A 63,557-nucleotide genomic window follows, 5' to 3' on the forward strand; every position below is an offset into this window, starting at 1 on the left:
AAATCCACTAAAGAAGATGGACATTTAAACAAGTAAGTTCAATAAAGTTCAGATGTGTAATAAAATAAAAATAAAATAGATGGCCTGAGAACATAGAACAGGTGTACTCTAGCCCAGCCTATGGGTTAGGAACACAGCCCCCACACATAAACACATAATCAATGTATGATCATTGAGACCAGTAGGATGAACATGAGTTACAAAGACAGAAGGAGGAATAGGTGCAGAAAGTTAGAAAGATCCACAAATTGGGAAGGTCAAGGAGAAGGAGAATATAGCACCATCAAGTAACTTATAATATAATAATTTAGCTTGGTGACAGAGTGCAAGAGGAGAGATATGTGAGGAGGCTGAAGAGGTTCTCATGGAAGGACTTTGAGGCAGAAGTTGCATTTTACGAAGGTCATTTTGGCTGTAGTGTGCACTATGGATCAGAGAAGACTGAAACTATAAGCAGAGAGAACAGTTAGGAACCTAATCCTGTGTTGCAGGTAAGAGATAACAATGGCCCATTTTAGAATGCCAGTGGGATTCAGAGAGGGAGAGACAAATGAAAGGGTTTGATTTTATGTCATCATGTCATGGAACAATCTTCAAAATATATTCAATGAGAAAAGCAGGAACTGTTTTCTTAATATACTGTACTATTATATGTATTTATGTTCATACTTGAGACTCGATGCATGAAAATTCACTGCCTGCCACCCTGGCAGGGCTGAAGGGACTGGGTGCCACTATCTTGCAGCTGTGGGTGCTGCCATTTTTAGGGTGTGGCAGTTAATTAGCATATTCCCTGCTTATTAGCTGTAGATACCGCCATCTTTGAGACAGCATGAGGGTCAATTAGTATATTCCTTCTTTATTAGGTAGGATAATATCAGCTACCTCCTGCACACCTCCTAATAGGGATCAGACCCAAAATCCTGGGCATGTGTTCTGACCGGGAACCAAACTGTGACTTCCTGGTTCATAGGTTGATGCTCAACCACTGAGATACACTGACTGGGTTATTATATGTATTTTTAAGAGAAACATACTTACATATGCTTGCATATGCAGAGAGTAATTTTAAAAGGATAAATAATAAACTTTTATAAGTGAATGCCCCTGGAAAGAACACCAGAAGAGCTGGGACAGAGGTAGAAAAGCTTCCCTCCATCCCTGTATATCTTGTGTGTTCTTTTAATTTTGTATCATGTGATACATTATTAATCACTACTAGTTACTTTTCAAAGGAGATGTTTTAAGCAAAGAATCGGTAAGACTTGAGAAGTATTGTACTAGAGATGAGAGTTGAGACAGATGTAGATGGCGCAAAGGATTCTGACTTGGGCAATTTTGATTTGGTTGGAAACATTGGTGGTGGAGCAGGTTTGGTGAGGAAGAAAAGTTGTTCAGTTTGGGACATGTTGAATTTGAGGTGTCTGTAAAATATCTAGGTAAGATGTGCAATAGATAGGAATCCAAGTTGTTCATGCCTGGAGCTTGGGAGATATATCTAAATTGAAGGTAAGGGGTTGGGAATCACAAATGTGTGCATGTTAATGCAATCTATGAAGTGGATGGGACTGCCCAGGTGGTAGAAAAACCAGAGCCTATAGACCAAAAATATTGAAGGGATTGGTGAAGAGATGCAGACAGATTGGTATAGTATGTGGCTGTGGATATGCTGAGAGATGACTATAATCTGACATATGCTAGAGAAAGTTCACGCAAGACTGAGTATTTCAGTGGATTTAACTACAGGTAGATAGATAACCTTGATGAAAGTGATATCAGTATCATGGAGAGGTAAGGTCACATCACAATGGATTGAGGAATCTGTTTAAGGTCAGTGGAAAATGAAGTCTTCTCTTATGAAATTTGGCCCTGAAGAGAAAGAGAAAAAAAAGATGGGGCAGTAATAGCTAAAAGGTGGTGGTGAGGTGGAGGGTGTTTGCAACTTGTTTAGAGATGGAAAAGAATAGAGCATGGTTATTTGCTGACTAGAACTAGTGGAGAGGGAGAGGTTGAAGATATACATGTGTGAACATTAGAGAAGAAAGTGATAGGCACAGATGACAGAAAAGATAGAAAAAAACTAGATTTGGAACACAGGTGGGAATATAGCTGTCAACAGGAGAGGACACTCTTCCAAAGTAAAAGAAAATACAAGGGATCATGGTGACTCACTGAACACTTTAAGAACCCTTGCTACCTATGTACCCTCCATGTGTGTGAGTGTGTGCATGCATGATCATGTGACCCCTCACTGTCCCATAGTCTTCTGTGCTTTGCATGAGTATCTGGGTGAACCTGTCTATGGTTTTACAAATCCCATATATCTCTTTGCTGTTATAGATTATAGTCCTCTTAAAAGTTATTATGGTGAGGGAGATCATAGGGCTAGGATGAGAAGTAAAGGGCTGGTCACAAAAAGGAGGCTGTACCTGAGTTCCTATAATGAGCACCCTAGATGCCCATTTACCAATGTCCTTCCCGAAGAGGGATGGCTCCTCTTCTATTATTGTTATCCACCCAGCAACTCAGCAAAGGGGCAGAGGGAAATGGGGGTGGCGGAGACATAGTTGAGAGCTACCTCTAGTCACTAGGATGGTCAACTGCTAATGAGACACCAGAGGGATAGACTAGGGACAGTCCCATAAAAGAAATGTTTGGAACATTCAAGCATTGAAAGGCAATATTTGCAACACACACTTAAAAACACACCATTATGCAAACAAGATTCAAACACTTCCTGAGCCTCAAAAATCAAGGAACTCAGAAAAAGGCACACACAAAAAAGTCAACACAATTCAAATATGGGCAAAGGACTTCAATACACATTTCTAAAAAAAAAAAAAAAGATTTACAGATAGTCATTAAGAACACAAAAAGGTGTTAAATGTCATTAGGCATTAAAGAAATACAAACCAAAATTACAATAAGCTACCAGTTCACATCTATTAGGATGCCTACTCTGAACAACAACAACAACAACAACAACAATAACAACACAGAAAATAACAAGCATTGATGAGGAAGTGAAGAAATTAGAACACTGTATATTGCTTGATGAAATGTAAAATAGCATAACCACTGAGGAAAAGAATATGGCAATTTCTCAAAACATTAGGCAAAGATAACAGTAAGAGCCAGCAATTCCAGCAATTAGGTATGTACCCAAAGGAATTAAAACCAGGGTCTTAGACAATTGTACACTAATATTTGTAACAGTATTACTCTTAATAGCCAAAAGGTGGAAACAACCTAAATGTCCAACCATGGGTGAATGGATAAACATATATGCATATAATTAAATTATTTAGTCTTTAAATAGAATGAAATTCTTATACATGATACATGGATGAGCCTTGAAAGCATTATGCTAAGTGAAATACACTAGATATAATAAAACTAATATTGTATGATTTCACTTTTATGAGGTGCTTAGAGTAATCAAATTTATAAAAGAAAGTAGAGCATTGATTATTAGGGGCTCTAGAGAGCAGATAATGAGGAGTTAATGTTCAATGGGTATCAGAGTTTCACCTTGAGATGATGAGAAAGTTCTGTAGATAAATACTGGTGGTAGTTGAACAACAATGTGACTATAATTAATGCCATGCCAATTGTATACCTAAAAAGGATTAAAGTGATCATTTTATGTGTATATTACCACAATAAATTAAAAAAAAATAAAGCAAGCATAAAAAACCTCTTTTATTATAGTCTTCTAGTTGGGGTTTGGTTGCTAAGTGGGGAGAGAGCCATTCAGGGCTATAAGAAAAAGGGAAGAACCACAACCTCAGAGCCATATGAATCCAGGCAGGCTACACACCTTACTACTTTCCAGTACCTTTATGGAGAAGAGAGATGATCCAGATATTGTTAGTCTAACATCCCTATCTCATGTCTTTGTCTTCGATGGCCAAGCCCAACTTTGCTAAAAAAAAAAAAAAAAAAAAAAAAAAAAAAAGAAAAAAAAAAGATATCCCCTTTTCCCAAGATGTAGGGCTTTCAGAAGATATATATCAGACAACACATACCTATTGACCTATTTCCCATCTCCAGAAATGCTTAGATGAAGTTTGAGATATGGCCTTCAAATATTATTCTGTCCATCCCCTCCCATTAGTAACAGCATGGAAGTTATTGTAGATACTTGTATAGGAAAGTGCCTCTCTCCCTGCCTCCCACCCCAGGCCAGCTGGAGTTACGTCAACAGCAACAGGAATTCTAATCATAGATACATATTTTCCTCTCCATCCCCCTCACCAAGTTCCAGTCCAAGATTCAAGTGTCCCAGAGTGTTGCGACGAAGGATTTCCCAACCCCGGTGACTGCTGCTGCGGGATGTGGTCCTAGACAGGGAGGGTGTTGGGAGGGTCAGAGAGCCTCTGGCTCGAGTCACATTTTCAACCATAGAGGGTTGTTTTTCAGAAAGATGTTCATCCTCCCTGTCTGAAGACTTGAAAGCTTCCACATAGCGAAGCACTCGCAAAGGATTTTGATCATGGAGGCTCTCGATTCTGAGGAGGGGAAAAGGGAAAGCACTCAGTTGAGGTGGGGAGAGATGGGCTGTAGGGACGAAGAGAGGTGAATGGGACACATGTAAGAAAGTGGATCAAGAGGAAATAGGAAGGTAAGGAGCAGAGGTGACATAAGAGCACTCAGGGTCAAGTGAAGGAAAGTATAATAGAATGAAGGACTAACTGGGATAGAGACCAAAGAGCTCTTGAACTCAGGATTTGAGTGTGGGTATGATGGTGGGGGACTATAGGGGAATAGGAAAGAGAAAAAAAAGCCAATTAATAAAAAATTATATCATAAAAATAAGGTAAAATTCAGAACATAAATAAGAGGAGAGAAGAGCCAGGTTAGGAGCTAAGACTAGAGTATGAAGGAGGTTAGCTTCAAGGTAAGAATAGAATGGGGGTTATCTGGAAATAAGATTATAACAAGTTGAGTAGCCCATGTCCACATCCAAGCATATATGTATAGATATATTTTTTCACATGTTACTGCCCTGATGGACATATAGCCAGCCTGGCATCAGCTATCATCATTTCTTCTACCCTCCTGGGCTCTAACCTCCTCCCTCAAACTGGCTAATGCAAGGTCACTATATAGACCTCCCTAAGGTCCAATTGGGGATCTTGAGAATGGAGAAGAGGGTGATAAATGTAGAAGTGGTCACCCTTGTTCCCATGGCATCACACACATTTTTAGTTCATCCACCTCCCTGCCCCCCGCCACCTTCTCTGATAATTGTCACTCACCGCAGGAACCAGCGGTCCCCTAGCCCGTACTTGTACCCACAGATCCCAGAGCGAGGCCACAGAAAGCGAGGCATTTTTCTCTCCAGCATCACGGTGGTGGCCACAATCTGGACAGGGGAGAGAGGTAAAGGAAGAACTCAGAAGGAGCTATGTGGTTCAGAGAACACAGACAGAGAACCCAAGGGCAACTGTGGAATAGAGACAGCAGATATCAGTGGAGATGACAGTCAATCCATTCTCTCACCAGTGCCAGGCACCATGTTATCTGCTTTACTCCTAATTCATCAGAAAAGGACAGAGAATATATTATGAGTGTTTTGAATAAAACAGTGACCCCTACATTAATATTTAGATTCATCAAAAGTGAATCACTACAAAGTAATATCATTTGCTCTTTCATAGGATAGCCATATGCCAATGATCTTGATTTAAGTAAAATTATATAAATAGACTCTCTATGATCTTGAGGATGAAGTAAGGCTGCTAGTGCTCAGGGAACTTGTATCAAATTAAATATCCTAACAAGGAGAAGAGTAGATTAATGACAGCACACTTGACAGGGAAAATTCTAGTGGCATGTCACCATGTTCTGTACTTTGCCCTGCCCTCATTAATTACTTAAATGAAACAGAAGAAAAACTTATCAAATATGCCCATGACACAAAAATAAGGAGAGGCATGTAATTTGCAAGGCGACGAAAGCATATAAAAATGATCTCACCAGACAGGAAGGCTGGGCAGGAACCAATAACATAAAATTTAAGGAAACCAAATATAAGGTTCTTCATGTGTAAGTACAGGAAAACAGTAAAGGAGCTTAGCTAAGTAAGTTGGGTAACAGAGATGTAAGGTTCTAGTTGATCATAAGCTCAATTTTAGATGCTATTCATGGTATTGTGTCCAAAGCAAGGAAGGACATGCCCACTCTTCATACTGCATTCCTCTGGACCATCCCAGTTTTGAAAGGTCCATGATCTATCGGGGCATGAACAGGAGCATGCAGTCAGGATGGATTGGGGCCAGGAAGCTTCATTAATTGAAATGACTGCCAATCCTTTAAAAGCCCAGTTCTCCACTTTCCATTCTTGCACTCTGTGTCTTTCTAGTACTCTACATTTCTCTCAACCTTCTCTCAGTTTCCTAGTTGTACCAAGTTCCTTTTAACCTCAGGACTTTCAATCATTCCATTCCCTTTTGCTAGATAGTTTTTCTTTATCTTGAAAAGGACACTTTTTGTTTTCCTTGTGCTATCTTTTACCTCCACCTCCCTGCCCCCCGCCACCTTCTCTGATAATTTTAAAAAATTAATTTCTTTATTGATTAAGGTATCACATATTTGTCCTCAACCACCCATTCCAATCCTCCACCTTCCCCACTCATGCCCCCAACCCCCTATTGTCCTTGACCACTGGTTAGGCTCATATGTGTGCACATATGTCCTTTGGTTGATCTCTCCCTTTTATCCCCACCCTCACTTTGAGGTCCAACAGTCTGCCCCATGGCTCCTTATCTCTGGGTCTGTTCTTGTTCACCAGTCTATGTTGTTCACCATTTCTGGTAACTTTTGATAATCTCTCCTTCTCTATCAATTGGAGTAGACTTGTCTGCATACAGTTCTGGTTAATTAGTCTTTTCTCCCTAGACTTCTCTTCCACTACCATCATTGCCACTATCCAGTCCTGTAACTCAGACGTATTGCAATGAGATAAAACTGAGGCTGGGATTGCTGGAGGGAAGATGCTCTTTTAAAGGCACATTTCACAGCATCAGGATACAGCATGATTGGGTCCCTTGGCATTGTGCTATGAAGTACACCTTCTCATTCCTTTGGGAGTTTAGAGCTTCCCTTAGAAAAGCTGGACAAAAGTGAACAGAACAGAAGAGCTGGTATAGTGCCTGAAACGATCTGGACTCTAATCAGACATGCCTAAAGTTAGTTTAACTCTTTAAACTTTCCACTTAATAAGACCAACACAAACTCCTCCCACTGCTTTTCTTAAGTCTATTTAAGTTTGATTTTCTGTCCTGTAGCCAAGAGTCCTGAGAGATACAAATCCTAATCTCCATCCTTCTTCCTTGTTCTTCTTAACTGGCTAATTCTTACCCATGTTTAGGGCTCCTCTTGAATGTTCTCCATCAGAAGCCTTTCCTAACTTTCCTATCAGATTTCCCTGTTGCACCCTGTTCTCAACATCTTCTGCTTCTCTGTAACACTTTTATTACAATTTGTACAGCTTCCTGCGAAGTCATTTGTTTGATGTCTGTCTTCCCAACCTCCAGGAGGATACAGCTTGCATTGGTGTGTTTGTGCTTGTATCCCCCAGCTCCTGGATACTTCCCAACTCAACTTAGTTATTATCTAAATAATTATTGTGAAATGAATGAAAAGTCTGAGAGATTAACTAATAGCTCTATTCAAATATTTGAATAGTCCTCATAGGTAAGGGTGTGTTCCACATTATACAAGAAGACTTGGGCCGAAGAATGGAATTATAGAAAAATATGTTTCAGCTCAATTAACATGGCCTTTTATAATAACAAAAAACACTTAAAATGTGAAGTAAGTTTGCCTCCTCCCAATCACTGCCCAAATCCACATGGTAATAAGATCCCAATCAGCATTTTAATAGATATTGAATGACTCTGAGTAATGAATGATTATACAATGGATAGAAACTCAACTAGAGAACCACTAAAGGCATTTCCAACTCTAAAATTTTATTAGTCTATCATGTTATAAAAAAAAAACAGAACGGCCCTGCCAGTGTGGCTCAGTGGTTGAGCATTGATTTATGAACCATGAATTCATGGTTTGATTCCCAGTCTGGGCACAATCCCCAGTGGGGACTTGCTAAGGCAGCTGATCATGTCTCTCTCTCATCAATGTTTCTGTTTCTCTCTCTCTCTCCCTTCCTCTCTGAAATGAATAAAAATATATTTTAAAAACAGATCATAGAAAAGCAGGGAGTTATAGAAGATAAGGTCCAAATTAAAAACTAGGATATGTAAGAACAAGACTGTTTCTAGTTCTTCGTGGATTTAAAGATGATGGCTAGATCTACTTTTCCCTTGTGATCAATATCCTCAGATCTTGGGTGTTGATCCTACCCATTGCTACCATTTTACCCTCCTTTGTCCCCTCGATCTATCCAAATGTATCTCTGGGTTTCCTGTGACTCTCCTAAGAGTCATCCACTATAACATAGTACTCTGATTTTTCCCTCTATCCCCTGCTCCTTAGTAAGAAAAACACTAGAAAAACTTACCTGAGCCCTCCAGAGTTCATCCCGTTCTTGAGCCACTCGCCAGTGAGTGTCACCCATCATGGCTATGAACAGGTTGAGCATAAGCAGTGTGGCGATAATGGCAAAGGCTGCATAGGCGATGTGGTACATGAAAGGCAAATCCACGTCATAGTTGGCAGGGCCATCAATGAGGGTGAGGAAAAGCTCAAAGGTCGTGAACAGTGATGTGGGGTAGTCGTAGAATTCCCCTAGCTTGCTTGGGTCCTCTGTCTGGAAAATGATAAAGAATGCTGCTCCGTCCAAGAAAAAGGCATGGAGATGGAAAAAAAGAGAATTATCTCAATAAGCATTCATTCTACCTCCAACATATATCTCTATACACTGATAGGCACGCATACCAACTTACACACCCATAAATATAGATGTGTGAATGTATACATGTAAATTACATTTTACCTATGGACCTGGCTAATTCTGAGATGTTTTATGCCAAGTTCATCACTCTGGATAATGTTGATATTTAGCCTATCTATACTAATAAAAGAATAGTGTGCAAATTGGCCAGTACGCCATCACAGTAATGACCGAACAGAAGGCTGTGTGGGACAACCAGGCTGGCAGGGGGCATTAGTGAGGAATGACCAAAAGACTGAACAGCAGGCTTCATGGGTGATCAGGCCAGCAGAGAGGACAGTGAGGGGCAACCAGGTCAGCTTGGGGGGGGGGGGCAGTCGGGGTGACCAGGCAGGTAGGGGGATCAGTTAAGGGGAACCAGACTGGCACAAGGGGGCAGCTAGGGGTGATCAGAACATGATGGGGGGAGTTAGGGGTGATCAGGCTGGCAGGAGGGTAGGGGCATTTAGGGGCAATCGGGCAGGCAGGCAGGTGAGCAGTTAGGAGCCAGCAGTCCTGGATTGTGAGAGGGATGTCTGACTGCCAGTTTAGGCCCGATCCCTGGGATTGGATCTAAACTGACAGTTAGACATCCCCCGAGGGGTCCCAGATTAGAGAGGGTGCAGGCTGGGCTGAGGGAACCCCTCCCTCCATGCACAAATTTCATGCACTGGGATATATATATATATATATATATATATATATATATATATATATATGTTATATTGTATATATATATTAGTTATATATATATATATATATATATATATATATATATATATATTAGTTTTACCCTTTTATAGTTCAACTGCTGGTGCAGTTTTTTTGGTCTACTATTTTATGGGATCCTTATTCAATAGGGAATTCCTAAGACAGGAATAGTGCCCTTTGTACTAAGCCCTGGTCTTTGGGAGTTGAGGGGTTCCTCAAATATCATCTATCCAATAGTACATCCTATTGTCTTATGGATGTTCAGTTGAAGACATTGAAGACTGGATTAGAGTTGCTGCCTTTGGCTCTTCCTTTCTCTTTCTGCCTAAAAACTTTCTTCTACTCATTTGCTTTCCCTGTCTCTACCCCTGTCTGCCAATTTCATGCTATGATCCTTTCTCTCCTCCCTGGCATTCTCCCACTGCCCCTAGGGCCTTCGGTGAGCCCCTACTTGCCTCTCTCTACACAATCATTCTTCACAACTCTCTGTCTGTTTTCCTCTCTCATTCTTTGATCTCTCAAAACATTTTTTTTGTACCTCCTTTTGAGAATTCTTTCTCTTTTTTCAACTTTGACCACACATTAAAAAAAACAAAACAAAACAAAACAAAAAACCAAAACATTATGGCCCTAACCGGTTTGGCTCAGTGAATAGGGCATCGACCTGCGGACTGAAGGGTCTCAGGTTCAATTCCGGTCAAGGGCATGTACCTTGGTTATGGGCACATCCCCAGTAGAGGTTGTGCAAGAGGCAGCTGATCAATGTTTCTCTCTCATTGATGTTTCTAACTTTCTATCCCTCTCTCTTTCACTCTGTAAAGAAACGCAATACAATTTTTTTAAAAAGCACATTATATGTTATTTAATGCTTTATGTTTCTTCTTCTATAGTATACATATAATAATAGAAAGCTTACATACTGCACTGTGTGCATACACCATTTTCTGAAAGCCACATGTGGCCAGTCTTTCATGTTTAATGTCCCTCTCACTACAAAGCCCTTTTTCTACATATTCTTTAAGGATCTTGCAGGGAGGGTAGTCAACATGAATGTTATTGGCTCAGAAACTCAGAGCACATGGGTTTACCTTCTAGTCCAACTTGAGCGAATCTGGTTCTATGGGTGTCAGTGTGTGTTTTGACTCACTTTCCTCTGGGATGGGGGAGTAAATAGGAGTGCAAACAAGAACTGAGAGCAAGAGTGAGAGAGAATATACTTAAGAATTGGATCCAAGGATCTCCTGGGGGAGGGGGTAGTACTCTTACCTGAGGCAAATCCCAGAATAACCACAGCCATAAGCCAGCAGAAACGCAGTAAGTCTCCAAAAATCATCTACAGGAAACAGAGAAGGGGAGAGGAGGTGGAGTAATCCTTTTCCCATCAGTTATTGCTAATTGATCAGGAGGTCCCTGGAGTTCCACCAGATCCACTCTGAGTAGTATTTTTCTTTTGGATCCCTCCCTCTCCCTCTGTCTGGGAAGGTCCCATGGATGAAGCCAGAGGAGACTTAGGGGAAAACACCGACCTTCTGAATCATGATGCTGAAGGGACCCAGCATCTGGAATCCTCGGGCAAAGTATATAACGCTGCACCAGCCCAGTACCAGACCAAGGGACATGGGCACCACTTCCCCTCTGGTGTTGGAGAGCCTCATCACCATGGTCACCAGCACTAGGGAGGCAGAAGTGATGCTGGGGGGAGAGCAGAGAGCAGGAAGTAAGGGGAAGGCTGGATATTCTAGGTGCTCTCCAGCATAGTCATAACTTGGGTGGTACCTACACATTTAGACTTAGTCTTTATATATGAAACAGACATATAGGAAAAGTCAGCTGAGGTCTAGGTCCCAGAGAGACCTACAGCAATTCTGGTGAGGGGAGGCATGGGGCTGGAAGGAAGGGACACTCACATGATGACATGGAATGGCCCACCAAGAACAGTCTGTCCAAAATAGCGAGAGGCACCAACCCTGAAGATGTCTGGGATCTGGAAAGAGGCCAGTAAAACAAAAATACCATGAAGTTTGCAGTTCAGTCTGGAGCCTCGGGTAGATGGCCTTGGCCTGGACCCCATGTGTACCTCACCTCTAAGATCAGCATGATCAGAGCCCCGACGATGGTCACCAGCTCCCCCACCAGCCGGATTTTATCCTGTTCAGTTACATAGGCCTCCTATGAAGGGAAATTCAGGATGAGAAATGATTTCTGATGAATGGAGACTCAAATTCTTTTGGGAAAGTGGTCTAAAGCAATGGTGGGGAATATCAGGCCCACAGGTTATATAAGGCCCACAAAATCATTTGGTCTGGACTTTCCAAGTATTATGGGTGAGTTAATGAAATGTTTGACGAAATATAGCAGACTAATTTTTTTTATACCACGCTAATTTTTAAGTTGATAATTTTGTATGCCCTGCAATTGATGTTATAAATATTCAAATGGTCCTTGGCAAAAAAAAAAAAAAAAAAAAAAAAAAAAAAAAAAAAAAAAAAAGGTTCCACACCCCTGGTCTAAAGTAACTAAAGTCTATCCAAAATGAAGAAAAGATCACCTTTCTACACCACCAGGCCCTGGATGGTTTTGTCATTGTGGCTAACTCTGTGACCAGGCCATTAGTCTGTATATCTATATGTTGCTTATACTGATAACTTAAGTAATACCCTAGGCATGTCAACTTTTATGTTATGAGTGGTAATTTATGATATATGTACCAAGAGGCTGCGATTACATTTCAGAGCATCAGGTTTAGAAAGTTATTGTAACAGGAAGAGGTATTAGTGGCTTGGAATGGTTTCAGCTATGCAGAAATTCCAGCTTTTCCAATACCATTGTGGTTCCTGGCAGGTAGAAGGGACTATAAACATACCACAGAATTCAGTTTCCCATGTGAAGCCAGAACCCACTAACTCTAGCACAACCTCAAATAAGTCACTAGACCTTCCTGAGCTTGAGATTTCTCATCTGAAAAATGAAACTCTGATGCTTGCCTCTCCAGGGTTTAGTGAAGAAGGAATTAGATGATGTACTTGGTTGTACTTCAAAAACCATAAAGTACTATAGAAATATTTATCGTGGTTTTCTAAGGACTTGTCAATGTAGAAAAGAGCAGACAAGGTGCTAAGACATTATATGGACTTTAGTTCTGAGGAAGGGCCCCGTCTTGTCCTGAGCAGTAGGTGTAGAAGGTATAGTTCCATGTTCAAGAGAAAAAGAAGACCATCCTTTTTGGATGCATATTATGGCATAGTGACTCTTTGCAACATTATACAGACATAGTGATGGAATTCTACAATAATGATCTTTAACTTTTTTGAAGTTATGAGCACATCTGAGAATATAAAAAAGACTACAGACCCTCCTTCTAGAAAATGGTTCATACATATTTAGTCCACACATAAATTTAGACAAATAATTCAACACATTTAGGTACCCTTTACACTTTGGAGAACTCTGTTATCCACAGTCACATATCTGAATAGTGTACCCAAGTTAGGAGTTGAGGGACCCTGGAGTCAGTGTGAAAGTTGATGATTTCAGCTGGGGAGGATATGATTGCTCATGAGACGTAAGGAAAGCTAAGTAACTTTACTCTGCTAATAAACTGGAACCTCTTAGCATCCCTCTGAAGGCTACTTCAGTGGTGCAATCACTGGTCCAGTGAGAGGCATAGCTTTTGAAATAGGAAGAAATGTCATATGGAGGTGATCTATGGTATAAAGAAAGTACCCACCAAGTGCCCCATAGCTCAGAGTGTATAGATCAACTCAGAAGAAGCCAAGAAGCTAACCTTTAAGAGTAGCACCAGACTGACCAGCAGATGGTAGAAATGTTTCAAATACATCATATGAGGCCAAGAAAGACTGGAAAAGAGTTGGTATCTATGCCTGATGAACAGTGTGATCTAACAACCTGTGACTAGACTTTAGCTACATTTTGTTTAAAGAACCGATGATCTATAAACTTCTCTGACATTTATCTGTCTTGAGAAACTAGTTAACTTTATTTTATCATATAATGGGAAATTTCATTTTCCTTTGTTTTTAAGGAAGCTCAGAGTTCTCTTTTCATCCTCATCCCTAGAAGCTACTTTGAATACCCTCTCTTCTGTCCTGAAATTCAGTTAACAGGCCTTGTCCTTTATCTTAATATTCCCATGACACCTGTCTCCAATTGTAAAACATGCCAACTCCTTTTGGGATCACAGTAATTAGTAGGATAAATAAGTACGTTAACTATAGAAACAAAATAGGACTAAATATAAAAATAACTGTATCAATGTCATATATATGTCCACAGAAAATTTTTGAATTCCTTTTAAAACTTTGTATCTTGACTCTTGCTAGTGTGGCTAAGTTGGTTGAGTGTTGTCTCATGCACTCAAAAGGTCACCATTCAATTCCCAGTCAGGGAACATACCAGGGTCGCAGGCTAGATTTCTAGTAGGAGGTGTGCAGGAGGCAGCCAGTTGATGTTTCTCCCTCTCCCTCTCCCTTCCTCTCTTTCTCTAAAAATCAATTAAAATTCATATTTAAAAAATTATCTTTAAACTTTGTATGTTGGTTGAGTATGTCTATGAAACTGCCACCAACCTTTCCTTGGCTCAATTAAAAAGAAAAGAAGTAAATGTGCACAAATTGGTCAGGTGAGTCCTAGAGGAGAGTGGCACCAGCTCTTCCCCAGAAATGAAAAGGTGAAACCCCCACTAATGGAAAATGTTGGGGACAATTTCTATCACCACCACCTCCTTCTGGGATTTCCCCTCACCAGTACCATTAGCTTGTTTAGTAGATTCCATTATAGGTATGCAATCCCTGAATAACAGAGGTGTCCAGAAACCCCAAATGTTTGTATCTGTTCCACCTGGGATCTGATAACCCTAAAAAGTAGTTTCCTTCACCACTTTGTTGCCAAATGTCCTTTTCCTTAAACTAGGCAGTAGGGTACCACGGGCTCCTTCCTCCATCATGTTTCCCTGGCTCACCCTTACTTAATCCTCAAGAGTTAAGTCACAGCTATCCTTCTGGGGTAGATGACTCTTCTATAGGTTCATGGTGCCACTCTGTTCATAGCCCTCACACTAAAATCATCGGAGCACTCTAGGTCTCACCAGTAAACTTAAGAGTTCCCCGAGAGCAGGGACATCTAACTGACTTTTCACTCACAACATAGTAGGTGTTCCCATAATAAGAAAGCAAAGAAAGCCAGAACCAGTTTGCTCAGTGGACAGAGCATCGGCCTGCAGACTGAAAGGTCCCAGGTTCGATTCTGATCTAGAGCATGTACCTTGGTAGCGGAAACATCCCCAGTAGAGGGTGTGCAAGAGGCAGCTGATTGATGTTTCTCTCTCATTGATGTTTTTAACTCTCTATCCCTCTCTCTTCCTCTCTGTAAAAAATCTATAAAATATATATTTTTTTAAAAAAAAGAAAGCAAAGAAAGAAGGAGGGAAAGGAGAGGGTGAGCAGGTAGATAGCAGCTGAGCATGATACAGTTATTTTTATATTTAGTCCTATTTTGTTTCTATAGTTAACGTACTTATTTATCCTACTAATTACTGTGATCCCAAAAGGAGTTGGCATGTTTTACAATTGGAGACAGGTGTCATGGGAATATTAAGATAAAGGACAAGGCCTGTTAACTGAATTTCAGGACAGAAGAGAGGGTATTCAAAGTAGCTTCTAGGGATGAGGATGAAAAGAGAACTCTGAGCTTCCTTAAAAACAGAAGAATGGTCAAGGGGGACTCAGGATGTGGGAATGGGGGAAAGGGTAATAACTAATTGGGCTTTTCTTAGATTTTCAGATTCCTAGCTCAAGGTCACTTAAGTAGGCATGACTAATATTACACAGAAAATATTCCACCCCACCTCTTTAAAAACAAGTACCTTCCAGAAATGACCAGAAGTCTTTACATCATCACATGCCTTGAAATTTCAGGTGTTGTCAGCAGCTCACTCCCCTGCAGAGACTGACTTCAATGAGAAATTGGCCCAGTGAGATTGCTCACACTTGCCAGCTGGCTGAGCTCATTGCCTTGAAGGGAATGCCCAGAAGGGATATGCATAGCACAAACATGTACCACCAGGGGGAAGGGTGGGGAGCAAGCATGAGTCACCTGGGAGGAAACTGGGAGGGCTCCAGAAAAAGTCCTAAACCCACTTTTCCTTCCCAAGACCCAACTCTTACAAAGAAATAAGCTCAAAGAAAGAGTCCTACTGGCTCATAATGAAGAGTTACTCTGATCCTCTCAAATATAAAGGGGTTTCTTATTAGGCTGTCCATCAGAAACAACTGAGAAGTTTTTGTCATGACATCCATAGCCAGGCAAACACTGGGGTCACTAAGTCAATTAGTTTGGATCAGAGACCTAACATTTTTTTTTTAAAAATGTAGGTGTTTTTTCTATATTTTAAGTTGAGGACCACTAGGCCAAAAATGAGGAAAATCTTCTAGTTCCCAGCTAAGACTGCTTTCCAAAGATTTATTTCATGTCTTGGTCTCTGCATTTTCTCAGAGGAGTCCTTACCACAGAAGTAAGACCTACACTATATCCTATAGAAAAATAGTTCCTGTGATCAAATCTAAAAAATAGACAGTAGTTTTGGTAGCTAAAAGTGGGAGGCACTTCCGTAAGTAACTCCCTGCTCTTGCACTCCAGTGTCTCTCATTTTTCCAGGGAAAGATTAGATGTGGCCAGATAAAGATGAGTGAGTGTGCAGGCCCAGGCTCAGGGCAAAGCCTAGAGACATACTTTTCTCATGCAATGGATCCCCTAAGAAGAAAAACTGAAATCCAGCACATTGTCTGGAGGGAGAAATGGTTTGGCTACATATTAAAGGGGAAGTTCAGAGTGAAGCAGATTAGAACCCCAGACCCAGCTCTGCCCTCACTAGATAAGTGTTTTTGTCAAAGTATTTAACCTTTCTTGATTGACTTCAGAGTCACTGTCTTAAAAATGGTGATAATAATATTATTTATTTATTAGGACATGTATGAGGATCAAATGATATGAAAGTGTTTTATCATCCAAAATAGGGTCTAAAAAATTAAAGCATCACCTAGCAGTGAGTCAGAAATGCAGAATTTTAAGAGACAAAAAGGAAATTTGATGATGGAAAATCTTCTTCAAGAGACAAAGAGGAGATCTGATGGTGAGTGACTAATGCCCTCTTGCTGACCAGCACGTCAGGAATCTAATTATTGGAGTGATTGACTTAAGACTGGACAGCTAGAGCTAAGTCAATCTCAAAGATGGAAATTGATAATTCTCAGCCCTGTTAATAATTCTCAGACTGCTCCAGAACCCATGAGATTCACCAAAGAAATCCTACAGTGACTGAGACTGAAATCTCGTGTCTCCAGATTGATTAATTTAATTGGATGTTAAAGTATTCATTTATCTAACAAAAATCTCCATGGGCTAACAAAATCTGTCAACAATTGCATTAATCAAGTCAACACATGTATTGGTCCATTTTCATTTTCCCAAGACTTTCAAGTAACAAAAAGCCAGGAAAAAAAAGAAAAATTTCTATTAGCAACTAATCTGGTGAATCATGAAAGCAGAAACTTTCAGATTATGGTAATAGGTGTGGGAGCCCCTGATCTGATCCAAATTGACTTAACTACTGAATGCAAGGAACACAAAAAGTCCGTAAACTCAGGACCACGTCTCAAGGAGCAATGCCAAAGAATAGGAACCTTTCATTGGTGAACTTTGCTACCCAAACCCCTTACAATAGCATTCTTAACTCTCTTCCTCTCCCTTCCCCAAACAGGGAAAGATATTTGAAAGTCAAGAGTCTTCTGTTTGAGTCAATAATTACTTAAATAGTAGAGGGTGGGAGGCACTTCTATATGTGACTCACTGCCCCTGCACTCCAGTGACCCTCATCTTACCAGGAAAAGAGAAAAAGGATAAAATAGAAAAAGAAAAGAATAGGAGAGAAAAAAATAAAGGATGAGTAGACACAGTCAGATAAAATTATGCTTCACCTAGTCCTGAGGCAAAGGGAGGGGTTTTACAATATAATTTAGACTATCTGGGTCAAAGGAACATGTTTGTACACAATTAGTCCTGCCCCAAAGAGAAAGAGTCACACAGGGAGGAGACTTGGTGCTAATTAATCATCTGGCAGCACCCAACTGTCGGGCCAGACAGCTATCTCCATTCTAGATCCAGAAAATCCCTAAGCAAGCTTGAGACGAAGGAAGGCTGGGAATTAGTACATCTGCAGAAATAGGGCTGGGGATGTTGAAAAAGCCCAGCCACCCCCCAAATCCTTCACGTTTATATTGTTTTCTACTTCTAGCCACCCACCCATTCACTTAGCCATCTTCTAAAAGTTCTTAGTTCCCCAGTTTGATCTCCATACTGGGGTTCACCCTCATGCCCATTTCAAGATGCATGGGACACAAACTCCCCTAAGCACCCATGCCTTCCTTTTTTTATGAGACAGAAGCTCTGGATACATGAGCAATTGTCTATGTATTTAGAGTTGATTATAGAAGCAGAAGAGATGGAGTGTCTTGATCTACTTTAGGGTTTGACCCTGTTCCTTCTCTGTGCATACCACTGTCTTAGGTCTAACTCTACTCCTTAGCCTATGCATTTTATGTTCTCATTCAGACACTAGTCCGGGCTGAGTTATACTCATGGCTGGTCTATTCTGCATAGAGCATACATCTCCAGTCACCTGCCTCCTACTTGCATGGCTAAATTCTTCTTCCTCTGTCTCACTTCCTGCCCACATTCCTGCAGCCCCTTTCAGCTCTTTTCAGATCACAGGACAAAAAAGCTGTACTATGAAAATTCAACCAGCCCAATGTAGGCCTTGCTTCCTTGAACAGCAGACTCTTACATTTCTGCCACACATCTACTCAGTGTCCTCATCACCCAGGTCTCTGAAGGACACCACAGGATACAAACCCACCAGAGAAAATTTGCTTCCTAGATTATTTGCTTCGGCCTGCTACCCGATACAGGTATCCTCCTGCAGCGTATCTGACAGGTGGTCAGACAGCTGATACATTCTTGCCATTGTGCTCATATTGACAGAGCACAGAAGAGAATGGAAGCCAGAGGGCTATGGTGACCTCACAGAGCAGAAACGGGCCCAGACATGAACATGGAGCATGATTTCCCTTCCGTTAGGACAACAGGGTTTCCCTTCAGGTTCACATTACAAAAGACTGGTCCTCTCACTACATTGAAAGGAATTTTACCAATGCACAGTATTCCTAACACCAAGCATTCTTTTACAAGTAGAGAAGCCACAACTCACTGGACAAGTGTATTTTTACTCAGTAAGCCTCATCTCTAGTACCCTTATCTCATGTCCAACTTCTATCTGGGTGCTTAGAAGCCTAAAGCTGTTAGAGCACAGTGAAGGGTGTCTTCCCTATATATTATCACTTTGGTCTCCAGCACCATCGCCCCTTTCATCTCCTTCGGCGAAGAGTCACCTGTAGCAGCTTCTGTTCCAGAAGGGTGATATCTCGGGAATCTGTGTGATTGTCGCTACGAAACTTGAGGGGGCGATAGACGCAGCACATGGTGAAGCAGCTCATGTAGAGCACATACAAGGCACCCAGAATGCAGAAGTAAGGCCTCCCATATTTCCTCCACTTGAAGCTCACCAGCTGCTTCACGGGGGTATGTTCCAGAATCTGGCGAGCCTGCCATGGAAGGAGAATGTAGTTTGGGGTGACCAACATAGTGAGCAGTATGGAGCTTCCCATTGGGTCCCCTATGGGCAGGGCAATCACCAGCAATGACATCATCATTTTTTTTTTTTTTACAGACAACTAGTAAACATCTTCTATATGCAAGGGCTATGGGTAAAGTGTTATAGAAGTGAACACAAGACACTATAACATCATTGAGGCATTGAAGAATGAGCAGCACCACATAGTTGAGTGAAGGGAAAGTTCATAAGATCATTCTATGAAGTAGTAGCAATTGCCAAGGCAGGAAGGTATGAGAAGCCATTTGCAGATGAGATATGGTTGGGGATAAGAGATAACCTGCTGGCAGTGATGGGCAGGAGTTAAAATGAATGAATTCTATAATGGACAGATTATCCTACATCATGAATGTTAAGGTGGGGAGTTGGAACTTTTTTTTTTTTAACATAATGGGAAGCAATTGGGATTTTAAGCAAGGAAGTAGTCAAGATTTGTTCTAGAAGTCTTATGGTCTGAAAAAAAGTGATAGAGGACCCAGGTAGTGAATGTGGCAATGACCTCTGATGTAACTAGATAGTGAAAGATTAATGATACAAATGTGAGATGGTAATGGACATCTCAGAAAGTATAAAAATGCAAATATTTTTTTTTAAAAAGGAAAATTCAAAGTACATCTGGAGAGATTAACCATCAACAGAACAAATATATTTTCCATTAAACCTAGAGAACAGAGAGAGAGTGCAGTTTCCAGATATATGTGGCAGGACAGAGCAGGAAGAAAAAGAAGGTAGGAGTCTGGGTCTTCTGGTGGAACTAAGGGGGAAGGCAGTGAGGGATATAAAAGAAGCTGGAAAAGAACTTTGAAGGAATAGAAAACTAGCTGACAAAGACAAGAATAAAACCTATAGGAGAATATTGAGTCAGCTGAAATCAGAGACCAAGGACTTGTGGTGGCACAATCTATCAGAGGGAGTAGGCTCTAATGAGGTACACCTGTTTCTAGTAATATTCTCTGAGGAAGTTCATACAAACTAGCCACTCACCTTTTCTTCTATTCATTACCACTTAGTCATCTGATTTTATGGCTCTAGAAAGATTCCTAAGAAATTAACAGCTGGCAAATAACAGAAGCTATATCTGGCCACTATCTTAGAAATTCCCAGTAGTTTAAATATTTTCTCCTCTCTACCTGTCTTTAAAATATTTGCCTTTCCCTCATATCACTCAACTTAAGCTGACCATGTTTTTGCCTCTCTAGAAAGCTCTCTTTTTTCTTCCTCATCTTTCTGAAAATCCCTGATTCCTTCTTAAAGACCTACCTCAGGCACTTCTGGGACCATTGTCTCTGGTCCACCCAACCTCAATTTTGCTGCCATTATGCACAGTACAAACTCCTGGAATGGTATACATTGTACTTTACTGCAATTATTGAGGAAGGGGACTGTAATTGAGGGAGTTGACAGATAGGAACTGTGTTTTGTTTAGTATTGCTGTATTCTCAGTTCCTTGTACAGCATCTGGGACACAGAAGATGTTCAATATACTGAATGAATAAATTAATGAATGAATGGTAGTAAGCAACCTCCATTTGGAGAGTTCCTTATCTGAAATGTCAGTATGAAAAAAGTTAGGGAAAGGGACTAGAGCTAAGCAGAGGGAACACGCAGTCAGGAAAGGCGTGTTGCTTGGACTTTTCTCCCAAAGGTTCCAGGAGTCTTATCTCCATATATTACTAGGTGAGGAAGTGTCTGGAACTCAGGATCTTAGCAAATGGTTAGGCTCTGCACAAACACATGACAGTCCCTGATCCTCCATATCATCCTTACCTCCCGCTTCTTAGAGGAGACCACGAGCTCCAGAAAGGACACTTTCTCTCCCCAGGAATCGATCTCTGTGAGGTCATAGAGAGTGGAGGTCAATGGGCCGTAGGTCCACTGGATGTGCTTCCGCTTCTGCATCAGATGTTGGAACATCTGTGAGAACACAGCAGTGAGTTGGAGTGTCAGTGTGTGAAAAGCTGGTCCAGGAGAACACCACCACTGAAGAGCTTGGCACCCATTCCTCAGGACTGACTGACAGTCGGAAGGTAGCAAGCCTTTGATTACATAAACATTATTTTTTTTTATTATTATCTTTCCTTACAAAGACCTAAAAGAAAAGAACAGGCAAAGGGAGCAGACCTTTGGGTTTCCAGTAGATATTCTAAAGAATGAGCCTCAGGGATTCCTGAGGCTGAGGCTTTTATTGACAGAGTTGGAAGGGACTACCATCCTTCTGGAGAGTTTGGCGAGAAGGATCATGAGAACATGTAGAGATGAAGGATGTCCCTCACCACAGTATTGCCCTCTACTCCAGCCAGCTTGAAGGGGGTAAGACCCTGGTGATTGGGCACAAGGTCCAGGGATTGCAGGTGGCCCCCACGCCCATCATAGGACAGCAGCAGGTTGTACATCTGGCAGGCAAAGGTCTTGTTGGGCTGGAAGATGAGGATGTGCAACACTGTGTTTCCTAGGGAGGACACCAGTGTCATGTGGCTACTGGACCCTAGTCCCCAGTGGTTCCCATGCCCCCCCCACAGTGGGCCTGACCATTGTCCCAGACCCTACTCTCCCATTCCCTTCCTGTTCCCTAGGTCCTTTCCACACTCCAGTGCTTACCCAGAGAGTCCTGGGCCCGGATGTTAGCTCCATGTTCAATCAGCAGACGCACGATCTCCTCACTGCCCACGCAGGCAGCAAAGGACAAAGGGTGCTCCCCTGGGGAGATAGAAGGCTCCATGGCATGAGTGCAGGCTGGGATGGGCACCTTCCCAGTGACTGCCTGTTCCTCCACACAGCTCAGCTCTGGACTTGGGACACTTGTCAGCAGAACCAGAGGCAGAGATGGTGCAGAGGCCCTGAGGGAATGAGCTCTGGCCTTAAGCCCTATAAGAATTAACCCCAGTCCAACCCAACCCCCTCAGGCACAGAGCTCTCCTCATCCCATCCTCCCCTGGCTCTTGCCCAGCCCTGGCTGTGGTTCTCACCAAAGTAGATTTGGTTGTGAGGGCTGAGGTGAAAAGCTGTGCCTGTAGCTCTGGCAGAGACGCTGGCCCCGTGGGCGAGCAGGGCTCGTACCAAGTTCACATTCTGGTTCATGATGGCCACGTGCAGTGCAGTTTGACCTGGTTCAGAGAGAGCCCTCAGTCAAAGGGTCTGTCCCCATTTCTTCCAAAGGTGCACCATCTGCCTGGCTTGCTGGAGATCCCTGCCACATCCTTGAATAGATTTATGCCCTTAGCTCTGCAAACTGGGCTGTGGCTGAGGACAATGCATCCCTCAGGCTGTTTACTGCATTGTCCCACGTCTTGGCTTTTGGAGACAGGGCATAATTGCAATCACTCTAGTGTTGCTGTGAAATAAATAGAGTCCTGCCCTTCAGGGAACATGAAAAGAGTTGAAGGGAAATAATAAATAGTTTGAGGAAGTCATGGAAGCCAAAACCAGAACCTGTGTATTCCTCCCAATTCAGGCCCATGTGAACAGGTCCTCCCTTACATGTTTCCACCTCAAAAAACTAAAGGCTCCTCACCTACAAATGGCTCACACAGGGTGGACTCATTGACCAGCTCCGGGGCAGCCTCCATCAGCACCATAGCAGCCTCCAAGTTGTCATAGAGGGCCGCTATGTGAAGTGCTGTCTCTCCCAGGGCTCCTGGAGAACAGTAAGACAGTTGCATCAAACACTCCCCTCCAGGAACAGACCGCTTTGCAGAAACTCTGATAGTTCTATCACATTAAACTCTGAGTCTACCTCTTTGCTGAAAGTCGCAGCTTCTGTCCAACAGAAGTTTCTTTAAGACACACAGGTCATTGGCCTTGGCAGCCTGAAGTAGTGGAGATTCTTGAATCCTGGGGGAAAAAATGAACATGAGTGATGCAGATACAGAATTGCAGTATCTGAGAGCAGAGCTGTTATATCACACTAGGCCTGGAATCATTGATTGGGAGACTCAGCAGAGGCTTGTAGTGACCAGGGGAGGAAGGCCTGGGCCGTGGAGTGAGTAGCCCTGGTGGCCAGGAGAGGAGGCCATCAAGCCAAGATAAATCCATCAAGCTGTGTAAATGTTTTAGGAGCTTGGGGAGCTGAAGCAGGTCAGGGAGATGGAACTTTGGTTTCCGGTTGACACTCTGGCCTGAGGAGTTTGCGAGATCAGAACTGGGCAAGAGAGGATGAGGCGGGCCAGGTGTGAGAGCCACATGTGTTTGTGAGTTGCTGATATTCTGATTACCCCTCTGGACTGTTTAGGTTCACATCCATGTGGGAGGCAGGGGGAGTTTGGGGTGGGTTATGGAGAATCTATTCCTTCTGGGTGTTGCCCTTAAATTGAAAAGTTTGAATACTCCTGTTGTAACTAAGGGGGAGCACAATCTGGAGCTTCTCAAACAGAGCAGCTTGGAGTGAGTGGGGGCACCCTGTGGAGAGGCCAGCCTTTGTTTCCCCTGCCTCGATGAGACAAACAAGAGACAAAGCTGAAGCCCACCCTGCTGGATGAGTCAGTATTAGCTGCCTGTGAAGATGACCACAGGGTCTGGCAGGTTGAGGGTCATGAGGGAGAGACAAAAGGCAAACAAACTGACTTGTGACCATGATGTCTCCCAGCCTCAGATTCCTCTTCCAGTGGCCCCATGAACCATTGGAAAGAGTGTTTTACTTAACAAATCAGCTCTTTTTTTTTCTTTCTCAAGGCAGAGTTTAGGTCTATCTTCTCTAATTTAAGGACCACTTTCGGGAGGGATCAGCAGAGAGAGAGGCACAACCCCTGCCCCATCTCACCTGGATCCTCAGTCCCAGCCCCAGCTCAGGGTGGCCAGGGCTAGATTTCCAGAATTCAGCTCTGTGCTGAGGGCACATCACACAGGCTGTCACCCCAAGCCTCTAGCCCACTGTCCCCTGCAGAGGGATGGTCTGCCTTAATCCCAGTCCAAAGCAGAGACAGAGGTGGGAGGCCAAAGGTTCCATCGCAGGGCCTGGGGTGGGTGCTGCCGAGCAAGCAGAGAGCCTTTCCTGGAATGAGGGTTCAAATTGCACGTAGGCCCTGCTATACAATTTACAAGGCCTGGTGCAAAAAGAAAGTGCAGGACCCCTTGTTTAAAACAGAATTATGAATTTCCAGATGATAGCAGTGCATTAAATGGAGTGCGGGGCTTTTCTGAAATCCAGAGCCTTATGCAACTGTAGAGGTCACCTGCCTGTGAAACCAGCCCTGGCTGGACCCCTGATCTGCCGATATGTGTGCTCAGCTCATTGTCAGAGCTCCCATGCTCTCCCATGGGATAAAAGTTCCCCAAACACTCCCATGCAGAGGCCTGCCCACAGATGGGTCCCTGCCCTGCCTGTGCTTCTGGGATCTGGACCTCGGGGCTAACTAGCTAAGAAATTACCTGCCCTCAGGTGTATCAGCCCCACCTACACTGAGTGTCCCAGAAGCAGACACAGGCTTTATCAATGGCTGTATTTCCAGTCCCCAGCATACCACGGCACAGATAAACTGGTCACCAATTGGTGGGCTCTCAGGTCTGAGAGCCACTGGTTTTCCATGAGATCCAAAAAGTTGGCGACAGCTGAGTGAACTGAGGACTCACCAGTGTCACCCGGGTTTCCCTCCTTGGCTGGCAGCTCCAGGTGAACAAAGCTTTCCTCCTCTTTCCCACCAATCCATTTCCATTTCTACTAACACTGATTCCTCCCTCTTTCTTCAACCCACAGGGTCTCATTCCTTCCCCAGCAACCTGTTCTTCACCAACCTGCACCTACCTGCAACTCCCCTAACACACTGGCTTCTTTTCTTTGATCCCTCTTGTCCCCACCCTCTTCTCCCACCAGGTAGGCAGATGAGATCTCTGCCTCTAAATCTATGGAATCCATATCAAGGTCTCCCTGTGGGGCTCAGCTCCATCCCCCACCCCTCACCACTAAAGGGACAACCTGGGTTTTGTGACCATAACGGTAGGTTGGGAAAAAGGGCACATCCAAGTGCTTGGCGCTGAACTCTGGGGATAGACTGGAGTGGGCAGGAAGGTCTGTGGATCAGCGAGAGGTGGGATGCCGCGTGACTGGACAGCTTACCTCTTCTGTTGCAGCATGTGGGCCTCATCCAGACGCTGATCCCAATCTTTCTCTCTGAACATCCATGAGGTCAGAAGTTTCTGGAGGTGGGTGCAGGGCCCTTTCACCTTGGGTGGAGGAGTCCCCATATCTTCTTTTTGCAAGCACTGCCAGGTGATGGGACGCGGTGAAGAGGCAGATCCAGGACTCAGCAGCTGAGGAAGTGGCCAGGTTTGCTTAGCGTTGGGAGTGAGAGTGAGTGTAACTCCCGGGCTATTTGTGCAGCCTGTGGTTGTGGTGTGTGTGTGTGTGTGTGTGTGTGTGTGTGTGTGTATGTGTGTGTGCGCGCGCGCTTGTGCACGGGTGACTGGCTGCCCTGTCACAAGAGAGCAGCTTTACTTAGAAGGGGAGGAGCTGTTTCTAGAGTGAACCTCTGGGACAGAGAGCCTGCCCCACAGTCAGGAGGGAAGAGGGGAGGGAACTTTAGCAGTGGGTGGAGGCTGAGACCTGGACAGGTGAGGGGCAGGGCAGAGCACTCTGAATGGGAAGTAAGGGAGAGACCTGAAAGCTGGCTCCCACAGCAAGGTGAGCAGTCAGTGGGATGCAGGTGATCAGGAAATCATGTCCTCCAGCTGGGCCATCAGCTTGGTTTGAATCCTGGCTCTCTCAGCCCTTGCAAATCAGCTAGGTGAGCTTTCTGTGCCTCAGTCTGCTAATCTGTAAAATGGGGAGCACCTCTGCTTTCTCATGGAAGTGGCTGTAAAGCATGATTCTAAGAACTCAATGATGTTTATTTTCCTTCCAGAGATGAGCTTAGAAGCCCCTGGAGCTGCTTCTCTGAGTAGTGGTCATCTCTGTCCTCAACCCTGCAGCCCTGACTCACAAAAGGGAGTCTAGGCCACCTCTCCTCTGTGAGAAACTCACTCTTCTCTTCCAGCTACTTGAAGACCCCATCAGAGGAGACCTTCAGAGGGCCCTGTGTTTTCACAGCAGGAAGCGAGGGCAGGTGAAAGAGGTAGACCCACCCACCTTTGGGTCCCTCTCCAGGAATGAGAGAGCAGGAGGAAAGAGTAAGCTAAACTGTCTAATATAACAGTTTCTATTTCTCCTTCTGATTTTTTCAAAGCAGAACATTCCTACAACTGAACTATAGACATTCAATAGCCCTAAGAGGTAGGCGGGAATAGGGAGGGTTCTCTTTATTTCATAAGTGAGAAGACAAAGATGGAGCTCCAGCAGGGAGTGTGAGTACCCACAGCAAGTAGCAAAACTAGAACTGGCTTTAAAGTTGAAATCTAAGCTCCAGATCACATGCCAGACCTTGTTGCTTCTTGGGAAATCTTCTGCCTATAAAGATGTGAGAGATTTGAGTGGAGATAGTCGGGGACCCTCCCCCTTGGAGGTCACCAGGAGCAGGGGAATGCTTCCTTCTTTTGCTGTTAAGAATGAAGGTGTTTTTTTCTAGCAGTTGCAAGGTGGACAAAACAACCTTTAGAGAAGGACAGGAGTTGAAAGGAAAATCAAAAAGGCAAGGAAGAGTAGATGCCGGCATCAAGGAGAAAGCATGCTCTTACCCTAGGGAGGGGGAGGTGCGGGCTGACTAAGGGAAGGGAGTCACCTTGTGGGACATTTTTCTGCTGTGCTGGGGGTTAGGCTGGTTGAGGTGGTAATAGCCTCTGAAGCCTTGGGATTAGTCTAAGGAGATGGAGACAGCGATAAGGTTGAGGTGGGGGTTGTAGATGAGCTGATAAGCAGAGGCAGGCGCAGGAAAGCGGCACCCAGCCTATAAAGCTAATCTTGGAGGGTGTGGGAGAGGGCAGGCCCGGTCAGAGCTGCACAGAGCAGGTGCACAGGGTCTCTCACCAAGGGCAGTGTCCTTGGGTCAGGAAGGAGAAAGGGGGGCAGGCTCTTCACCCTCTCACTTGCCCTTCTGTGCCTGCCCTGTGCTCTCCAGTTGAAGGGGTAGGTACCAGCAGCCTGAAGGGGACTAGATTGTTCTGAGGCAGGATATAAGAAACTAAGAAAATTCCTTGGCAAATGGGATAGGGAAACTGAGATAGATAATTGAATAACAGTTTGCAGCCATCTAGTAAATCCTATCTTCCCTAAACCAAGGATACTTAAGAGTAAATGGTTTGGTCCTGGCCACTGTGGCTCAGTTGGTTGGACATCATCCCACACAACAAAAGGTTTCTGGTGTGATTTCTGATCAGGGTATCCAATCAATGTTTTGCTCTCTTTCCCCTATCCCTTCCTCTCTCTCTAAAAATCAATTTTAAAAATCTTTAAAAAATTGTGGAATATTATGAACAATATAAACTGATGAACAAAAACAGATCCAGAGACAAAGAAACATCAATCAGAATGTCAAACCTCAGGGAAGGTAGGGGATGGTGGGGGTAAGGGAGAGAGATCAACCAAAGGACTTGTATGCATGCATATAAGCCTAATCAATGGACACAGACAATAGTGGGGAAGGGGGGCATGAAAGGGGGATAGAGTTAATAGGGGAATAAGGACACATATGTAACACCTTAATCAATAAAGAAATTTTTTAAAAAGAGTAAATGGTTTGCACTTCTCTCCAACCAGAGGTTAAGTAGCTTAAATCACCCTACTCAGGGAGATAGATAACTGAAATCCAATTAGAGCCATGTGTCAACCATACCCAAGGACAGATGAATTTAAGGGAATAAATCTCATTTTGGCACATCAGCATAGAACTGATGAATATTCTATTGAGATTCTCCACTAAGACCTTCCCTAAATTCCCAGCCTTTAAAACTCCTCAAAACGAAGGTCCCAGGTTTTGCTCTCCCTCCCAGAAGCACACCCACACCTTTTCCTTCCCTTCCCCCTCTTCTTTCCCCGCAGGTGTTCATTGACCAAACTCTACCAGACTCCATGAGGCTTGCAATCAGGAGAGCCATGGGCAGTAGCAGCTCCTCCTAGGTTAACCCTCTGACCCTGTCTTCAAGGCCCCCTTTCTTTGACTTCCCAGTGAGTGAAAGCAGCCCCACCTAGGCTAATTTTTCCCACCGAGGCCCTCTCCTGTCATTTTTCCTATGCTAAGCCCTTCCCGTGTTTCACTGTCCTGAGCTTTAATAACATACTTTCAAAAATCACCTGGACTCGTTATGAAATCTTCCCTACCCAAGTCAAGAGCCCACACACTACCAGCCTGCCCTAGGCAGATCTGCTCCAGGCAAGGTCTCCTTTCCAATAACAGTCCCACCTGTCCCAGGGGTAGACTAGAGATTTGGAAACTGTTTTCTAATCTGTACGGAGTTCTCTCTTCACTTTTCCAGCTTTCTTCCCCACTACTCTTTCTCCTCTGTCATCTACCGTATCACTACACTTCTGTTGCTTTTCTCCTCTCATTCTTCTGCATGCTTTCTCAGCTTTCTGGGGCCAAAGACACCCACAGACTCTCTCTCTCAGTCAGCAGCTTCAACCCTGAGATGATGCCTCGACATCCATTGTGACTCTGTAATGCATTCCAGGTGCCCAGGAAGAGCAGGTCAGAGCAATGTCTGAACTAGTTTGTTTAAGAGAGCCAGATGGTACCAAAGTAGCTTTATTCTGATGCAATGAGAAGGAATGCACACTTGGATTTTAATGGATAGGAAATATACTTCTACCCACATGCCTACAGCCACAGAGGGAAAGGATTTGAATACTGTACTTGACAACATTAATAGTGATGTTCACTGGCAGGTGGAACTGTTTGCCCTCTTTGTTTTTCGTATTTCTTAAATAGTTCTTATTAAGAAAACAAAATTTAAAGGATTCTTGGTTCCTCCAAGGATATATTCTTCTCGGCGTGGGAAGCTGGGAAGGAGGGTGTTCATTACAATCCAGTTCTTTCCACTCCTGCTTTTTCTGCAAGACGCTCCCCATCACAGCTGCCTTCCCCATTTATGGTTACAAGCTGGGGATAGCTTTTTTTTTTTTTTTTTTTTTTGGCTAGGAACCAATAGGCTCCATCCTCCAAATAGCCGGGAGAACATTAGTGATTTTTTTTTCTACTCAAGTATCGTTCCCTGAACCTGCAGGTCAATGAGTTCAAAGTAGGAATGAGCAGAGTCACCTGCTTACTTTAATCTTCCCACCCCCACCATCAAGTGACCTCCTGGGCCATTCCTCAGTCACCTAGTTACCTGGCTGACTGGATCATCAGGAAGTATATGAAGTAGACAACATGAGTAACATCTGTGGAAATAAATTTCCACACGCAATCCCCTCTCCCAGAAAGATATGTGCTTCTGCACACATCATTACCCATGCACTATTTGGTGGTTCATTCAGGTGTGGAATGCATAGGCACCAGGAGTGATGTGAGTTCATTGGGATAGATCAAACGTGTCTAGAATCTTCTCCCAATCATTCCTATCCACCAACCTCTCCTGTATCTCATGACATATATCTGTTCTGGTTTTCAGAACAGCTCTCCATACTGTCTCCTGCACCTCATCCCACCCCGCCCCATTCCACCCCAACTCACCCTTAACCATAGTCTCTGTCTCAAGAAGCAGGGGAAAATTAGCCACAGCCAATTACTGCCAACAGGTATGTGCTCACCAGGTTCATGGGCAGAGTGGGCAGTGAGCCACTGAGGCAGGTTTCTTGAGACCTGTTAGGTGGGCTCCTTGTCTCTCTGCCACATTGCTTCTTCTCTGAAGACTCTACCTCTTACCAAACAGAAGTTTAGTGAATGAGCCTCTAACAAAGTTTTCTCTGTGACTAAAAGTACAAGAGGGCTGAAACCGGTTTGGCTCAGTGGATAGAGCGTTGGCCTGTGGACTGAGGGGTCCCGGATTCGATTCCGGTCAAGGGCATGTGATTTGGTTGCGGGCACATCCCCGGTGGGGGATGTGCAGGAGGCAGCTGATCGATGTTTCTCTCTCATCGATGTTTCTAACTCTCTATCCCTCTTGCTTCCTCTCTGTGAAAAACCAATAAAATATATTTTTTAAAAAAATAGAAGTACAAGAGGATGTACAATGAGAGAAAAGGCTATTCCAGTCTATCAATACAAGAGGGCAAAGTCTAGAAATGAGGACAGTTATGGCAGGAGGAGGAAGGAGAGTATAGGTTCAACTAAGGCCCAGGATACCCTGCATTCTGTAAGTCCTATTTCCCTTTGTGTCTGTCTTTCTCTTTTTCCCTGTCTCTATTTCTTACACACACACACACACACACACACACACACACACACACACACATACACACACATGGCCCAGATGTACTCCTTTTCCACCCTCTACCTCTCTCTTTTCCCTTCCTCATTTTCAATGGACCCGAGTTTTAAGCACAGCCCAGAACTTGAGGATCTTTATTTCAGGCATCTGGTCTTAGCTTATCCTATGCAAGCCACTTTCCTTTGAGACAGGCTGCATGGAAGAGTGGGAAGCTGTGACATTCAACAATCCTGCTCTGCCCCTTATTTTCTCTGTGATCATGAGTGGATGAGTCATTTATTTTGTGAACTTCAGTAGCCTCATCTATAAAATGGGATGATGACATTATTCCTTTGAAACCTGGCTGCTGTAAGAACGTAATGGATGTGAAAGCAGTTCGCAAACTCTTAAGTCATCTGTGTTGATCTCCATAGTCATGCTCAAAGGCTTGGTCATCCCCTGCTGATTACCCTCCACTCTCTTGCCCAGTGATGGAACTCTCTAGTGAATTGGAATGAGTCAGCCCATGGCTGTGATATCACAGAACTCGTGAGGTCAGAGGTCCTATAGAAGGGAAGGGAAGAAAACGGTGCTGGGAAGGGGTAAGGGGTGGGACAGGGACAGGGGAGGGAGGTGGCAGGGAGCCTGCTGGGCACTGGGGTGTGGGGAAGGCCACAACAGTGGATGGGCAGATCCATGACTTCCCTGGGCTCCCAGCTTCTCAGAGCAGCATTACTGGCAGCCATCTTACTGATGCTGTGGGTAAAGGGGGTGAAGACTCAGGGATGGAGCCCACGCCCCAATGAGAGGAGTAAGAAAGAACAAATACCCTCTACAGGTAAGTAGAAAAGGAGGGCAATCCCAGGAGGCTAGGGACAAATCTGTTTGCAGTCACTTCCAGATGATTTATCAGGCCAGAGGGAAATCTGAGATAGGTTTGGGTTGTGGGAGAATACCCAGGTTCCCTACTATTGTAGTATGAAGGTCTCATGTGAAAGGGTAGAGAGGAGGGGAGAGCCCTATTCAGGGAAATACTCTAGGCTGGTGAAAATTGCATGGAGCTTTCATGAGTATCAGCATACATGCATTTGTCTGGGAAGATGATCTTTCATTTTCACTCTTCTTTGAGGTAGTCCCTCTCTCCCAGATGATGTAACACTTTGGAGAACACAGTTGGGTTGGAAATGGGGTGTTTGTGCTCTTGGGTTGGAGCTGTGCTTTCACACAGATAAGAAGGTACTCCCAGATGGGATCTCCCAGATCTTTCATTTTCACTCTTTTATAAGGTAGTCCTTCACTCCCAAATGATGTAACACTTTGGAGAACACAGTTGGGTTGGAAATGGAGTGTTTGTGCTGTTGGGTTGGAGCTGTGCTTTCATACAGATAAGAAGGAGTCCCAGAAGGGACTCCCCTCTGGTCAAGGACAAGAATATTAATAATTGAGTAAAAAGCCCCAGGACCTAACTTTCCCCATATTCTCCAACTTATTCCCCTTTACTGTACAGGGGCAGGTTAGGATCAGTGTTTCAGTATCTTCCCCTCCCCTGTTCCAGACCAAAATCAAGAGCAATTCGAAGAGTACTTTGTGGCCTCCTCAGTGGGTGAGATGTGGCAGGAGGCAAACATGGTCGAGCAAGAGGATGACAAGACATCAGAGATGGAGAACACAGCTGTTCGTGACCACCTATTCGACCTAGCCTTGTGCTTTAATGTGGCCAGTGTCTTGGTTTTTTTATAAGAGACATTGAAGATGAGGTGGTGGCCTTTTTCCTGGATGAGGACCTGGATATCTACCTCGGTTTCATGATAGCTTACTGACCCTCTCTCCCCTGGGCTTCAGGTCACTACTCCCAAGGAGACATACACACAGTGTCCTGCCCCTTGACTGCCCCTGCTCTGAGCTCCATCCTTCAGGGCCAGATACACCAGACCCGTGCTCTTCTCTTTTCCATGCCCCTCCTGGCTTTGTTCAGCACAGCAGATTAGGGGAAGGAGATAGCTACAATAAAAGTAATAGCAATAAAATCCTGAAACAATTGGGGGCCATATTCCTGAGACTTAACCAGAGCCCTCCTATCCCAATCTCTGACCTTTAGACCTACTCGTTCACCAATCATTGGTTCTTTCCTTTTCTTATGTCTGTGGAACTCTGCTTCAAAGTTTCTCCTTTATCTTTTCTGACTTTTTAGGTAGCACAAATCAGGAAAGAGTCATTAAGAGATAGGCAGAAGCCAAGTGCCAGATTTTATTTTTGGAAAAGGGGAGAGGAGACATTACCCTGATTTCATGGATGGGGCAGGGAGATATTGATACATGTGTATTGAGGTCTCTTTGGTAGCCAGGTTACCAGAGTTGGCAGCGTTTTGAGGGGTTCAGGAGGGCACCACGTGGACAGTAGAAATGTCTAGCGAAGGCTGGAATGTTGCTGAGGGGCCCATGGACTCGAAGGGCAGGAGGGCTGTGAGTGTCCTGAGAATCCTGTGTGCTGAGCTCTCTACACATCACCTAGGAAGAAACAGGTTCACAGAGAGTAAGGAGTAAACCAGAATAGATAAGGGTCAGTAGGCAAAACCTGGTGATGAGGTGGTACTAGGAACAGCAGACAAAGACAAGCAAAGATGGTAATGACCAAGTTCCATGAGAAGAGAGGAAGAGCATTTTCCAATTGTAGGTCATTTAACCTGGCACTAGGCATTCAAGGAAGGGCCCCATGTGTGGAATCAGACCACTTGTCAGTGACTAAGAGGAGAGATCTATTGGAAGAACTCTGTGACAAGGTTTTTAAGTATATTGAGGAATTGAGGGCAGAGTGTACTGAGGGAACATGTGGTACTTAGAGGCTCACACTTGGGGGTGACATCTTTAAAGAGAAATGTAGCCCATAGATAATCTATCAAGATTTGTTTTTCATGGGTTTGTATTTTCAGGAAAAGAAATAAGGGGAGAGGGGGAGTTGAGCTCATTTCAGGGAGGGATTTAGAAGTAGAGATTTTTTTTTTTTGTATTGTTTTTTGAAGGAGATGCTAAATTTGGCAGAAAAATATCTGTGATAATATGAAAGGATGGGCCCAAGGGAGCATGTATGAAAGGACATCTGTGGCAATGGTGGAAGCACTTGGGGAAATGTGTATCAGGAGATGGAGATTCTTTAAGCATTACCAATAGGATATTTATCTGACATGGAGCAAGTCATAATGGGAGACGGCGGCCACCTACCTGGGCATAGCTTCGGAAGAAGAGTCGCTGGGGTGTGAGGCCTAGTTTGGGCAGGGTGGTCTCCCCACGGTGCCATAATAGCATCTTGTTGTATGCCTAGATATGGGGGTGGGATGAAAAGTAGACCTTAGGCTCCAACCTGTGCCATTTGGGGGTCTGGTGCCCTATACACAAAACCCCAAACCAGTTCATAGTCCCCTTTCTCAAGTTTTGCACTGACAGACAGGTCTGAGCCAGGAGAAATGTAATTGTGACAAAATCTATGGTTATCCTAGAAAAGAGGGATCTATTAGGTTGGAGGGGGATTCCCAAGTGGACATCGTTCAGTTGGGATGTTATGGGCAGAAAGCTTTGCAACTATGTATGCATGAGAGATGGCAGAAGGGAAAGTCAGGGACAGGGTGTCAATTTTGTTAGTGAAAAAAGATTCTGACCTTTGGGATGTGTTACCTGCAGTGCTATTGCCAGCCCCCCGATGTCTGCAGCATTCTCCAATACCATGTGGGAGCTATTAAAGGAAGTTACACCATATAATGGAAAGGCAGCATAGTGGTGCTCCAGACACAGCAGCGCCTCCTTTAGGGCATGGGTATCACAGGCTGGGCAGCCCCCAGGGAGTACTGTTGAAAAAAGGGCAAGGGAATGGAATGTTGAGGCATGGTGCAAGGGTGAGGACATGGGGGTACCACAGGCCGGGCTGGCTCCCCAGAGCATTGTAAAGGCTCAGGACTGTCCCACCCAGAGCCCTCACATACCCTCCCTTTATCCTCCTTTTGGGGGCCTTCACCTGTGTTCTCAATGACCCCACCTCCCAATGGTCCACTGATACTCACAGAGCTGGTCAAAGGTGTGCAACAGCTCCCGGGCCATGATGCTGCCAGCAGCGCCAAAGTTCACGGCCCTAAAGAGACAGGGCTTATCTTACTGCCAGAACCCATCAACATTTTTAACCCTAATCCTCCAACCTCAAGTCCCATCCATTGCCACCCCTCCACCCCCGCCACTTCTCCAGGCACAGCTGCTCATCACTCTCAGGAAACATCCTGCCCTCCTTCATGGAATGGCCCATACCTGGGGTAATCAGGATGGAAGAATGGTGGTTGGAGGAGTCCAGCTGGAAAGACCAGCATGTGGTCAGCTATTGAATAGTAAGCATTGACCCCCCAGGGGGCCACCTGCCACCTGTGGGATGAGTACAAATGAACACCAATGCCATCATTTATTTGCTTCCCCCCACAAGATATATGTAGTTGCCCCCAATTACTGTCACTGTTCGTGTTTCCCTGAGCCCCTAGCTTGCTCTCTTGCTAATCATGGATGTACATCTTTGGGATGCAGTGTCTGTATCTCCTTTGGTCTCATACCTATGGTGGGGAAAAGGCCGCAATGATCTCTGGACAATTCTAGCTTGGCGGGATCGAATACCACTCAGGAAGGACTGCAGAAAATTGGGTCCGAGGTGTACCTGGAAGGAGCCAAGAGGTGACTAATATACATGTACCCTGACATACCCTGATGGCTACATTTGAACCCAGACAGATTAGCCCTACACACAGACATCCCCAGTACAGTGGAAACCAACACACCACCATACCACACATGGGCTAGACAGGCTTTACATGTGTCGCCACACAGATAAACACACTCAGGCAAGTCACAAGAATGCATATGTGCATGTGTGCACACACACATTATGACCTGAAAAGGTTTCATTCGTCTGCTGGCAAGACCCACAGTATCTTGCCCATAAAGTCCAGCCAGCAGGAGGGCAAGAAGGGGTTGGTTCAGATCACCAAAGGAAAATAATAGATTGTCTGACACAATCTATTTGGGTGGGTCAGGGGGGTGAAGAAGTTGAAGACTAAGGTGGAGCTGTCAAAGGCAGGGACCCACATCACTGTATTCCTGTTTGGCCAGCGCTGGATCCATGGCCCATTCTGGGTCCCCTATCTTCACCTGTAGCTGGGTGACCTGGGGAGAGACACAGGTAGAAGGAATCTAGCTACCCTGAATCTATCAAAGGGAAGTTCTCCTGCTCACTACCCTGTCCCCACCTTTCCTAATGTCACTAGGGTATGTGTGCCACATGGTGGTGGTACCCTTATGCCTTGGGTACGCTCCTCCAGCCACTGTGATCACTTGATCCAATACTCAATCCCTCCCCCATCCCAACCCCACCCACCTCCACACATAATCAACCTATCTTTTACCCCAGCCTCACCCTATCCTGGGCCTTTTTCTGGGTCTCCTCATCCATCCAGGGAATCCTTCTGAGGCGGGTAATGAGGGCATCCTTTATGGCAGTGAATAAATCCATGGCCTGTGGATTTGAGGGGGCAGGGATAAAGAAACAGGATGAGGACCAGTCTTGGTTTTGGGTCCTGCCCATCCCAGGCCTCTAGAGGCCTTAGTCCTAAGGAGCTGCCAGAGAAGGGGGAAGAGCTCAGGAAGAGAGTGGAAGGTGGTAATCCCTAGGTGGCCAAAAACTCAGAAAGATCTGTGGAGACAGAAAGGGAAAGTGGGAGCTGGCCACTCCTGTGGGTCGACAGGTAAGATCTCAGCCTGCCAAGGGAGGGAGACCCCATCTTTACTCTGGGCTAGGCAATCCACTCAGAAAGTGGAGGGAGGATGGGGACTATCTCTGCTCTCAGGAACTCTTGTCCTCACACCCCCTTTCTTTCTCCTTTTTTTCCCTCACACCTTTTTTCTTAAGGCATGTTTTTCCTTTTTTCTTCTTCCTAGGGTTTTCAGTATCCCAACAAGTTGAAGTCTCACTAGCTTTACAACCTGACCATAGAGTTATTGCTATTTACCATCTCCTGTATATCTTTTCTTAATGGAGGAAGATGGGTGACAATATCAGAACCTGAGTTCAAGTCCTGACTGCTATTTGGTAGCTTTGGGCAAGCCTCTCTGTGCTTCAGTTCTTAAAGTATTAGGATGATGCTTGTACTTCAAGTAGTTCAAAGGAAGTTCTTACAAGAGTACCAGGCACATGATAGGTACTCAAAAGTATTCAGTAGTTATTTATTTTCACTTCTTAAGATTATATCAATCTATCCTAATGTTTCATGTGCTGTTAAAAAATCATAAACAGAGAGTAGCCTTAGAGGTCATGGAGTTCAGTGTTCTCATTTTCTGGTTGAGGAAACACAAGAGCAGGAAAATTGGGTAACTTGTTCAAGTTAGTGCATGTTATGTACCCTTTATGTCTCATAGCTAAACTGTATAAACCCTGGGGACACCACATGTCCTTCTTTGGGCCCTCTCTCTGTGACTGCCTGACTCCTTAAATACACAAACAATTGAGAAGGACACAGTCAATAGAATTAGGAGAGGGTATTTTGGGTAGGGAGGGGTAGAGGGACATGGGCTGGGGAAGAGCCCTCACATACAGCACTTTGGGTGCTTGGGCTGAAGGCCTCATGAACAAACAAGGCTGCCAGGGTAGGCTCAAAGAAGTCTCCAGTATCCTCCACACACTTCATCCATCGAGGGTGGGCGGGCTACAGAGACAAAGTTGAAATAAGATGTTCCCATCAAGGGTCTTCCTCATCTGTTTTCCCAGGCCAATCCTAACTAGTTCTCCTCCCAACAGAGACTGTACTCTTTTCTGGACATTCTGGGTTTGTCTCACTTTATTCTCTTATCCCTTTCGGTGGTATACACGGATTCATTGCTACTTAGGTAACTCAGGCTTAGTTCTCCAAGATTAATCTCAGAAGCATGGGTTGGGCAAATCATACTTGTTTATTGCCTACTGAATTTGAAAGCAAGGTCTCTGAGAAGTATCCTTATGAAGGATAGAAAGGCTCCTGGAAACCTCTCAGGTCCCTTGGCCACCCTGTCCCCACCTATCACAGGCACTGCTTTGGTAACCCAACAATGACTCCCCTTCCCACATTTTTTTTTTTTTTGCTTAAAATGCAAATTAGAAAATGTCATTTCTCCCTTCTACCACCCTCCACACTTTCAAAATGGTTATTATGGATCATATGGCAAGATCTTGTCTTATAAAGAAGAAAATTATCAGAGTAAAATTATTGAGGTTCAGATAAGAGAACCTTGATAGAAAAATACAGTACTACTAAAGATAAAGCTAAAGATGTGAATTCAGAAAGCTAAGAAACTTGCAGCCAAAGCCAGATGAAATGAAGAGAAAATAGGATGAAAAGAGGTCTCATCTTCAACCTTAAATCCAGAGAGGTGGTTAGACGAAAACTCAAGAGGCCCTTGGCAGCTGGGGTAATTTTTAACAGTAGGACAGAAAGAATAAGAAAAAAAAGAAAAAGAAAAAAAAAGAATGCTGGGATGTTTTGATTATGGACTTGGATGGTTTTGAAAAGTTGACTAAGAGGAAGGTCCAGAGATGACACACAGCAGACTGCGAAACATGGCCAATGGACCACAGTAGGAATATGAGAGCTGGCCTACAGGAAAGCTGGGCTGAGACTTTGAAAAACCAGATAATATGCAAATAAATTGTGGGGTGAAGTCACAAGAATTCATTCCTGTAACTTATGTACTCCACTTAGATCTCCTCTTAGGCTGCCACTAAGCTCTCTGGCCTTAAGACTGAAGAGAGAGAGTTTATGGGGCTCCCACAAAAGAGGGACCAGAAAGAGAAGGCCAGCATTGTCTTCCGTGAAGAAAAAGAGTCTGTCTATTAGGACATCTATCATTTTTTGGGTGGCTCCATCTATCATTTTTTGGGTTGCCCACATTGTGTGTTCTTGTCCCCTCACTATGAGGCCAGCTAAGGACTCTGTGAGGAGAAGGCACCAAGACACTTTCTCTAGTATATTAGTTGGAGTGCTGAAACACAAATTTGAAAAGCAAACACAAGTAGAAAGGAAACCCGGGTCTGATAGTGAAATGACTGGGTGAAGTGCAGGCTCTTCTGACCATCTTCAAGGTCCATCTTCCACAGGCCTCCCTCTGTCAAGCTTGGGTGGCTGCTGGCACAGCAGCCAACAGCATTGGACTTGTGCTTGATGGTACCTCCCCTTTTCATACCTCCTGGTTCTTGACTTGTTCCCTGATCTCTTTCTCTGGCTTCTGCCCCTTTCTCCAACAGCCTTTGCCTGATCCATGCCTGTCTCCATAGTCTGGACCATGGCAGGTCTTGACCTGATTCCTGGAGAGTATAGATGCCATCTCAGACTACCCATTGCTCACCTCTGTGCAACTCTGGAAATCATTAAACTGACTATTTTTTAACACTTGGAAAATTATGTGCAATGACTAAGGTCTAACGTAGGATCACTGAGCACAAACAAGGTCAAAATAATAGGGATTTCTGTGGTTAACAGGTTCATCACATGAGGACATAATTCAAGCCAGGAGTCACAAACTCAAATAGGAGTCATGAGGTGACATAACTGAGAGAAGCTATCCAACATCAGAGCCACAGGACATGGAGGAGCATTGGCAAATGGGAGAGAACATGTCCAGTCTGGGCTGAATTGTAGTCAGCCGTTGCCCTAGAGAAGGTGAGCCCAGCAATACACAAGCTTCACATTTACAATAAAGGGCTGAAAATCAGATTACTGGCATGCCATCTCCTAATTTTTGAATGCCGGTGATGAATTAAACATCTATAAAAACTTTAAAGACCAACAAAACACATCAATAGGTTAGATGCATCCTCTATCACCTCAATACCTCCTCCAAACAGAGAATTCAGCATTTACTAAATATTGATGTTTAACTTAAACATTGGTACTTCAGATACACAGCTACAAAAGTGAGACAGATATCTGTTCCAACTTCATTATAGAGTTGTTTAAAAGATGAAGTAAAAGAATCCATTGAAAACACTGTAAATTCTAAGCTGTTACCCCACTGGCATTAATTTTATTTCAAGGAGGCATTTGGTAAAACCACAAATTAAATCCTTGGGAATTAGATTGGAGAAATCTATGTTGGATGATAGTATAATTTGAGTGGATTCTCAACTGGCTGAACTATAACAAAACATTAAAAATTAATGACTCCAAGTTTGTATGAGCTTCCCTGACCAGGACTACTGAAAAATCTTTCTTTATCCATTATAAGTGTCTGAGGACAGAGATTCTTGTCTCTTTTGTTCACTGCAGTCTAAAGTTCCTAGAAAAGGGTCTTGTATCTAACAGGTGCTCAATAAATATTTGCTACATAAATGAATGGATGGACCTATAGCCAGGTCTTCAAAAGCCTGACCCGATGCTCTTCCTTTTTTAAGATCTTAACAGTAGTCTAGATGAAGATATACTATAGAATGCAAATGACCCAAGGTGGGTGAAAAAAAAGGCAATGTAATGGGTGATTGGGGGGGGGAGGATGGGTGATTGGGGTGGAGGAGAGAAGAATGAAATTATATGAATACATTGGGAAGCTGGGCTGAACATAAATAGTTCACATATAACAGGTACAAATGTAAAGTTCTACTTTTACGTCCTCAAATTCAGCTTCTCAAATATAATAAAACCTGGATTAATAGCCATTTTATTGACTATATATTAAGGACACTATAAAATAGAATGCATTCATAAGAATATGGTCAGAAATCTGTACTTAATAACCATAGAACAGAATCATAAATCTGCCCTAACCAGTTTGGCTCAGTGGATAGAGCATCAGACTGCAGACTAAAAAGTCCCAGGTTTAATTCTGGTCAAGGGCATATACCTTGGTTGTGGACACATCTCCAGTAGGAGGTGTTCAGGAGGCAGCTGATCGATGTTCCTCTTTCATTGATGTTTCTAACTGTCTATCCCTCTCCTTTCTCTCTGTAAAAATCAATAAAATACATTTTTTTAAAAATCATAAATCAGATCAAATTAAGGCTTAATCCTTGGTAGTGTCTGACTTATACCATGCATCTGTCAGGAAACCCTGTTGCTTACTTTCAACTTACTTTTTAAAAAAATGAGGGGTGAGAAACATCTGGCAAGTGAAATCATTTGGTCTGGCCCTGGCAAGGCATTAGGGGCGAGTTAATTAAATGTTTGACCAAATATAGAAGGCTACTTTTTCACCCTTCCTTTTTAATTAAAAAAAAAATAAGGCTAATTTTTAAGTTGATAATTTTTATGGCCCATGAATGATGTTATAAGCATCCAAATGGCCCTGGGCAGACAAAAATGGTGCCCAGCAGCAGATGATTGGATCAAAAAACTATGGTACATTTATACAATGGAATACTATGCTGCCATAAAAAAGAAGGAATTCTTATCATTTGCAGCAATCTGGATGGAATTGGAGAACATCATGCTGAGTGAAATAAGCCAGTCAATGAAAGAGAAACACCACATGACCTCACTCATTTATGGATAATAAAGAACATTATAAACTGATGAACCAAAAGATAGATATAGAGACAGTAAAGCAACAAGCAGACTGTCAAATTACAGCGGGGAGGGTAGGGAGATCTGGGGGAGATAAGAGATCAACCAAAGGACTTGTATTCATGCATATAAGTACAACCAATCGACACAAAACTCTGGGGAGGGAGGGTATGTATGGGAGGGAGGGGTAATGGTAAGATATGTACACAGATAATAATTTAATAAAAAAGAAAAATATGGTTCCTCACCCCTGTTTTAAAACATAAAACAAATAAATCCTATATACCCCTTTTCATGCAGAGAAAAGCCAAAGTCTCAACAGTGACCTATCAGGCCCTCTATGCTCTCTGAACTCGTCCCTATTGTTATCTCATTTCCATTCTCTGTTCCAGTTGCACAGGCTCCTTGCTGATCCTCAAGTTTTTGGGCATACTCCCCAAGAGGCAGGCATAATCCATTCTGCTCTTCTCAGGCAGAGCCACCAGGAGGATCTGTCATATTACACTACATTTTAGCCAGCCTATCCCATGCCCTGTCTCAATGAAATAATAGCCCTTTCTTGCCAGAAAACTTCAGTTCTCTAGAACCTATTTCTATCCTTCCTCTTTTGTGGAGATCCCACTGTTCTGTCAAACAAACCCAAGTTTCTCCCTGTTGGGAACTCCAAGAGTATCTGTTGTCTAACCAGAGTTTCCTTGGAATGCAACTATGCCCTTTCATTTATTTGTTGTACAAGAACAGAGTTAGGTGGTTGCAACACAGACCATATAGACCACAAGGCCAAACATTTTATTCTCTTGACCTTTATAGAAAGAACCCATTTCTGTACCACCCACTTATTTCTCAATTCTGCACAGTATGTGATTAAAAACATGGCCCTGTGAGCCAGGCACATTGTTTTGGTGTCTGTTTCTTTATTTATGAGCTGTGATGTCTTGTAAAAGATATTTGTTCTTCCTGAGGTCCTCTGAGTATTTCTAGGAGGATTAAATAAAACAATTTATGCTAAAAGTTGCATGCAATGAAACTAAAAAACAGTAGGTACACACTGTGTATCAGCTGTTATTATGTGTCATATTTGGTACTGTTGCTTCAAAGAGGTGAAGTGCCTTCCCCAACCACAACCATTTGTTAGTAGAGCTTCATTCAGCTTTTCAATCCACAAATAACTGTATACCATATAGGAGATAGATAGATTTTAGATAGATAGATAGATAGATAGATAGGTAGATAGATAGATAGATAGATAGATAGATAGATAGATAGATAGATACTAATTTTAGCCATTTGTAAGCCTTCTGAGTTCAAGTGTGAGTTTCAATGTTGGCACTCTTTCACCATTCAAGACGTGCCATCAGGACACCATTCTGGAATTTACAGGAATCTGCTGCCAGGGATTTTGTAGCAACCCCAACTAATAGGAGTTAGGACTCTGTTCTTCTTCATCTGAGTCAAGAGAAGCCTGAGCAGAAGGAACCTACTTGGGGTCTTAAGTGAAAGTACTAAGAAGAGTTTTTTTGTTTTGTTTTTATGACAATGATTAATCACAGAAACTCTGGAGTCAGACTGATGGAGTTCAAATCTTAGCTCTATCAACTTACTTAGTGTACTACCTTGATCAAGTTTTTTTTGTGCCTAAATTTCCCTGTCTATAAAACAGAGACAAAACGGTGTGTCTAACTCAGGGAAAACTTGAGAAGATTAAACCAGCTCATCTATCTAAAGGACTTACAAAAATGTCTAGCACATTATAAATTCTCAATAAGCAATAAATATACTCCAGTACCCTGTGCATACATGTTTCCTCTTTGTATTCCACAGATATTTCTGGTTGCCAAAGCAGTGAGTTTCTTCAAGGCAGAGAAATGGTTCATAAATTAATAAGGAAAAAAAACCCCACAAAAATGCAGTGATTTTTAAGACTAAACTGAGGCCTTTGTAGAGGTTGGGGTGTCTCTAACATACTAGATACCTCTAATTGCATTTGAATGTGTCCAATCCAGATTTCAAAGTGCTCAGTAAAGAAGTGTCTCCACATCTTATCTAACACTGTAGACTTTGATTAGTGAAGTGTGTTTGCTATGCAACCCCTTCTTCAGATACTTCAGTATTTACACCACGAAGCTTATAGTGTGACTCAACAGATATCACTGGATGTCAAAGATGAATTCTTTGTGAAGAATATGAGAAATAAACACTGGAATCACCAGACAAAGGAAAAGCCATTGCTAGCTACAACAGTCTCTCATCCTGTCCTCAAGTCACAGAGTTCAGGATAGCTAGGAAAATAGTTTAAGGGAGATGACAAAGGAAAAGCAGTTCTTAATAATTTTAGAGCTCTATATTCAAACTTTAACATTCAGCAAAAGGCCATAGCCAGATGTGTGTCTAAAAGGTCTGGTACTTGGTACCTCAATTCTCAAGGTAAACATTGCATGCCAAACCTGTCTGCTTCCATGGAAAGCCCAGACTTTGAGGGGCATCTACTCTTGTGTCCCCTACCTGAGAGGAATAGGCCAAAATTTACCCCTCAAAATGATAGATGCTCCTTTAGCCCCCAATCTGGGACAATTCATGCCCTCCTGTCCTCACCATGGGTGGCAGTTCAGTCAGCTCCCGCAGTTTCTGGTTCAGGGATCTGAGTGCCTCCTGGAATTTACTGTCCAGGGCTGGAGAAAGGGTCCCCACCAGCCCAAAGATCATGTGGCTCTGCAGAAAGTCGCTGTGGAGAGAAAAGAGACCCACACACCTCATGGCTCTGATGATCCCTCATGCAAAGTCACCCCTCTCATAAGTTACCTGGATTCCTGGGAGAAGCCCCTTCCCTCTGTATTTATAGAGAACTGTTTGTGGAGAGCTTTTCTTGGTTTGGGTTGGAGTGAGGTTGAAAAATGATGAAACAAAGAACTAGACGAAGAGGCAGACTTCTCAAGTCACAGGGAGAGAAAGATCTGGACTAGATGAAGACTGGATTAAGATTTCACAAAACTGATTTATCTACTTCTATAACCAAGATCTCTCTCGTCTTAAACAAAGCTGGGATCAGGGACCTTTGTCTGCCCTGCTGGCAATTCTTTTATACATTTGACTTGTGCCTTTACATAAATATGCTCATGCACATGAATGCTTGTCTGTTTCCCTCAGAAAGCATCTTTAGATGTTGCTGCCACTGAGTTGCTATGAAAAAGGGCCCAAGTCTTTGGAAGAAGCCCCTTTAGGTGGTGACTACACACATATCAGGGATGGAAGAAGGCCCAACACAAAGCTTCACCCTCCTGTCCCCCACCTTCTTTGGCTTCCTGATCCTTCCCACAAGGCCTCTACATATGAGAAATGGCCTCTGCCTCAGCTTTTCCCCAAGAGCACCCCAACCATTATCTCCTCCATCTATTCCTCTCATATGCCTCCTCCTCTCACCCACACTCTTTCGCAGCTGATGAGACACACATGGCCAAGCTAGTCCCATGACTTACCTTCCAAAATTTCCTACAACTCAGAGGCATTTTACTGGCTTGGTTCTATTCCAGCAAATCCTGTCTTGCCAGACACCAGTACCCCTCATTTCATGTGTGATTTTCCTTCCTCAAGCCTTTCATCTTTCCTCTATTCCCTCTTGTGATGTCAACCCCAACCTTTTCTGTCCCATGTGTCTGTGAATCCCTCCCATTTTCCTGGGAGGCCCATACCAGCCTTCATTCTACAAGTCACCTGTGTTCCTGAGACCTCTGGGTCTTCAGACTCTTTCCTCTGCCCTGTACCTCCCTGATCCCACCTGGAACAAACCTGTGGCTCAACTCCTCTTCCACCAGTTGTGACATGTTTTTCAAATAATCCAGGTCATGTACCATGACGGTCTGGGAGGGGCTCAGGGACATCGGTGTGAATGTTGCTTGGAGGCAGGATAACCAGTCGATGGCAGGGGCCATTTCCTTAGAAGAGAGACACAAAGGCTGAGAAGAACACAAAAGGAGGAGAGAAGGAAGAAGGGTTTCCCCACCTTCAGGGTTTTAGGGGGTTTGGGGAGAGGGATGGTTAGGGGAAAGGATGGAGCCAAAAATGTTAGGAATGGAAAGGAATTACAGGGATTGAGGCGAAAGAAGACAAGGAGGCCAAAGAAGTTTGAAAGAGAGGACCTATACACATCCTCCTCCAGTCCCCAGTTCAAGGCACCTGCAGTTTGTCTATAGTGACAATCTGGAAGAGCTTTTCCTGTGCCTGCTGCTGCCCCAGGGGCCTCATGAACTTGAACAGCCGTGAGGTAATGGAGATGGACAAGGAGGCATGTTGTTGCACCTTGACTGGGTCTCCTCCCAGCAAGGTTCCCAGCTGATTCAGGTAAGTCAGGTATTCCCGCATGATCTGGGGGAGGAGTAACACTCAGTCACAAGCACTAGTGGCCCCTGTCTTTTTTCTAGAGTCAAAAGTCAAAACCTTTGTCCACCACTCCATCTTACCTGGGCATAGATCTTCTGTTCCTGCTCTTTCTTGAGGGGGATGTCAAGCTCTGGTTGGTCTATCTGGACACAAGAGAGACTGGAGAGAAAGGGGTAGTATGGAGGAAGGAGAGGACAGGTGTGGGGAGATGGGGTCTGTGCCATGAAAGACAGCCTCAGGGGATGGAATGAAGAGGGCATAGAGAAGGAGTGAGAGTACAAAAAAAGGAAAGGACTGGGTACAAAGGGGATGAGGGAAATGTGAAGAGAAAGTGGGTATTTCAATCAGTTTTGGGGGTGCTCAGGGAAAGAAGCATGATAATCATGTTCTGAAGGAAATCATGTCTGTGCTCGGGCCAGGCCTAGGGTATAGTAGTGAGATACCATCTCAGATGCAAACTTTAAGAAGTAATAAAATTCAGTAATCAAGGTAACTAATATCCTAATTGATATTTTTTAAAATTAAAATGAATGCTAAAAATCCATGCTGAGTAAAATTAGCAAAGCTTTGTTCACCATAGATTCCACCCCCCCCCCACGCCCCCTAAAAAAAGAAAGAATATGAGCTGAGCCCTGAAGTGTGGTTGATTCAAATGTATTTTTTTTAATCACTTTTTAAAAAATTGTAGGTATTTTCAAAAAAGTCTACAATAGAGTTTTAATCCATTTTGAGGGGGAAATGTGTTGTTTTTCCCCCAAAAAAATCCACAATATACAAAAATTTGATATTTTGTTTATCATGGATTTTTCCATTGACTTTCATTTTTTAAAAAATTTCATTAACTACAATTTATTATGATTACTGAGTTTTAGGGATTTTTTAAAATTTTGCACACTAGCCAAGTGGCTTGCTCACTTTCCTTGCCTCATCTTGGTTGCGCTGGCATGTCCTTGATTCTATTCTGATTGTTTTTCCTACACTTTCCTTATTTTGGGGTGTTTTTTTTTGTCTGTTTGTTTGTTTTTAACTTCAATATTCCACTCCTACCTTGAGCTATTTACATTTCCCTGACCTTGAAAAAAAACATTTACCTGACTCCCTTGTCATATTTTATGTCCAAGCTAAAGAACTAAGTCATCTATATCCCTGTTTCAGCTTCCTTATCTTCCTCCTAAACTCTGTATGACCTTGGACATTGTCATAACCCTTTCTGATGTTATTTCTAGTAGGTTTCCAAGGCTGCCTTCTCATTTCTTATTCTCTGATCTCAGAATTCTTAGAATCAGAAATGAGCTTTCCTCCTATGTCCTGTTTGGCTCACTTTGTGGCTAGTCTGACTCTTACCTCGTTGCCTATTCTTGCTCCTCTCTGCCCCCACCTCCTCACTGCAGTGCTCCCCCTGCAGTCTATTCTTTCTACTCATTCTACTCCCCAGAGTCCATCCAGGCTCAAGTTAATAGTAACCACCCTCTTCCCATTTATACAAAATCAAAACTGGGAGGACCACTTTGCAACTTCTCTGTTTCCTTTATGTACACTCAATCAGTCATCAAGTCCTCTGGACCATGATCACAAGGATAAAGTCACCTAAACTCTCACATCTGGCCTTTCCTTTTCATTTATACCATAAGCATCTTAGCTTGGAACCTCAAAATTGCTCATCTTGATTCCTCAGCACTTCTAGGTTGACCTTCCAAACTGCTGACTCTACTTAAGTTCAGTGCACATCCATTGTATTTGAAAGACTTCAGTTGCAATGTTTTTCTATTATGTCAAAAGTTATCACCTTGATCTGGCTTCTTAGGTATGGAATAATCAGCTCAACCTCATGTCTTAAGGCTTATTTTTACCTCTGATGGCATCCCATCCCAAGCCACAGAAGAGTCACATCATCCCAGGCTTTTCTCTTAGTTCAGGATTTCCCCTAAAAACCCCTTAGGTGAAGCTAAAGGACTCTTCATGTTCTTTAGCTTTGCCTTTACCTTTATGAATCAACCACACTCCAGGGTTCAGTTCATATTCTCCCCTCTCCGAGCTTTCCTTAATTATTTCAGACTTTAACTAATCCCCCAAATTCATTAAACTTCTGAGCACACCTTTGGAACTGAAGTCAGAATACCATATACTGATTATCAGTTCTTTTTGTATATTTGTCTTTTATAAACCTGTGAAGTTTTTGAGAATGGGGTCAAATATATAGCATCACATTGCCTGCCATAATACCTATGTCTCTCCCTCAACCCCCACACCCGTGTTTTTATTTATTTATTGCTCACCAAACACCTGGTGTAGGTCCTGAGAATCAAAGGTGAATAAGGTGTGGCCTGGTTTTTAAAAGGCTCACACCCTTCAACACAGTGTTAAATACTAAAGGCATGGAAAAGGGGAGAGAGGATTGATTCTCTATTTCAAGTGAGGATGTCAGTGAAGAGATAATAATGTAAGCCAAAATTTGACAAATATGTACATTTTCTAGGCTGAGCATGGGGAGTTGGGGTGTAGTGTTGTAGGCAAAGGAAGTCATATATACAGTGGACTGAGAAGCTGTGAGTGAGCATGGCTTGGAATTTAAGGGGCAGAAAGAATGTGGCAGGAGATAAAGCTGGCAAAGTCTGTAAGGATCAGACTAAAAAGGCTTGCAAGGTTTTGCTAAAGATTAAGAACTAGATGACCTCGTGATTCAGGGAAGGCATTTAAGCAGAGATAATAGCATAATTAGCTCTTGATGTAAATAAGAAAAGGGTGATAATGGAGATAGGGGTCTAAGTAAGAAGCTCTGGGGTAATCAGATAAGCAATAAGGAAGACCACAACTACTTATGTCTTCCTTGGGCTGACCTTGCTACCCTTTCCCCTAATCTTGCCTAGAGTCCCTAACCCTCACAAAGAATAAGTTGCTATAAAGATAGGTCTTTTCTCTGCATTGCACATTTATCCTTTCTCCCCAAATCTGCAATCTTCCTCTAAGAAACAAGAGGCTAGAACTCCAGGCAAGCCCAGGTCTCACTGTGTTTTTGCCAGTACATCTCTCACCTGGATGACTGGTGTGTGTGGAGGGGCAGGATGAGGTCCCAGATAAGCTCTGAAGAAGGGGAAGTGATTATACTGACTCATCAGAAGTCTCAGAGTTCGGTTAAAGTCTAAGGAAGTCCAATTACCGGAGATTGGCCAGCCTCCAAGCTGGGAAGAAGAGAGACAAGTCTCAGCAAAGGGGTCTCATCTCTGACACTAGTATCCCATTCCTCAGATAGCTACTACTTCCTGACTTTTACTCTGAGCTTTTAGTTATCTCTAGGGCTCCACCTCTATTCTTCTTTCTCCAGCTTCACCCAAGGTCCTAATACTTCCTTAGGGCATTTCTATTTCCATCTTTCTCCTAGAACCTGGCGATCCACCCTCTAAGAAAATAAAATGGCAACCCTGAGCATACATTGATCCTACATAACATGTATCCATAAGAGTCATGCCCCATGTCTCACCTCCTCAATCACTTGTCTGAGGGGACCAGCCCCTGCAGTCTCAATGGTACTTGTGTCCATGCAGGAGTTGTAGAACTGGAAGGCTTTCTCCTCCCCAGACCCCAGTTGCCAGGATCCTGGGGCCTCTGGAAAAGAAGCATGGATTAATTAAAGAAGTAGGGCCAGTACAGAGACAAGCAGTAAAGGTATGAGTTAAGGTGCTTATAGAAAAGAAAGGAAAGCTCCATGGGGAAAGAAAAAGAGAGGAAAGAAGAAGTGAAGAAATTTGGGGATATGGGAAGACTGTCCAATTTGCACTGGATCACTTAGATGGAAGAATAACAGCAGGGAAAAAGAGTGTAGAGTCGACAATGAGGAAAATAAAGGGAAGGTAAGAAATAAAATGAGGAGGAAAATACAGGAACAAAAGGAAGAGTGAAGTATGAATAAAGGAGAAAGGGTAGAAATTGAAGACAGGAAGGAATAAATAAATTAGAAAAATTTAGGACTTCAAAGAACTTTGAGGGATTAAAGAGAGGAAAGCTCATAATGATTGGTTTACAAAGAGAAGTAACAGGGTGGGCTCCCCTAGTTCAGACTACTTACTCTTTGATCTCCCTAAAATAAACAAACACATGACAATAACCCAAACACATATCCACGAGAATCATCCACCCTCTAATATCAAACACCTCTCCCTCAGTCCTTCTGATATCTTTTCATTCCATTGTAGGCAACAGAATTTATCCTAAGCTGCTCTAGCTGGTGGAAAGAGAGTCAGCCTGTGGATGGAAGGATACAAGGTTCAATTCTGGCCAAGAGCACATGCCTGGGTTATGGGCTTGATTCCTGGTGGGGGGCATGCAGGAGGCAGCTGATCAATAGTACTCTGTCATCATTGATGTTTCTATCTCTCTATCCTTCTCCCTTTCTCTCTGAAATCAATTAAATAAATAAATAAATAAATAAATAAACCTTATATAATAAAGCTGTAATATGCAAATTGGCTGTCACACCCTGGCATAAGATGGCCACCACAAGATGCCTGGCAGGAGAGGGCAGTTGGGGGTGACCAGGCCTTCAGGGGAGGGCAGTTGGGGGCAACCAGGCCTACAATGGAGGGCAGTTGGGGGCAACCAGGCCAGTAAGGGAGCAGTCAGGTGTCGATCAGGCTGGCAGGGGAGTGGTTAGGGGGTGATCAGACTAGCAGGCAGGAGCAGTTAAGAGCAACCAGACAGATAGGCAGGCGAGCAGTTGGGAGCCAGTAGTCCCAGAATGTGAGAGGGATGTATGACTGCTAGTTTAGGCTTGATTGTATAGACATTGGGCCTAAACCAGCAGTTGGACATCCTTTGAGGGGTCCCAGATTAGAGAGGGTGCAGGCTGGGCTGAGAGACACTCTTCTCACCACCCCACCCCTCACCCCCCACCCCAGTACACAATTTTTTTGCACTGGGCCTCTAATAAATAAATAAAAAAAATAGATTAAAAAAAAAGGGAGAGAAGAATTTATCCTAAACTTATTGTGTTGTTGTTTTTTTTTAATCTTTGTACCTTAAATGAAAGCATGCCCCCCACCAAGGGCTAGTCTACTTCTACATTTTGCATCATAAAGAGAGCACAGGGATGCATTTCTTTCTCCTAAATTCCAATTGGCACCCCCTGGGTTTTTAATTTCATTCGGTTATTCATGCCTATCTTAACTCATTCCTTACACACAGCCAAATAAAGTCCCCTATGCCACTTCATACCCCACTATGCCACTTCTTTCTCACCTTCATCTCCCATCATCCATTCCCATTATCCCACTTCTTCAAGTTCAGCTTGTACTCCATGGTCCCAGGTTTCAGCAGAGAACAGATGATTGTTAGGAAATGGGGAGTTTATGGGAGGGAGAGGATAACATGACAAGAGGGCATTATATACAAGAAATATTTGAAGGCTAGAGACTGAGAGTGATGGAGAGTGATGGAGAGAAGAATTAAAGTGCAAAAGCTCCTGAGGAGGTGCTGGTGGGGAAGATACCATGCATGGGACAGAAATTGAAAATGTAAGGGAGATAACAAAGGATATGGAGCTTGGTAAAAGGGAGGACTTTGAGACAGTCGAGTAATCACAGATAAATTGGAAGGAAAAAAAGGATGGGATTTAGATAAAGACCGAGTATAGGACTGGAAGAGATGGATCAGAGGTAGTAACGAGGTGAAAGGTACCGTGAGAGAGATGCAAACCTGGGTAGTGTTCTGAAAGCCCACTAGGGATGGTGCAGACCAGCTGTTCCACAACCACACAGGTTTGGGAGTCATGATGGTTCTAGGTTCAGTCACCCATTTTCACAGAGAATCTTTGCCCTGCATTCCTTACCCAGTATTCTCCGAAGTCGGCTCTTGTTCTCCTCAGCAAGGGCCTGAAAAGAACTATTGGTTCCCTTGGCCTTTCCACAGGCAAAGCTGAAGAAGTCAGTGCAGGGTGCCGCTCTGGTGTTCCCAGAGGCCAGGTAATGATTCAGGAGATGCAAACACATGGGCATCTCACAGGAGCCTGTGGGGGAAAAGCTCAGAGCTAGGAGAGAAGAGAGATAAGGGCTCCCCCAAGGGCTTGGGCAAAGGAAGACCTGGTGAGGACCAAGGAGAGACCTGGAAGGGGGTTAATGGAAGGGTAAGGATGAGTAGTGAGTTAAGTCAGTGGGCATGGAGTCTCAGGGTGATGGACAGATGACTGAGTGAGGATTGATGGGGTTAGGGGTTAGGGGTTCCAGGATCCTGCTTACGAGGTCCACAGCTCCGGAAGATGTAGAACAAAATGACGGAAGAACCAAGGAGCAGACCTAAAAGCAGGACAGCCAGTAGCAGCCGCCTGGCCCAGGGCCACCATCTTCTCTGTTCAGTGGGTTGCCCCTCTTCTGGAGGTCTCTGCATGCAGGAAACCAGGTGATGAAGAATACAAAAGGAAGGGGAGAGTGGAGGAAAGGTACAGGGAGAGGGGAGAGAATAAATAAGTTAGTGTTAGGGTCCTCTTGTTTCAAGATCATTCTCCCTAGCTGGGCTTATATGGGCACCCCTGGAGGATGCATAGACAAGAGATGCTGCCTCTCTTAGGTAAGGGCAAAGCAGGCCAGGAGGGGTGGGATGCTAAAGCTGGAAGGGTGTCATAAATCTGCCCAGTGCAGGTCAAGGACATCACTTACCTCCTGGCTCCAGAGAGTCCCCATTCCACTCAACAGGTTCAGTCCCCGTGGTCTCCTTACACTTGTCCCCACCCTCCTGAACTGAGTGAGCAGGAGGAGAGGGAAGCTGGGTACATTAAGGAAGGGGGTACATTAAAGAGAGTTATATCAGGTCATTTTCACATCTCCTCCATGCATATTTTCATCCCAGGGCAGTGTTCCCAGATGGGCTTCAGAATGAAACTGTCCCAAGGATGTACCACTAGTCCCCTACCCCTATTATCCCCTATTAGTCCCCTACCCCTATCATCTTCTATCCCTTCTCCTTTCTACTTTCCAAGCCTCCCACATCCTCCCCTCCAGTGGCAAGCAGGGCATTCTCACATAGCAGCTGCCCTCACTCTTCAGCTGAGGCCTTTGACTCCAAAATGAAATGAGGGTTTGTTTGTTTTTTTTCTTTTTCAGGAGACTTGCCGTCTGTCTGCTTGTCCGTCTCTCTGTCCTTCTCTCTGTCCTCTCTGGCTCCCCAAATCCTTCCTGGTTCTGGTCTGGATGTTGAGTCTGAGGAGTAGGATTCAGGAAATGGCCCCCTCCTTCTCCCATCCGTTCTTTGGTCCTGGAGAAGGGGCACTTCTGCCACTGGATGCCCCTGTCCCCATACACACACCATTGGCCTCTGGGTGGAGTCTGGTTATCAGTCAGGAGACACCCTGACCTCTCCTCCTTTATCTTAGCTTCTCAGGGTAGGCAAAGCGGGGAGGGGGTTCCTCACTCCCCAAGCAATCTTACCCTTGGGAGGCTCCTTTGCCAGAGTCTCTTGTCTTTATAATGTTCAGAAATAAGTCATGTGCTACTTCCTGATATGTCAGTTCTCCAAATTAGAGTCTTTCACCTCAAAGTGAGTGGTAAACATGATTCACGGTGAGGAAAAAGAAAACCACAGTATGCCCAAACTCTTTTTAAAGAGTCCCCATTCTCCAACATCTTAGCAAATTCTTAGCCTTTTCTTTTCTTTTTCTTTTTTTAATGTATTTTATTGATTTTAGAGAGGAAGGAAGAGGGAGAGAGATATATAAACATCAATGATGAGAATCATTGATTGGCTGCTCCTGCACGCCCCCTACTGGGGGATCAAGCTCACAACCCAGGCATGTGCCCTTGGCAGGAATCAAACCTAGGACCCTTTAGTCCGCAGGCTGATGCTCTATCTATTGAGCCAAACCAGCTAGGGCTCTTAGCCTTTTCTTTCTTTCTTTCTTTCTTTCTTTCTTTCTTTCTTTCTTTCTTTCTTTCTTTCTTTCTTTCTTTCTTTCTTTCTTTCTTTCTTTCTCTCTCTCTCTCTCTCTCTCTCTCTCTCTCTCTCTCTCTCTCTCTCTCTCTCTCTCTCTTTCCTTCTTTCCTTCTTTCTTTCTTTCTTTCTTTCCTTCCTTCTTTCTTTCTTTCTTTTTTTAAAATATATTTTATTGATTTTTTTACAGAGAGGAAGAGAGAGGGATAGAGAGCCAGGAACATCAATGAGAGAAAAACATCCATCAGCTGCCTCCTGCACACCCCTCCTGGGGATGTGCCGGCAACCAAGGTACATGCCCTTGACCGGAATCGAACCCGGGACCTCTCAGTTGGCAGGCCGACATTCTATCCACCGGTTTCGGCATCTTAGCCTTTCCTTATATTCCATTGAGATGTGAGAGAAACCAAAAATGGAAAAACCAGATTCACTATCTCTTATTCTTTATTGCATAGATGGTCTGATACTATTGTATTGCTTTTAGAAACTCTAGAGCAACATAAATAAACACATGCAAATTATGATACCTATCATTTGTTGTTGGTCTACAATATGTAAGGCAACATACTAATCATACATTACTTCCTTAGTCCTATGCTAATCTGTCAAATAAGTTATGGTTACTTTGTTTTATAGATGAGGAAATCAGAGGTACAGCTTGATTAAGGGATTTTCCCAAGATCACATGATTAATGACTAGAAGAACCCAGATCGAAATCAACTCCAGGCCGTCTAGATCTGGAATTCCTGCTTTACCTATCATTTCTATCTGTAAAATAGACTGATTATACTTGCTGAGTCTATCAGGTGAAGAATGGTAGAACGATGACTCATATAGAGGGCTGGGGAAGGTGAGATCACAGGGAAGAAATGGCCTATTGAGATGTGAATGCCTCTAGCTGACATGTTGCTTAGAAGAGGAAAGGGAGAAAAGCCCAAAACAGTCTGTGTTAAAGTCCCAGGGTAAGGCAAACATTTGAAAATAAAGAAGGCAGAAAATTACAATCAATGGTGCATTATTTTCTAGATAAGAAGGTGTGTGTGTGTGTGTGTGTGTGTGTGTGTGTGTGTGTGTGTGTTTGTAACTATAGGAAAAGGGTCCTGGAAAGTTTGGCTCAGTTGGGTGGGCATTATCTCATTCACCAAAAGGATTCTGGTTAATTCTTTTGGTGCATGGGATGATGGGATAATTCTAAAGTGGGGCACATGCCTAGGTTGCAGCTCAATTCCCAGTAGAGGGCAAGCAGGAGGCAGCTGGTTAATGTTTCACTCTCACCTTGATGTTTCTCTCTCAGCCCCACTCTCAAAATCAATTTTTAAAAATCTTAAATAATGATAAGATAATTAAATAATTGAATTTGGGGTTGGGGAGGGGAAGAGAAGAAATAGAAGGAATAGCTTCCCAGGTTGGAGATATGACTGAGATTTCCTATTTCAATTCAGAGTAAGCTTGCCCTGTTGTGTGACAGTGCAATCAATCAGTAATTAAGAATAAAGGCATTAGGCCCTACTTGGTTTGGCTCAATGGATAGAGCCTCAGCCTGATGACTGAAGGGTCCCAGGTTTGATTCTCGTCAAGGGCACATGCCTGGGTTGTGGGCTTGATCCCCAGTGGAGGTTGTGTAGGAAGCAGCCGATCAATGATTTTATCTCATCATTGATGTTTCTCTCTCTCTCTCCCTCTCTCTTCCTCTTTGAAATATATATATACTAGTAACCCAGTGCACAAAATTCATGCATATTAAAAGGGGATTAATTAGAGGAAATAATTTAATATTGCTATTTTCCCTGTCTCTATAGTAGAAGTGTCAGAGATGAAAGAAAATTAGTAAAATGTATATGAAAACCTCCCTCCTAGTAAAATGTATATGAAAACTTGTCAGAGTCTAGGGCTCACCATGGCACCCAGAGTCAAGACCCCACCCACATGCACCTCAAAAATCATGTAGAGGTCCTCCTGGGAAGGCACATGGACATTCTTTAAATTGTCAGCTGAGCCAGAGGCACTGGCAGAGTCCGTGTCCCTGGTTACACTCTCCCCCAAGAGGGCCGAAGGTGTTATTCAATTTCTGACTTACCTTTGTCCAGGTGTCAGCAGGGGTGAGTAGATAGGTAAATCAAGTAATGCTAGGGCCTAGTTAAAAATGCAAATAAGCTCCTTTGATCTTAAGTTTTGGTGTTACTTCCTGGTATTTTGGGTTATAAAAATGAACTTGCTGCCTGGCTCAGGCGCTCTCTGCCTCTCTATCAGAGAGAATGGCGCCCACCTAGCTCCCAGCCTTATGAATCTATTTCTGACTCTTGGTCTGTTTCTTTCTTTAATTTCTTTTTAAAAAAATATATATTTTATTGATTTTTTAAAGGGAGGAGGAGAAAGGGATAGAGAGCTAGAAACATCGATGAGAGAGAAACATCGACCAGCTGCCTCTTGCACACCCCCTACCAGGGATGTGCCCACAACCAATGTACATGCCCTTGACGGGAATCGAACCTGGGACCTTTCAGTCTGCAGACCGATGCTCTACCACTAAGCCAAACTGGTTTCAGCTCTTTCTTTAATTTCTTAATCCCCAGCTCCTCCACTCAGCAATCTGACTGTTTCCTTTTCCGTGATGGAGATGGATTCAGAAAAGAGAGAAACACCCCCCACAAAATCACATGAGACCCAGACCTGGCCACCCCCTCTCTGCATTGGGCTAGATACAGACCCGGCCAGTCCCACCTTTGTCAAGCCCTGCCAGGCAGGGGGTCCCCTGGCCTGGTGCCAGAACAGGAGGGCATTGCCTGAAATCCCTCATCCCAGACCAGGGTGGGAAGTGTGCCTTGAGGTCCTCCATCAAGCCCCACCAGGTGGGGGACATGGCCTGAGCTCTGCTATTAAGCCCTCTGGGTGGGGGGCTTGACCTGAAGTCCCCTGTTAAGCCCTGCTGGGGGTTAGGGGGAGTACAACCTGAGGTCCCTAGGCAGGGGGGTGCAGCCTCAGATCCCCTGGCCCAGTTCTGGGGGTCATGGCCTGAAGTCCCCTGTCAAGTCCCACATTGTGGGGGGTGTGACCTGAGGTCCCCCAGCCTGGTGCTGGGGTTGGGGGAGTAGCCTAAGGTCCCCTAGCCCAGAACCAGGATAGGAAGTGCAACTTGAGGTTCCCCATCAAGCTCCACCTTGGGGGGGATCACAGCCTGAAGTCCCCTAACAAGCCCCACCTGGTTGGGGGTACAACCTGAGGTCCCTGGCCTGGCACTGTGGTGGGGGGAGCAGCCTGAGGTCCCGTAGCACAGCACCATGATGGGAAGCACATCCTGATGTGACTGAGTGATGGTCAATTAGACTATTCCCTCTTTATTAGATAAGATTCTATATAATAAAGAGGTAATGTGCAATTTGATGATCACTCCAACACACAAGATGGTTGCCCCCATGTGGTCAAAGATGGCCACCCCATGAGTACACAAGATGGCCACCACAAGATGGCTGGCAGGGGAGGGCAGTTGTGGGCAATCAGGCCAGCAGAGGAGGGCAGTTAGGGGTGACTGGGCTGGCAGAGGAGGGCAGTTGGAGGCAACCAAGCCTTCAGGGGAGGACAGTTGGGGGGGAACCCTGGCCTTCAGAGGAGGGCAGTTTGGGGGGACTAGCTCTATAGGGAAGGGAAGTTGGGGTAGACCAGGCCTGTAGGGGAGGGAATTTGGGGGCAAGCAGGCTGGCAAGGGAGGGCAGATAGGGGCCACCAAGCTGGCAAGGGAAGGACATTAGGGGTGACAGGGCCAGCAGGTTGTGGGCAGTTAGGGGCAATTGGGCTGGCAGGGGAGTGGTTAGGGGGTGATCAGGCTAGCAGGCAGCAGTGGTTAGGGGCAATCAGGCAGGCAAGCAGTTGGGAGCCAGCAGTCTTAGATTGTGAGAGGGATGTCTGATTGCCCTTGGGGTCCCAGATGGGAGAGGGTGCAGGCTGGGCAGAGGGACATACCCTCCTCCCCTATGCATGAATTTCATGCACCAGGCCTCTAATATTTGTATATAATGAATGAGGACATCAGGCCAGGCAAAGGTGTGACTTCTCTTTGGACTCCCTGGAGACCAAATATAGCTAACAGCTATCTATGCAGATTTCTCCATGCTCTAATATTGGATATCTTATTCCTGTCTCTTGTGCTCTTAACAACCCCTGATATTTTCATCTAGTTCTTAAATTCAATACATCTTCTTTATGACTTAGTACCTAAACTCTCAGCCTTGATTTTCTTGTTTTTCTACCCAAAGGATAACTACCTCCTGCAATCCTTATCTATGGCCCTCCTGAGATATTAGTCAGCTAGTGTTGGAGATTCAGAATAAAGTTCTCTGGGTATTGGATTATAGGACCTAATCTGAGTCTGTCAGGAGTTGAGAATCCAAGGTGTAAATTTAAGGCAAAGTTCTTAGAGTGTATATAAGTCTAAATCTATACAAGCAAGTGCAAGTACAAACTCTGAAAGATAAGTGGTAGGCCTAAAAGAGGGGGCAGAGCCAACAGTTGGAAGCATAACCAGAAGGAAATTAAAGAAGTCAAGGTCAGTCTTAAAATTATTAGAATTTTTTTTCTGCAAAAGCAGAGGAGTATTATGACCATTTACTTGAGTGGAAATGCTGATTTTCAGTTCATAGATAAGAAAATGCCACATTGCCATTTGGCCTGAGATGACTTGCAATGCTTGAGGGCACATATAACAAGGGTCATCATTTATGAGTATTTGTAGGTGTTCCTCACATAAAAGATTGACCAAATTGAGTTCCTGCCATTTCTTTTTTATGGAGATTTCTGCTGGTCTCATATAAGGAGGTAATATTTCTGCTGCCACACAAATAGACCAAGCCTAGCTAGAAAGTATGTGAAGTTTTCAATGAAATGGGTGTAATGGTTTGGTTTAATATCTAGCAATGATTCACTACCCTTGCCTTCCCACTATGAACAAAACACTTCTCCTAGTCCATTGATGTTAGATTAGACCATTGACTTGCTTTGGCCAGTGGAATATTACTAACCATGATGAAAATGAAAACTGAGTTTTAACATTACTTGGAAGCATAACCAGAAGGTTTGGCTTGACTCTTGCATTCCCTTTATGGGAAAATATGACTTGCTTAGGCTCTGCCCCTTCAGCTTGAGTTCCTGAATAAACACATGCAGCAGACCTGCATAAGCCTATGCCTAGATTCAAGCCCATCCAAATGCAACCTGACGCATGCTTGAACACAGCCTATATCAGTTGGACAGCAGTCAATACACGGATGATTGTTTTTGTAACCATTGAGCAATTTGTTATAAAGCATTATCATGGTAGTAGTTGACTAAGACAGTGGGCTTAGCAAGATGTTATCAAAATTTTTTGTGAGTATACATACATGAAATTGATACCTGTGTTGACTGAAGTTTCCTTTGTCAAGAGTAATTCCCTATATAGATTGGGAAGAAGGAAGTGGTAGCGTGGAAAAATACCAAGAAAAATAATGAACAAGGATCTTCTTTTTGGGATGTGTCAACATGTACACTTTCAGACTTTAGTTTTTGGGTATTACCTTTAAGTTTTTGCCATATCCAAATACCAAACCAACTATTAACTAATAATGTTTGATGGACTCACTAATTTAATTTAACAATGATTGCATATTCTTATTCTAATCCTGTATCTAGTTGATTATATGGACAGATAACAAAGGCACAATCTTCCAAAGGTGAAATCAGATGTTTGAGAGTTTGGAGAATACCAGCCCCAAGGCACTTACATAACAAGGTCAAGCAATGAGGGGTAATTAAAGAGTTTAGATAAAAGGATATTCTGTCTAGGAAGAGACTTCCAAAAAACAGAATCTTCATGACTGAGAAGCTCAATGGTTAAGGGTTTGGCTTGACTCCCAGCTCTAAAAATTACTGACCTTATAACTTTGGGAAAGTTTGTTGTACTTTCATAATTTCTTGTCCATAAAATGGAAAAAAAATAATAGCTTTTAGAATTATAGTGAAGACTGAATTTGCTAAGATGTTGGAAAATGGAGATTTTTTAAAAAAAAGTTTAGGGATATATTAGGGGTTTCCTTCTCCTCTCCGTGAATCATGTTTATCACTTGCTTTGAGACAAATGAAGATGTTCAAGAAGTTAACTTGGAGAACTTGACATAAGTAGCACAGAACTTATGTCTGAACATTATAAAGACAAGAGAGTCTAGATGGGTGCCTGCCCTGAGTTGCACAGGTTTGGACACAAGATGCACTTCTATGGATGGGCACCTTCCACGTACTTTCCATGCTCTGTGGATCTCATGGAGTGAATTAGCCATCAGCTGACTTGGAATGTACATGCTACAGGGCTTCCTGACAGAAGAAAGGCTACCCAGACAGGAGTGGTTAGACACACACCCTTGGGAGTAAAAATTAAGGCAAAATTAAGAACAGTAAGCCAAAGGAAGCATAATCCAATTTGGAGAACTTTGATCAGATGCTCCTAGTAGGAATAACCCTGAAGAGCCCACCAGAGAGTATCCCATTCGAGAGAGACAACTTTGGGCATCAGTCTCTTAATTTGCCAAGCCAGAGGACTCCCAATACCAGATTAAAAGTAAAACTTTTTCCATCCTTACTTCTCCCCCTTTCCCAAGCATCAACCTGAAAGGAACCACAATTACAGTTGCAAGTTAGAAAGAAGACAGATTAAGAAAGAGGAGATTCTGACCATGAGCTGCATTTCCCACTGCATTCTTTAAGCCTGAGACAAGTGCCGACAGGGGAAGGACAGGAATTTTGAGAGACAATGATCCAGAGTTTTGGTGGTAGTGTGCCCTTCTTATTACCAAGAAATGACTGGGGGGATTTCTTATTTTCTAAAGTACTGGGAAAAGCTCCTGCATCTCACTCAGAGGTGCTGAACAAGTTGACAGAACAGGGTTTGCAGGAATAGTTGTAGGAAAGAATAAAGTCACTTCTGCTTCCACCTTGCTGAGTCTAGCTCCATTGTTACACCAGTCACATTAACTTCATGACCAAGGACAAGGAACTTCACTTGTTTCATCATGTGGAAAATGAGAGGAAAATATTTATGTATGATTTCACTAAATCTATCTTATTAATATGAATGTCATTAAATATTTAGCACTGAATGGTACTATTCAATGTTCAGTAGGTTTTCTGTGTTGTACAAAGGATTGATGAACAACAATTTTCCCACTTAGAACAATAGGAAACCAAAGAACAGGACAAGTTTTGAGGCCTTCCTCTATGAAGCTTAAATACACACACACACACACACACACACACACACACACACGCACACAATATGACTGATTTGTTTGGTACCAGTAATTTATTGCTCCATAATAAACAATGCCAAAATTTGGTGCCTTAAAAATAATTTTTTTGGCTCTCCATTCTATGGCGTGGCAAATTAAGTACAGCTAGAGTGGCAGCTGTGCCCATTTATGGTGCTTGGTTTCAAATGACAGGCCAGCTCAGAGCAGCTTAGTTCAGAATGGTCTCACAGTTTGGTGGCTGGCTGGAATTATTGGCCAAGGTATCTGAGATCTCCCCCATTGAGCACCCCCCAGAGGACAGCTCAGGCTTGTTCCCATGACAACTGCATTTCAAGAGAGCAAAGTAGAAGCTGCAATGCTCTGGAGACTTACATTTGAAATGTGTACAATATCACTTTTGCCATATTCTGTTGGTCAACACAAGTCTCAAGGCCAGCTCAGATTCAAATAACCAAAAAATAAACTCTACCACTTGAGGAGATGACTTGTAAATAGTTTGCATCTCTATTTAATATACAACAGGGAGCAGAACAGCCTTCCCTGTGAGGCAACACGTCATGAAGAGATCTCTGAACTAAGAATCAGAAAACCTGTTTTTCAATCCTACATTTTTCATAAACTAGTTGTGATTTTTTAAACCTAATGTTTCATATCTGTAAAATCTAGTACTTAAAGCCTATGATTCTAGGTTTCTGATTTAGTCTCTATTTCTTTCTTCTATGGGGGCCTTAGAAGTATCTATAAGTTTAAGGCCAGAGCATGAGCATTAACTACTTAGAGATAACCATAGACCAGAGAAGTAACAACCTAAGCCCACCCACCCCCACTCCTGAAAGTTTTAGCCAAAGGGATGTGAGCAGAAGTGTTATATAGTAGCTATAGGGAATCTTTCTTAGGCAATGGGAAATGCCAACTATCTCCATTTATTTTGTCCCTTCCTCCATTCTTCTGCCTGGAAAGTATATGCTTCATAGATGATAAGGATAAGATAAGACACTCCAAGGATGGCAGACTCGTGAGTTGGAAAGAATCCATTGTCTGTGTGGCTATGGACTGTATGGAGATGAGTGGCCATACCAGCCCTGAACTGTCTCAACAGGCTTTTTTTCTGTTAAAAAAAATTACTTTTTTCTTTAGGCTATTGTAATTTCTCCTATCTCTCAGAATTGACTCCAAACTTACTAATGAATAGATGTCACTATTTAAGAAAAATGAGATTAACATCGACCAACCCAGAGTTGTTAGTACAGATGACCATGTTGTGAACTGCACAACTCTAATGATTGTCAATTACATGGACTAGGATGTGAATGATTTTCTGTCAGTTGTGCCCTTAAGAACAAGTATGGTGTAAAAAGAGGAAGTAGAACTCATACTGCTAAGTTGTTCCTAAAATATTTGCTGGTTCACCCTGAGTCTTTGATATCCTTGCTCAAACTGTTCAATTTGGCATTATTTTATGAGTGTTTTTAACAATTAGAGTCCTTCCAGGGAAATAAACCACTCTAGGTATTTCAAATAGAGGATATTCAGTTTATGTAATTGGGTACACAAACAATAGGATAATTGAGAAGCCATATGGATGAGGGGACAACGAGACAAACCCTAAATTATTAACAATGAAAAGCTACTACCACCTTTAAGGCTACTGGAATGAAGGGAAGGACATTGTTAATAGAGCCCTGGATCAAGGATCACCCAGTAGAACATGAAATCATATTGGACATGAGCAAAGAGGGACTGTAGAAGAAAGGGCTGGCCAGTGGGAGTTATAGCCACAGAGGAGATACAGCTGCCATTGGAGGTGCCAACTAAGGCAGAAAGAAAAGGAGAAACACCCCGGCTTCCTCTCTACTTCAACCCTATTCCTCTTGACTGCATCTCCCTAGAAGTCACAGGGAAAAGGGCCTTGGGAAACTTAGTTCCTTCTAATAAAGAGTATGCAGAAGAGGTCAGGTCTGATCTGCAAACAAATAAATCACTAAGAGTTTTGGGTTCATTTGTAAAGTTCTGAACTTTATATGCACTACTGCTTTAAGACCCAGATGATCAAGAGTGAATCAAAGCTGAGAAGAAAACTCTTTTCTTGTAGATAACTTAACAATATCTTGAGAAATAGATGTTTCTTATCCTCTGGAAACAGCAGCCTTGGAATGGACATTGCTATTCTCATGACACTACAATCTATAGATCTGATACAATCTTTATCAAATTTCTAATGGCATTTTTTTTTTACAGAAATAGAAATACTCAGAATAGCCAATGCAACCTTGAAAAAGAATAACTCAGCTGTAGGAACCACAGTTCCTGATTTCAAAATATATTACAGTGATACAAATCAAAGCCGTATGTGAAATATCAATGAACAAATGGAATTTAGAATTAAAAACATGTTTTTTCTTAGCATCCCCCCAAAATTAATTTTTAAAGTATATATCTAACAAAACATGTAGAAGATCTGTATAAGAAAAACTCCAAAACTCCAATGAATAAAATTATGAATAGGAAAACTCAATGTTGTTAAAATGTCAGGTTTTTTCCCCCATTGATCTATAGATTTTATGCAGTTCTAATCAGAATACCAGCAAGTTATTTTGTGGGTTTTGACAAAACGGATTTTAAAGTTTATATAGAAAAACAAAAGATCCAGAATAGCCAAAATTATATTGAAGGAAAAAAAAACAAAATTAGAGAACTGGCACTACTTAACTTCAAAGTCTTAGGATAAAGTAACCATAATCAAAATCAATACAGTGTGGTATTGGTTGAAAAAAAGAGAAATCAATGGAACAGAATAGAGAGAGCAGAACTAGATTTCTATTGATATTAATATTGTTAACTGATCTTTGATAAAAAAGCAAAGACAACCCAATGCAAAAAGAGTCTCTTCAACA

General features: G+C 43.4%; 3 protein-coding genes across 4 annotated transcripts; 1 reads left to right on the plus strand and 2 right to left on the minus strand.

Annotated features, from left to right (window-relative positions):
* Positions 1–3,949: 3,949 nt before the first annotated feature.
* TRPV5 (transient receptor potential cation channel subfamily V member 5) lies at positions 3,950–25,729 on the minus strand. 2 transcript variants are annotated; one of them, XM_045577711.1, is made up of 15 exons: positions 25,402–25,729; positions 23,086–23,183; positions 22,864–22,986; positions 22,319–22,456; positions 21,951–22,049; positions 21,626–21,801; positions 21,120–21,266; positions 19,246–19,284; positions 11,693–11,779; positions 11,518–11,594; positions 11,137–11,302; positions 10,877–10,943; positions 8,528–8,796; positions 5,262–5,368; positions 3,950–4,511 (listed from the first exon to the last, which is right to left on the minus strand). In XM_045577711.1, the coding sequence occupies exons 1-15, from the start codon at positions 25,527–25,529 to the stop codon at positions 4,223–4,225; spliced, it is 2,010 nt and encodes a 669-aa protein (XP_045433667.1). In that variant the 5' UTR covers positions 25,530–25,729; the 3' UTR covers positions 3,950–4,222. The 2 variants fall into 2 exon arrangements, with proteins under 2 accessions (XP_045433667.1, XP_036284993.2); XM_036429100.2 differs by having other exon boundaries at positions 19,072–19,284; positions 25,402–25,728.
* A 5,032-nt stretch (positions 25,730–30,761) lies between these two features.
* Positions 30,762–32,595, plus strand: LLCFC1 (LLLL and CFNLAS motif containing 1). The gene is made up of 2 exons (XM_045578670.1): positions 30,762–31,404; positions 32,116–32,595. Exons 1-2 carry the CDS (start codon positions 31,245–31,247, stop codon positions 32,298–32,300), a joined length of 345 nt encoding a protein of 114 aa, XP_045434626.1. The 5' UTR covers positions 30,762–31,244; the 3' UTR covers positions 32,301–32,595.
* A 194-nt stretch (positions 32,596–32,789) lies between these two features.
* Positions 32,790–52,772, minus strand: KEL (Kell metallo-endopeptidase (Kell blood group)). Its single transcript, XM_045577713.1, has 19 exons — positions 52,578–52,772; positions 52,125–52,209; positions 51,708–51,849; positions 51,302–51,478; positions 48,959–49,083; positions 48,513–48,659; positions 45,561–45,623; positions 45,277–45,465; positions 44,890–45,035; positions 43,699–43,828; positions 37,174–37,284; positions 36,000–36,098; positions 35,672–35,749; positions 35,143–35,243; positions 34,850–34,960; positions 34,612–34,679; positions 34,229–34,398; positions 33,779–33,874; positions 32,790–33,067 (listed from the first exon to the last, which is right to left on the minus strand). The coding sequence occupies exons 2-19, from the start codon at positions 52,146–52,148 to the stop codon at positions 32,906–32,908; spliced, it is 2,139 nt and encodes a 712-aa protein (XP_045433669.1). The 5' UTR covers positions 52,149–52,209; positions 52,578–52,772; the 3' UTR covers positions 32,790–32,905.
* Between the last annotated feature and the right edge of the window lie 10,785 nt (positions 52,773–63,557).

Source organism: Pipistrellus kuhlii, unplaced genomic scaffold, assembly GCF_014108245.1.
Source record: "Pipistrellus kuhlii isolate mPipKuh1 unplaced genomic scaffold, mPipKuh1.p scaffold_m20_p_10, whole genome shotgun sequence".
NCBI lineage: Eukaryota > Metazoa > Chordata > Mammalia > Chiroptera > Vespertilionidae > Pipistrellus > Pipistrellus kuhlii.

Coding starts and splice junctions, on each gene's coding strand:
- TRPV5 (XM_036429100.2), bottom strand. CDS start 25,529: ATGGGGACTCCTCCACCCAAGGTGAAAGGGCCCTGCACCCACCTCCAG. Junction 23,184..25,401: donor CACATGCTGCAACAGAAGAG/GTAAGCTGTCCA, acceptor TTTTTCCCCCAG/GATTCAAGAATCTCCACTAC. Junction 11,595..11,692: donor TGATCATGCTGATCTTAGAG/GTGAGGTACACA, acceptor GCCTCTTTCCAG/ATCCCAGACATCTTCAGGGT.
- LLCFC1 (XM_045578670.1), top strand. CDS start 31,245: ATGGGCAGATCCATGACTTCCCTGGGCTCCCAGCTTCTCAGAGCAGCA. Junction 31,405..32,115: donor AATACCCTCTACAGGTAAGT/AGAAAAGGAGGG, acceptor CCCCTGTTCCAG/ACCAAAATCAAGAGCAATTC.
- KEL (XM_045577713.1), bottom strand. CDS start 52,148: ATGGGGACTCTCTGGAGCCAGGAG. Junction 51,850..52,124: donor GGACTCTCTGGAGCCAGGAG/GTAAGTGATGTC, acceptor TCCTGCATGCAG/AGACCTCCAGAAGAGGGGCA. Junction 34,399..34,611: donor GCACACCTTTGACCAGCTCT/GTGAGTATCAGT, acceptor TTTTTTCAACAG/TACTCCCTGGGGGCTGCCCA.